This window comes from Sceloporus occidentalis, unplaced genomic scaffold (genome assembly GCF_023333645.1).
Source record: "Sceloporus occidentalis isolate IW3139 unplaced genomic scaffold, rSceOcc1.0.p SCAF_96, whole genome shotgun sequence".
In the NCBI taxonomy this organism is placed as follows: Eukaryota; Metazoa; Chordata; class Lepidosauria; order Squamata; family Phrynosomatidae; genus Sceloporus; species Sceloporus occidentalis.
This window is the reverse complement of record NW_028317076.1, coordinates 119,669-191,757: the sequence shown is the minus strand read 5'-3', so window position 1 is coordinate 191,757 and position 72,089 is coordinate 119,669. Positions and strand designations below refer to the sequence as shown.

The 72,089-nt window shown below is 37.4% G+C and overlaps 1 protein-coding gene across 1 annotated transcript; it reads right to left on the bottom strand.

Moving 5' to 3' along the window:
• Window positions 1-51,909: 51,909 nt before the first annotated feature.
• Window positions 51,910-69,021, bottom strand: LOC149284251 (thioredoxin-like). The gene is made up of 5 exons (XM_089496953.1): window positions 68,998-69,021; window positions 56,387-56,491; window positions 55,535-55,594; window positions 53,215-53,280; window positions 51,910-51,972 (listed from the first exon to the last, which is right to left on the bottom strand). Exons 1-5 carry the CDS (start codon window positions 69,019-69,021, stop codon window positions 51,910-51,912), a joined length of 318 nt encoding a protein of 105 aa, XP_089353079.1.
• Window positions 69,022-72,089: the final 3,068 nt, after the last annotated feature.

Here is a 72,089-nt window from a genome sequence, read left to right as displayed (position 1 = left end):
TCAAGTGTTAACAAATGTTCAAATTTTAAAACGTAATAAATCCCCAAACTTCTCATTTTCCTGTAAAATATATGAATTGTATCCCAAACGGTCTGTTATATTAGTGCATAAACATTCTGAACTAATATTAACTTATTATTTTTTTTAAAAGCCCTTCTGAAAAAAAATCATTAAATAAGAAAGAGAAAAATAATGGTTGAAGAAAGACACAAAAATTGCTCTGGTCCTATTGCATAAAAGAGTCCTGGCCCTTAAGTGAGTTGGTGGTTTCCCATGAGTTAATAACCTTTAAAAAAAATGACCGTGTAGATCTAGGACAAAAAAATGCTCTAGAGAGTGGATATTTGATTTTCATGAACAAAAAACAGATAATTTTCTTGAGCTCTTCATTTTTAAGGTTTTATTATTATTCAGTTGGCTGACTTAATGCTGCACAAAAGCATTCACACTATTTTTTCTTGTTTACCATGAGCTCTGACGGTTAGGGAAAAGGATGGCAAGTTTGACTTACTTCTCAGGCACTAGAAGAGTTAATTGCCTTTCTTTTTGTTTTGTTTTATATTAATTGACTGTTTCTGTGCCTGTTGTTTTCGAACTGTATAATATTTTATGTGTCATATAAATTCTGGTACTGGATTTATTATTTGTTTCTTTGTGACATTTTGACTTGATTTTAATACTTATTTTATAAGTTCACTGTGAATGATCTACCCAATGTTTATTCAGGCATGTCTTTTTAATGTTTGCTAATATATTACACCATGAACTTGTACTCATCATTTATGAATACTGTAAATGTGATTGAACAAGTCACATTTTTTTAAAAATATATCAATATAATTCTGTATTCCCATAAATGTTATGGTTATATATTTCTACGACTGTGTGAAGCTATGTGAGTATATTTATTTTCTTATGGTGTTCATAGGCACCTCTATAAATTAGAACAATGCTCACAGTCATTCAAAATGTTCATAGTCATTTGAAAATGTAATCATAAAAACAAAAAACTTAATTATAACTACTGTACAGCTATACATCTTCGAGAATTAAAACAGGCGCATTAGAAAGCCTTCAACACAGTGGCATGGCCCCAGTTGTTCTGAAATTCAGATATTTCTGGGTAACTATTTTTAAATCTAATTAGGAATCTCTATAATAGACTGAAGATGACCTTGGAAAAGGGCGTGCTTTTCCCCTATACTTTTTAATCTAGCCCTGGACCCGTTGTTGAAGGTGCTGGAGGTGGCAGAGAATTTCAGTGGCATAAAAAATAGTCTCTTGAATCTGAAATGACATACAAACTGCAGCAACCTTAGCACCAACTGGTGGTCAACTTGCCCAAAATACTGGACTACAATCTCACACCCTTGTGGTGTTACACAACAGACTGGATTGGTAAGAAATTTTGGAAAGGCGTTATAGGGAGATTAAAAGTATTTGCAAAAATGATCTGCATGGGTGGCTGGTATTATTTGAAACAAAGCTGTAATATCTACTGTATTTAGGAGGGATTGGATGGAGAGCTCCCAGGCTAAGGGGATACACCAGTAAATTCTTTAAAGTCTGGACCACATTGGATAGACTAGACAAGCGACACTACAGACGAACACTATGGATCACTGGATATGTGGGGATGGGTTGCCTTTAAGTTTTGTTTACTGGTTTTGGGGGTGTTGTATGCATTGTACCACGGGAACAACACATGCTGAGGCGAACACAAGTGGGCATTGGGACTGTTCAACCCGGAGCAAATGTGGTCACAGGAGTTTTGGAAGTGGTGCATGTCCAGAAGTTTCAATAATACATTTAATCTGTGTCAAAGTAATCATGTTGAGAATTGCATCGTAAAAACTATCGCAGGGAGGAGAATGAGAAACCATGCTGAAAAACGAAAGAAAAAAAAGTGTTAGTGATTAAAAAAATCACTAAAATAATACAATAAATAAAAAAAAAAGTAAGCTGTTATGTCATTGTGACATCACTGACATTAATAACATGTTCAAGAGGTCCCTAAGGGGATCTCAAACCCTACTACACTGATAATTATTTTTAAAAAATACAAAAAATAAAATTAATTATAAAAAAGATAATAATAATTAAAAAAGAAAAAACCCTTACATCCCATTGCCCTAGCACAATATCTAAGAGGTATAACCGTTCACAACCCCCAAGCCCATTAAGCGATAAGTATAAAAAATACTACCTTATAGGGTACTATATGTAAGGGATGCATATGGCCCTCTAGAAAAATAACTAAAGATGTGGGGTATTTCCGTAATCAGAAGATGCAGCTAAACCATTTTTTGCCGGGTTTCTCTGCAGTAACACATACCCCGTGCAAAAACTGTAAGCAACACAGAAGTGTTGGTGAAAAAAAGCGCAGGAAATAATGTCTGCGGCCACCTTTGACAGTGATTGGTGGACAAATAGCTGCACGAAGAGTACTCAAATACCCCTGATAGGATAGTCTGGGTTGTCTGCTTTGCAGAAATATATACTTTTGTGGGAAATTTTGGTTTATTTGTTTAAAATTAGAGTCGCAATCCCATTATACCTTATGTTAAAATTCTACGGCTTTGTAAACAATAATGTACACCTTATAGTGCAGGGGTGTCCAAGTTTTTTCATCAGAATTGTATCCGTGCGAGGGCCGCACTCATTTTTCACTGTGTGAAAATATGGCCTTTAATAAGATATGCAGATTAAAATAAAGTAAATGACACAAAACCTTCACTTTTCCTCTCACTGATTTCTGGGCCTAGAAAGTTTTGTGACTACAAATTCAGGATTCTGGATAAGAAAAATAAAATAGTTCTATTTATTTTAGGGATGCACTAAAATGAAAATTCTGGACCAAAACCGAAAATTCAGGGTTCACTTAGCCAAAACTGAAAATGACCCCCCCCACATACTTTTAATAAAAGTAAGTTACACACCAAAATTGAACAAAAAAATTATATATTATGATTGTTAACAGCAATCTCAGGCATACCCAGATTCCAGCATGTACTGGTTGGCTGGGCATTGTACCAGTAATTTGTGTCCAATTTTAGTGTGTAACCACACTTTTATTAAAAGTAACACACCACAATTGGACAAAAAAATCAACAATATGACTTGGCATGATAGGAGTGTGATTGCTAACAGCAAACACACTCTTTTCATACCCAGGCAACCAGTAAATGCTGGAACCTAGGCATGATGGGACTGTGATTGCTGTTAGCAGATTGCTGTTAGCTGTTAGCAATCACACTCCTATCATGCCAAGTCAGCCAGTACATGCTGGTACAGGGTGGCTGTAAGTGCAGACCCCATACTGCTGGCAGCATCAATACACAAGGGGGGCAGCTAGCCAGGTTTCAGCATGTACTGGCTGACTTAGCAAGATAGGAGTGTGATTGCTAACAGCAATCACAGTCCCATCATGCCTAGTTTCCAGCACTTACACATCCATGCTATCACACACACACTCATTCATTCATATACTCATTCATTCACACATTCATTCCCTCACAGGCATACTCATTCAAACAACCTCCCCCACCCCCTTACCTACTACAGCTCTCGATGCCGCTCACAGACTTCAGCAGGGGGCGCGGCCTCCCTCGTTCTCCACACAGAGGAGGCAGGACTGGAGCAGAGAATAGACCCTCCCACAAGTAAGCGGCAGGGCTTGTGATCCTGGCTGCCGATCTCACGCGGGCCCCTGTTATAGTGTGTTCCCTATAAGTGCTGGGAAAGTATGAAAATTCTATATAAATTAGGTATTTCTGATTTCAGGACACCTGAATTGATACATTTGGAAGGGATTTTAACTCACTTTACATAATTTTGTGAGGATTTAGAGGGGGAAAAATATACAAAATTAGGTTATTGGCTCCTAATAAGTAAAAGATAATAATAATATCCTCCGATTTATTAATTCCCATTTTAGCATTTCATTGAGATTAGTGTACATATTCCCAAGTCTGAATACATGCCAATAGTAGATTTCTTGGTGGGTCAATTGTTAGCATTTTTTTGAAACAATGACATATTTTCCATTTCATTTTCCACATAATTCCCTCCCAGGCTCCTAACCCCTCCAGGCCACTTACAACAAGAATTGAAGCTGGTAGAGATGCCTTCTCCTACAGAGCAATAACTAGAAAACTCAAATATATTTAATCTTTAAGATCCGCCTAAGATCCATATACCTGGGTATAGGCATACTTTAAATACACGCATAAGTAGTTCATTATCCTCCAACAGAGACAGATATAATAGATACATATTAGTATATCTATGTATATATTAACATCAATGCATTTACTTCTATGTATAAAGCCTTTATGTGTGTTTATGTGAAAAAGCCTCACACTATTCTCATCCATCTCTTGCTCTCCTCTAACAAAGAAAAAGTAGTTTTTTTCTGTTTAGTTTATGTACACATGACTGTAAGTTCTTCTAAACTGCCCATATCTTTAATCAAAGGTTCAATAAACATCTCATAAAAAACTTAAAATGTTAATCTGGTTAGGTTAGTTTAATTATCGTATCGGCTTTAAGATTTATATTTGGTATAAAGTAATTTCCTGTTTATTATGTACATTTACTCCTAAAACTGATTGGTGGACATTTAAAACTCCAACATATACTAGATTAATATACAGTGTATTTTTTTCTTTCTATTTCCTTTAGTATGTATGCTCAGCTGGAACAAATTGATTATGCTTATCAGTGATTTCCCAGAAATTGTTGCTAAGCAACAAAGCTGGTTTAACAGAGAAAAGTTTCCTGAAATGCTATTAGTCTGCCACCCATAATGAAACTTAGTTCTAGAATTTTGCCTTGCAGCTTCGTTATATCACAAATATGAATGATGTTAACATTGCGAGGCATGGAGGATATCGTTAGACATTATATATGAGAAATTTATTCATTCTACGTAATTTGAGGTCCTGAATCTTCATACTTATAGTTATATGTGTCTTAGTTATTATAATATTAACAATATCAATTAGAGGGGCTTTATAATCAATGTTTTTATTTGCAAGAATAAGCCCTGAAAGGGTTAGATTCAAGGAAGAGAGCCATGACTGGGGAAGGATAGGGCACACAAAGATGTCCTTAAGGGGTTAATTTGGGTTATAGTCTAATCTGGGTCAGTAGGTGGACATTGCAATTAGTGGGAATTCAATGCATTTATAAGGGGTGGGAATAGGTCAGCCTCCTTAGTTTGTGAGAATGTTTGTCCCGCTCACCCATCCTTTGTCATGCCCCTCTCACCCTTACCTGCTCTCCCCTGCTGTCCTCTGTTACTGCATGCCATCCAAAAGCTCCACGGTAGCGCCGTAGGCCAAAACCGCAGCCTAAAGTTTCAGCAAACCCCAGGAAGGACTTCCAGGTATTGCCCAAGCATCAACACAATGCAGTACACCTGTAGCAGGGTGGTAACACCTGTAATCTCCATTAAGCATCCACCAATGAAGGCAACATACAAAACTAATGAACCAGGTGCTGTGGATTTACACCTGCCTGGTAACCAATCCAGTAAGGAGCTTGTTCAGCACAGGGGAGGAGTAGATACCTGCAGCACTATAAAAACCCCTCCAACTGTGAACACTTTACTCCAGTGTTCCAGAACTTTGCCCTTGACCTATTGCTTGTTTACTGACACCGCTTTCAACTATCCTCTGCTCTTACGCTCCCAGCCCAATCCTGACATCCTTTTTCATGGATGGCTGGTTGACCTATTATTTATTTGATTTACTTTGCCCTGGTATAGTGCAGGAGCGGGCTGTCTGAGGGATGGCCTTGCTCATGGTGCTCAAGCCTTTTGTTGTATGGTGCCCAGGTGATAAGGCAGGTTTTGTAGCTGGCGTGCTTGTGGGGAATGCTAGTGACTTCAACAAATAATATGTTGAAGCAGTACACCTATACCAGTAAGCATGGATGAGACCCAATATTTATATATAGAGAAGATGTATGTGGGGTAATACTGTACATCAAGGGATGTCAATTAACATAAATTGGGTCATTGAGCTGTGCCACTGAATGAATAAGTTGGCACCGTTTATAAATACAAAATCAAACAAAATAATATTTCCCTCCTCTCTTATATATATATATATATATATATATATATATATATATTTACATATTATCACTAATAATTATTATGTTTTATGTATATCTATGATATAGAAAGAAGGCCGTACTTGTCCTGAACAAAACAATTTATAATTTGTGTGGGTAAATAAAGTATGGAAAAGAGAAATCATGGTTTAACAAACATCATTAAAAAAATCTCTGGTCTTGAAGGGATTAATTACACTCTCATATATTAACCCCTTATGACCAGGGATGTGTCCATCTCGTCATGCAAAAAGAATGACGAGCCTGGCATGGTTAATGCATGGCATTAAAGAAGCAGGGTGGTAGTAGAATTAGTGCATGGAAAAGGTTAAAATACCAGCATTTGAAATACATTAGGGTGTCTAGTTTTCAAAAATATATGGTTTGATGGAGGTAAGTTGCATTGGCTGGCTTCAAAGATGTCCCCAATGGCACATGGGGGAAGAATTACCAGATTTGGAATAAAAAGGTTTTGACATAGTCAAGTCAGGAGGGTACTTCTATCTGTAAGGTTTAGGGGAGCAATTAAATACATCACTAAATACACACAAAGAATCAGCTTTGGCTATAACCTGATTAACATTATGGGTTATTAGCGTAAACATTAATTAATGAAGGTTTTGCTATTACCTTCTATGTGTCCTGTTTTTTATTCTACCATAAATTCTTTAGACAGCCGTAATGTTTCTGAGAGCACGGATATATTCCAATGGTTGTAAAAAGAAGATATTAATCATTAAAATAAAACTAGATTTTGCCTGTATGATGCGTTTTGATTTATAGCTGACCCAATATCTTTACTTAGATATTTATCTAAAAGTGCTTAAAATATAACTTGCAATATGTTGCAGAAACTGAAAAAAAAGATCTTGCACAAGGTTAAGAACAAGTCATTTCTTTATGTCAAAAGATGCTTCTCACAGACTCCAAATAGAAAATGATCATATTATTTTGGTTGCCTGCTTTTATTTATGTTGGCTGCGTATAATTCTGCAGGATTTTAATCAAGACCATATTGCTTTCAATGAGCAGTAACTCTTGAAGACTGCAGGAACAATCCATTTTTTAGGATGTGCAGTGCAGCATATTTTTTTTTACAGTAACATATACTGTTTCCTTGTAATCTCCTTATCAAGTACACCATGTAAAGTTGTGTTGTGTTCTAAAGGAAGAGCATTCAAGATATGTTGTAAATATTAATTCGATGTATTATTTTAGAACAGAAACATTTATTTATATCTCATATCAAGACAGATCCTTGCAGATACATATTTTTGTTTTACTTTAAAATTAGCCTACAGCAAATCAGCACAGCAAGGTGACATGGGTTTCAATGTAATAAACTGTGAATTATTGGAAAATGCTTTGTTGGTCATTAAATATCTCTAAGAATTCTTTGGCAATTTACCATTGTAAACCTTATGAAATTGGCAGCAGTTTTTTTTTTTGTACAGCTGGCCTACTTATTAAACCTATCAAGGATTAATCATGCTGCATCTTGCCAAACTATATAACATTTAGGTTTCAAGTGCCTGTGTTTGCAATAACAATACTACATACACAGGGTTTCCAAAAGTCATCATCATTTGGCTTCCTTTGAAAGCTATGATTGAACTTGCAGATGGTGCTTATCTAATGTGGGAACGGTGGAATCAGGTTAAGATGTAGAATGATTTATTTTAGTGCAACTGCAGTTTCTTACAGAAAATGACATCTGTCCCAGTCATCTTGTATCAAATACCAGTAGAGCCAATATTTTAGGATGTAGACAATAATTTTTTTACCATAATGGTAAATATCAGATCCTAAGAGCAATCTTTTGATGTCCAGGTGGGAGAAGAGAGTTAAACTACCTACCTAGTTCAGACCATTTCTTACCACTTTCTCTGCCACTTAGGACTTGATATGCCCCATATACACTGCTTGGCATGCTTTGCCAGGCACCTCCATCTTCTTTTCCAAATGACCTCTGGGAAAGCATTTTGTTAAATTTCCAAGTCTTGGGGAATTAAAGTTGCTACCCCTGTGTTAAAGGCCAAATACAACATATATTTGTAAACGAGCTTGGTTTCACTAATCAGTCTGAAATATTTAATCCATAGGTACCCACATCATACAATGTTGGCATTTATACAGCATCAGAGACTATATTTCTTAATCTACACAGTATTGATTTCTCTTGTGTTTAACACTGTCATTTTCTCTACCTTTCTTGGGTTTTATTGTATTCTACTGAGGCAATTCACTTTATATTATCTCTATGCTTGAGCTTCTGTGCTCATAGTTCCTGAACTCTAACAACTTCTTAGCTTCAAGAATTAAAACCAGACTAGCAATTTCAACCTTTTTTTCCAGCCTTAGGTTAACCAAGTAAAATTTTCAAGTCATTTTTTACAGGTATTTTGCTGACAAATAGATTATAGAAGCAGTATTGGCTATGCAATGATTGGAGTACATTGTGTCTAGTAGCATGCCTTCCAGGTTTCTAATCATCTGTTGGCTAAGAGAAGAGAACATTGCTTGATGGAGAAAAAACAAAAATGTGACAAAAAACTACTAGCAAGGCTGAAATCTGTGAGGAAATGATCAGATTAGCTTCTGGTATATTGTCTTGGTTGCTATTTATCTCATTTTTATGAAACTGTGTTCCATATCAAATTAACAGAAAAAAACAGAAACATGCAGAAAAAAGCATTGATTTGATACAATTGCATAATAAGCACATAATATGATCAATAACAAATAGATAAGAAAAATAATATAAATGAAAGTTACCTATTAAAAAAGTGAAATTAAAATATTTTCTCCTATAAATAGAAATCAATATAAACCTCTGTACATTGCCCAATACATGCACCACGGTGATTAAGAAAAAGAAAAACAAATCATGGTTCTTTCCATTTCGTATAATAGATATTTGAGTGGTGATACTAAATCCAATCATATCACTTGTACAAAAATGGAATAGAAATTGCATTACTACTCAAATTTTAACAGCAATCACTATTTCGTATGATTAACAAAATAAGGGGCATAACCATTTTCTGACAGATCAGGTAGATGATTGGTAAAGCAGCCAACTGGCCTGGTGCCCCATCTATACCGATGATTGCAACGCTTTTTGTTAGAAACATCATTTTTACTATTATTAACTGTCCAAGCTCTTTCCTGAAATACTTATTTAATAAACTAGCATCCTTTAAAATGACAAAGTGATATTGAACGTGATAAAAACAACCTGACACATTCTTTCCTCTTTAACCCCTTCAGTGCCCTATGGAGTGCAGGAAATAATTTCTACGGCCTCCTTTGACAGTCATTGGTAGCCAAATAGCTGCGTGAAGAGTGCCTTAATACCACTGATACGATAGTCTGCATTGTCTGCTTTACAGAAATATATACTTTTGTGGGTATTTTTGGTTTATTTAAAATTATAGTTGCAATCCCATCATTCTACGGCTTTGTTAAGAATAATGTACACTTTATAGTATGTTACCTATAACCGCTGGGAAAGTATGGAAATTCTATATAAATGAGGGATTTCTGAAATCAGGACACCTGAATTGATAAGCTTGGAGGGGATTTTCCATCACTTTACCTAATTTTGTAAGGATTTCACTAGTTTTTTCTAAATCTCTCATCCTAAATTTTCAGCTAATTATCTAACTATGGTATAAAAAGAAAGCCCTCTCTCTCCTTGAAAAAACAATATATAGTTTACATGGGTACACTATTCGTAGAAAAGGGGGATAATCGCTGAACCATCATACCACAAAAATGGCAAAATTGCTCTGGGAATAGAGATATACTTCTTTTAGCTTCATCAGTAAATTGTGCATATAATTACTATTTTAATTAAGTTCAAAGACCCACAAGATTACAAGTGATAATATTTCTAACCAGAAGTAAAAAATGTAACTCTTGGATGTATTCATATTCAAACACAAAGTCAAATTTTTATTAAATTGTCAATGTGGTAGCATTCAAGGTAATGTTTTGAACTGTTCTATTTAAAAAAAGACAGAGAGAATGGTGTATTCATGAGAACCCATTCCACAACAGCTTAAAAACACACTCAATAGTGCATCACCATAATATTCAACGTTTGACTGTATGATTTATGTTGAATGCACTTTATTTTCATATTTACAGCTTGGAAAATACATGTTAATAAATAATGCATTTCTCAAGTAAAAGCATATATATAGCAAACATAAACGTATCTGTTGTTAGGATATTTACCAATGTTGGACGGTACTGGTGCTAGCAAGTTTTAAAATATGTGATGTTACAAGGACATTACTATGAACAAAGAAGTTTTATAACCCTAAAAGCCAAAAGTTAGTTTAAAGCAATGTTGATGATTGAGTGAAATGGTCATTGTTAATAGTGTTGCCTTGTATCACTTTGTAAATGTGGCATTTTGAGATAGAGCAAGGTCACACATGGGCAAGGCCAGATTAAGGAAACTGAGAACCTGGAGCAATTATACAAAAAGGGCCCCTTCTGTTTCACGCCCAATTTTTGCACATCAACATAAATAAAACACATGGAAATACATCCCGTTGACGACAATTGACGTGTCTGGCACATCATGAGGTTAAACAGGTTAAGAAACGATCAAGGATCACTTTCTTCTCCCAGACCGTGTTGCTGTAATGCCTCAATACAAACACCAAAAACTGCAGCAGGGGCCCCGTCTGATTGTTCACCAGAGTATCAACATGCGTTACATTAATTATGTGCCGGCTGCCTGCTTTAAATAAGTTAGGAGATGATTAACAATTGCCTCCTAAGCTCAAAAGGTGTTGCAGAAATGCCTTCGATATAGAGGCATTCAGCAATACCAAAATACCCCCTCGCAAGAAAAAATAGTTAAAAAAACATATAAAAATATAACATATAAAAATAATTCTCTAGTGAGGTCACCATCAGGGAAACCATCCAGTTCCAACAAAAAGTTTATTTTTATGAGCAAGTGCTAAAATGAACACTGTATCTATTTCTGGCATGGAAAGAGTGAAAATACTTACATTTGAAATACACATGGAGTGTCTAGTTTTCAAAAATGTATAATTTGGTGGGGTAAATCGAATTTGCCAGGTTCAAAGATGTCTCAAATAGGACATGGGCATAGACTGACCAGTTGTCAAAATTCCCAAAAAAGGCTTTTATCGCCCAAACAATCCAACAAATGCATGGATGGTATTACTGTACTCTGGAGATGTTGCTGAATATATATTGAGGTGTTGTTTGGCTGTGGCATACACCAGGCACTGTAAATTAATCCTTGAATTGCAATGTGTGTGGAAAAAAATACTAATTATTGGTATACTTTTTACTTTTTGGAGGAATAAAGAATGGTAATCTACTAATCTCAGTCTGTGAAAATGTAGTCCATAATGGGATTTCCACTATATCATCTGATATATTAAAAAAATAAAAGCACGTTTTACCTTTTTTTAATAGAATGCCTTTATGAAATGACAAAAAAGTATGTTTACAGGCCCAGATGTGGTAAAGGTTTAGCAGCTTTTAATCTGTTTTAATTATCAAAACAATGTCCAATGATAAGTAGTCCTCTTATTTATGTCCATTGTGAGCTTATCGCGCTTACCTTTTAGTGTATGTAATAAAAAACACTATATTCTTGTTAACTGGTGCATCATAAGGTGCCGTCCTGGATTCAATACACAAGCTGTGTTAGTATGTGTCTACATTCAGTATCAGACACAATATAATAAGAAACTACTGGAGCTGAAATGTAATCAAGAAAATTTGTCACTGGTGCCCCTGATGCAGATACAAGCACACCTGTTGATTTAAAGATGCCCCTGGGTTTAAGGAAGATATAATAGGCCAATTAAAGCAGTTTAGGAAGCCAGTGAGTTGTTTCTTGATAAATGAGTGTATTTAAATTTGTAAAAAAAATACACTCTAATCTATGTAACACTGAGCTGAAAATCCAGACTAATTTGAAATTAATGGCTCGTGTTCATTTTGGTTTTCTCCTTTGTCATTTGTCTTACTTGTAAAGACTACAAGCAGTTGTGGTGAAAACTTGACCTTTGTGCAGCCATGCGTAGTACATTTTACCAATTAATTTTCTTACATTGAATCTTGTGTCTAACACTTTCCCAAAGGCATAAATCAATGGACCGACTTATAAGAGCTACTGCAGTAAGTAAACATTGCTTAGGAGAATCAGTGTTGCTTTGAAGTATAAGTTCCTACTAAAGATCTGTTTATTTTCTCAGTTGTATTCATGGGTTTGGCTGTTTTCTTCTGCAATATCATCAGGCTTGGACCAGTGTCTAATAGTGCCAAGTCTATTAAGTCTCATCAGATGGCCAAATCTGTCCTTTAATGTGGCTATTTAGTGGATGCAAGCATCTACATGCTGTAAGGTATACTATGCAACCATGTATGTTCAGCTGCCAGCAGCATGCCAGTGATTTAAGGTGCTAGGGCTGATTTCCAACCCCAGTCTGGTCCGGATTGTTGTGTGTGCAACAGCAAAGCTGATGTGACCTACTTTATGTGGATATAATGAGCACTATGGACTAGACATAGGTAAAAGTCTAGATAAATAGGGCCAAACTATTATGCTGTTGTGTACGTTATTATTGGGTTGTTCTAATTAACCTAAATAGCAAACAAATGTTAACTTGTTGATTTGGTTTCAGGTTTCAAATAAATATATATGTATATATATATATATACATACAAAACAATAACCTCAGTTGGCATTTTTACAGGAAAATTACATGTAGAGTAAAACTGATCATGTTTTCTATTTGAGATTTTGAAGTGTGCCTACAGTTTGGGTAAGGCTTTAATTGGTATGATTTTGGCACATCAAGTGTATACTCAACTGGCAATGTACTTGTGTATTTGAAATATAGTTAAATTGCGGAGCGCAATGTACATTGCATGGTACATTCATTTTTTTACAAAGGTACTGGGTGGCAAGACTTGGTCCCCAAATTGGAGTACGTCTACTTTGTCTTCTTTCTCACACATAAGTAAATACATGCAGGGCCAAGCCGGGACAGAAAAGCAGCCCTGGCACTTTAAGGCCAGAGCCCCCTAACCAATGTGCATGCAGCTGAATTTGCACAGCCACATGCGATGCTGTTACACTCCTGCACTGTGAGACCTCAACTATCCATCCAGTATCTGCACACTGCAACACACTGAAAGATATGTGTGCAGCACCGTCAGCCACTGGACCGCCAGGCATTTGCTTGGTTTGATGGCCAGACCGCTTCTAAGGGCATACAAAGGGATCACAAAGGCAGGAGGCGCGGGTACATGTGATCCCGCTGCAGCAGGGCAGTAGCGCGCATGGAGAGTGGAAGCTGCAGTAAAGGAAGGGATCCGCACAAGGTAAGAACGAGAGAGCTGTGCAGGATGATGGAAGAGTGCATGTGTGTACATATGTATGTATGTGTACGTGTATAGTGTTAGAGAGTTAGTATATGGTATTGGTGAGTATGTGTGTGTGCAAGTGTATGGTGTTAGAGCGAGTGTATGTGTTACTGTATAGCTATAGAATGTGTGTTTGTGTATGGTGTTAGTATGTGCTTGCCATTAGACGGTGCATGTGTTAGTGTTATCAGGTGTCTAAAAGTGTCTGGTGCTAGAATGTGTGTGTCTGATGTCAGCATTTACTGTAAATGGGTTAGCATCAATGTGTGTGTCAGCATATGGTGTTAGTGTGTGTGTTAGTGTATGGTGTTACAGGTACAGTAAACTTTATGTTAAAATTTGGAAAAAGTCCACACTTTCACAAAATCATGGTAATGTTTCTCAAATAATTGTTTTGAAATCGACTATAAAACGATGAAATACTAGGCTCTAACTATTTGTTGCAAAAGTGCTACTACCAATCACTAGACTAAGCTGTCCCACAGTGTAATAAAGATACACTGCAATGGCATTACAAAGAAAATGTTCTGCAGTGTTAATTAGAACATATAATTAAAATATAAGCGCTACGGAATTTGATAGCACTTTATAAAACAATAAATAATAATAATATGCATTTGACTATATATATATATACACATATACTGTATATACAAATATATTTCTTATCAACATTACCTTGGCTTTACTGGAGTCAAGCTATCAGACACTTTCAAATCAGTGGTCATGCCATCAGACGCTTTTTCTTTAGATTAGCAAAAGGTGCATTAGACCTGGAAATGTGATAATAATCATATAATGTTACAATTTTTAGTGGATTTTTTTTTTGAGTTCTCACACAAATATATCTCCCTGCAAAATTAGATACGTTTATTAAACAAATTAAAGGTATTTAAATTAAAATTAAATTTAAATTAAATATCCGCTCATATCTAGCAAATTACCTTTTATAACATTTCTGCATATATTACAAAATTCCACCATTGGACCAACACATTTACACTGCACATATCTCACATACACACCCCTATATAATATCTTACAATATGGTGCATTTTTACTGTGGAAATTTAAAGATATAGCACCCCAATTACCAGCGCAGTACTTGATCAATGTCATATTTCAACATTTTACATGGGTTTAAAAAAAATTTCCCCATTGGACCAATACAGTTACACTGCAGATATCTCAAACACATGCCCCTCTATTATTTCTGAGAATATGGTGCATTTTTACTGTGGAAATTTAAAGCTATAGTGCCCCAAATATCAGCCCAGTACACAGCAACCGTCATTTTTCAACATTCTACATGGGGTTAAAAAAAATTCCCCCATTGGACAAATACAGTTACACTGTATATATCTCAAACACATAACCCTCTATTATTTCTGAGAATATGGTGCATTTTTACTGTGGAAATTTAAAGCTATAGGGCCCCAAATATCAGCCCAGTAGACAGCAACCATCATTTTTCAACATTCTACAGGGGGTTAAAAAAAATTTCCCCATTGGACCAATACAGTTACACTGCAGATATCTCAAACACATGCCCCTCTATTATTTCTGAGAATATGGTGCATTTTTACTGTGGAAATTTAAAGCTATAGGGCCCCAAATATCAGCTCAGTAGACAGCAACCGTCATTTTTCAACATTGTACATGGGGTTAAAAAAAATTTCCCCATTGGACCAATACAGTTACACTGCAGATATCTCAAACACATGCCCCGCTATTATTTCTGAGAATATGGTGCATTTTTACTGTGGAAATTTAAAGCTATAGCGCCCCAAATATTAGCCCAATTCATAGCAAATGGGATTTTTCAAAAATCTACAGAGGGTTAAAAAAATTCCTCCATTGGACCAATTCAGTTACAGTGCAAGTATCTCAAACACACCATTCTCTATTATTTCTGAGAATATGGTGCATTTTTACTGTGGAAATTTAAAGCTATGGCGCCCCAAATATCATCCCAGTAGACAGCAACTGGCATTTTTCAGCATTCTACAGAGGGTTAAAAAAAATTTCCCCATTGGACCAATACATTTACACTGCAGATATCTCAAACACATGCCCCTCTATTATTTCTGAGAATATGGTGCATTTTTACTGTGGAAATTTAAAGCTATAGTGCCCCAAATATCAGCCCAGTACACAGCAACCGTCATTTTTCAACATTCTACATGGGGTTAAAAAAAATTTCCCCATTGGACCAATACAGTTACACTGCAGATATCTCAAACACATAACCCTCTATTATTTCTGAGAATATGGTGCATTTTTACTGTGGAAATTTAAAGCTATAGGGCCCCAAATACCAGCCCAGTACACAGCAACCGTCATTTTTCAACATTCTACATGGGGTTAAAAAAAATTTCCCCATTGGACCAATACAGTTACACTGCAGATATCTCAAACACATGCCCCTCTATTATTTCTGAGAATATGGTGCATTTTTATTGTGGAAATTTAAAGCTATAGGGCCCCAAATATCAGCCCAGTAGACAGCAACCGTCATTTTTCAATATTCTACAGGGGGTTAAAAAAAAATTCCCCATTGGACCAATACAGTTACACAGCAGATATCTCAAACACATGCCCCTCTATTATTTCTGAGAATATGGTGCATTTTTACTGTGGAAATTTAAAGCTACAGTGCCCCAAATATCAGCCCAGTACACAGCAACCATCATTTTTCAACATTCTACAGGGGGTTAAAAAAAATTTCCCCATTGGACCAATACAGTTACACTGCAGATATCTCAAACACATGCCCCTCTATTATTTCTGAGAATATGGTGCATTTTTACTGTGGAAATTTAAAGCTATAGCGCCCCAAATATTAGCCCAATTCATAGCAAATGGGATTTTTCTAAAATCTACAGAGGGTTAAAAAAAATTCCTCCATTGGACCAATTCAGTTACAGTGCAAGTATCTCAAACACACCATTCTCTATTATTTCTGAGAATATGGTGCATTTTTACTGTGGAAATTTAAAGCTATAGCGCCCCAAATATCATCCCAGTAGACAGCAACTGGCATTTTTCAGCATTCTACAGAGGGTTAAAAAAAATTTCCCCATTAGACCAATACAGTTACACTGCAGATATCTCAAACACATGCCCCTCTATTATTTCTGAGAATACGGTGCATTTTTACTGTGGAAATTTAAAGCTATAGTGCCCCAAATATCAGCCCAGTAGACAGCAACCGTCATTTTTCAACATTCTACATGGGGTTAAAAAAAAATTCCCCATTGGACCAATACAGTTACACTGCAGATATCTCAAACACATAACCCTCTATTATTTCTGAGAATATGGTGCATTTTTACTGTGGAAATTTAAAGCTATAGTGCCCCAAATATCAGCCCAGTACACAGCAACCGTCATTTTTCAACATTCTACATGGGGTTAAAAAAAATTTCCCCATTGGACCAATACAGTTACACTGCAGATATCTCAAACACATGCCCCTCTATTATTTCTGAGAATATGGTGCATTTTTACTGTGGAAATTTAAAGCTATAGCGCCCCAAATATTAGCCCAATTCATAGCAAATGGGATTTTTCAAAAATCTACAGAGGGTTAAAAAAAATTCCCCCATTGGACCAATACAGTTACACTGCAGACATCTCAAACACATGCCCCTCTATTATTTCTGAGAATATGGTGCATTTTTACTGTGGAAATTTAAAGCTATAGCGCCCCAAATATCAGCCCAGTAGACAGTAACTGCCATTTTTCAACATTCTACAGGGGGGTGAAAAAAAAATTCCCCATTGGACGAGTACAGTTACACTGCAGATATCTCAAACACATGCCCCGCTATTATTTCTGAGAATATGGTGCATTTTTACTGTGGAAATTTAAAGCTATAGCGCCCTAAATATTAGCCCAATTCATAGCAAATGGGATTTTTCTAAAATCTACAGAGGGTTAAAAATAATTCCTCCATTGGACCAATTCAGTTACAGTGCAAATATCTCAAACACACCATTCTCTATGATTTCTGAGAATATGGTGCATTTTTACTGTGAAAATTTAAAGCTATGGCGCCCCAAATCTCATCCCAGTTGACAGCTAATGGGATTTTTCAACATTCTACAGAGGGTTAAAAAAAATTCCCCCATTGTACCAATACAGTTACACTGCAGATATCTCAAACACATGCCCCTCTATTATTTCTGAGAATATGGTGCATTTTTACTGTGGAAATATAAAGCTATAGTGTAATTTAGTTATAAATATAAAGGTCCTGGTATATGTCACTGTCAAACAACCCCCCAATATGTGTTCAGCAACATCTCCTGAGTATGGTGATACCCCACATGTATAGGTTTGTCAGATTGTTTGGCTGGTAAAAGGCTACTTTTGGGACATGCGTAATTCAGGTAGTTTAGGAAGGTAGTCATTTGGTCATTCTGCCTCTATATCCTCTTTGGATCATCTTTGAAGCAGACTACTTCAATTTACCCCATCAAACCATATATTTTTGAAAACTAGACACCACAAAGTATTTCAAATGACGGTTGCTGTGTACTGGGCTGATATTTGGGGCACTATAGCTTTAAATTTCCACAGTAAAAATGCACCATATTCTCAGAAATAATAGAGGGGCATGTGTCTGAGATATCTGCAGTGTAACTGTATTGGTCCAATGGGGAAATTTTTTTTAACCCCCTGTAGAATGTTGAAAAATGACGGTTGCTGTCTACTGGGCTGATATTTGGGGCCCTATAGATTTAAATTTCCACAGTAAAACTGCACCATATTCTCAGAAATAATAGAGGGGCATGTGTTTGAGATATCTGCAGTGTAACTGTATTGGTCCAATGGGGAAATTTTTTTTAACCCCCTGTAGAATGTTGAAAAATGATGGTTGCTGTCTACTGGGCTGATATTTGGGGCCCTATAGCTTTAAATTTCCACAGTAAAAATGCACCATATTCTCAGAAATAATAGAGGGTTATGTGTTTGAGATATATACAGTGTAACTGTATTGGTCCAATGGGGGAATTTTTTTTAACCCCATGTAGAATGTTGAAAAATGACGGTTGCTGTGTACTGGGCTGATATTTGGGGCACTATAGCTTTAAATTTCCACAGTAAAAATGCACCATATTCTCAGAAATAATAGAGGGGCATGTGTTTGAGATATGTGCAGTGTAACTGTATTGGTCCAATGGGGGAATTTTTTTTAAACCCATGTAGAATGTTGAAATATGACATTGATCAAGTACTGCGCTGGTAATTGGGGTGCTATATCTTTAAATTTCCACAGTAAAAATGCACCATATTGTAAGATATTATATAGGGGTGTGTGTGTGAGATATGTGCAGTGTAAATGTGTTGGTCCAACGGTGGAATTTTGTAATATATGCAGAAATGTTATAAAAGGTAATTTGCTAGATATGAGCGGATATTTACCTTTAATTTGTTTAATAAACGTATCTAATTTTGCAGGGAGATATATTTGTGTGAGAACTCTGCAAAATCCACAAATAATTGTAACATTATATGATTATTATCACATTTCCAGGTCTAATGCAGCTTCTGATGGCATGACCACTGATTTGAAAGTGTCTGATAGCTTGACTCCAGTCTTGGCTTTTGGTCACACTTACTTGAACTAGCATATAAAACTGATTGGTAGCTTAAAAAAGACATCTGGACTGCATTCTCTGTTAATAATAAATTATACGGAGTAAAACTTGAGCCTGAAAGCTAAATCTTATTTGACTTATTTGCCAAGTTTAGACTTTCTGGTATATCAGAAAAAGCAAAAGATCATATTTGTCATTATGTCTTTGAGTAGAAGTGGAGAACAAATGATCAACTTGTTAGAACTTTTATTTCTGGCTAAAATAGTCAATTTCTTCAGCACCACAAGGTACAAACACTTTCAGTAATGAAAGTGTTTGTGCCGTGTGGTGCAGGATGGATTGTAGTGTCTCCCGAGTTGATCAGACCATAATAACTGTCATTTCTCTGTGTCAAATTACACATTACTTTTGGCAGTTCCTGTCTGTGGCTATTTAGTTACATATAATGGAAAAGCTAGATAAAATGTTAAAAGTTCAATTTGATATCTGACATATGGCTGAAGGGTGAATATGAATTTATAAGATTCTTTCTATCTCCACAAAGTAAGGTTATTATTATGTGAGTAAAATTAAAAGTCTAACAAAAATGACAATGTATTTGTCCAGAAAAGGTGCAAGATTTTAGTTTACTTTTTAAAAGTCATGTGAATTAATATACAGTATATACATTTATTACCCTTAAGAAATAAGGAAGCATTCATTTACAGCCACCAGGCAAGCCTAAAGATTTGTTTTCCCCCAAAGAAGTCCTATAGTACAAAGGATTCTGGGTAGGTATATGCCATCAGTTTAATACTTAACACCTATTTTTGCCTCTAAATCCACTTTATACATGCATCCCTTATAGGTCGTGTCTGCTATGTCAGCTTTAAAGCAAAAGCTGGGGCAGAGGTGCAGAAGACCACTACTGTCACCAATGACAGCTATCCTTAATGGGGCTCATCAGCATGAGGTAGGTTACCGTTTGGGTTGGTACATGGGTCACACTCAAAATATGTTATGGTAGGAACAAGAAAGGTGATCACATTTACAAATATATGACTACTTATTATAGTTTTTAAGATTCTTGTAGTTAACGTTAACGTATCTTGGGAATGTTGTAAAAAGATGAGCCAACGCTGAGATCCTTCAATATACCGTATTTGCTTGATTATAAGATGACCTCCACGTTTTCAATATTAATTTTGGAAAAAGGAAAAAACCTGAATATAAGACTACCCTATAGGAAAAAACATTTTTACTAGTAAATATTAATTCACATGTAAACTATTTTTTCATATTTAATAAAAACTATGTTTGAGAAAAATGCATTTTTTGTTTTTATTTCCTTTTATTTGCCAACCTTCCCCTCAGTTATGCACATCTGCCCACAGTTATGCATCTTTGCAACACCTGTTTAGCAAAGGAAGCGACTCGCGATCGCTTCCTAAATGCTCAACTTACCTTCCCGGTGCCGGCGTCTTCGAAACACATGCGGTGTTTCAAGATGGCGGCGCCCATCAAGCCGGGGGCGGAGCCTGCTGTCATCATCGGGGGGGGGGTGTTGCTGGATGTCATGGACATCCAGTGAATAACACCCCTAGTGGTCAGATCACTCATAAGAGTGATCATGATTTGATAAATCAAAGGCAATGTTTTCTAAACATTGCCTTTGATCAGTATTGGATCTGCCTCCCTCCTTCACTTGCTTCTAGTGAGGGAGAGAGACAGATCAGTGTGTTTTTAGGTATTCTCAATAATATATATATATATTGATCCAAAGGCTCTTATAAGAGCCACCCATTTAATATTAACCCCTTCATTGCCATTGATCACTGCATAAACAGTGATCTTGCATAGTGGCAATTGTTTTTGGGGTTCTTTTTTTTTACATTTTTTTTTACTTTTTTTTTTTTGTACTTTTTTTTTAGGGTTTTTTTAATTTTTTTTATTAGAGCCATTAACCCTTTCCTTCCCCACTATTTTTGCTGCAATTGTTGCCATGCTGAGGAGGCATGTTCCAAATTTGGCCCTTTTGCCCCCAAACAATCTGACAAACCCATGCATGTGGGGTATCAATGTACTCAGGAGATGTTGCTGAACACATATCGGGGTGTTGTGTGACAGCAACAACATACCAGGAGCTGTAATTTTACACCTGAAGTACAAAGTATGTTTAAAAAACAGCAAAAACAATTACTATCACAAACTTTGACAAGGGTTGGTGGTAGGATTAGTGCATGGAAAGGGTTAAACTATCAGCATCTAAAATACCCTGGGGTGTCTAGTTTTCAAAAATATATGGTTTGGTGGGGTAAATTTAATTTGCTGGCTTCAAAGATGCCCCAAATACCACATGGAGACAGAATTACCAGATTCAGAGAAAAATGGTTTTGAAATAGCAAAACGCTACTTGTACTTATTGCCCCATAACGTGTAGAAGAAAGCAAAAAAACATAAAAACATTGGGTATTTCTAAACTCGGGACAAATAGTAGAATCTATTTAGCAGGTTTTTTCAGTAGTTTTTTATGATGAATAAAAGATTTTTCAAATAAAAGTGAGAAATTTTTTTTTTTTCAATTTTTCGTCATATTTTATTATTTTTATTATAGAAAATTACATCATATATAAAAAATTATGGTGTCTGAAGAAAGCCCTTCTTGTCCTGAAAAAAACAATATATAACTTGTGTGGGTTTAGTAAATGGGTTAAGAGAAAATTACAGCTAAACACAAACACCGCAGAAACGATAAAACAGCCATTGTCACGAAGGGTACAAAAAATAGAATCAGCCTTTGTCACGAAGGGGTTAAAGCAATATCAAATAGCATTTAGCTTAACCACTTTGCATCAATTGATGTGCCGGACATGTCATGGAAAAACATCCAGTTTGATGGGAGTTAGATTGAACTGGCCGGCTTCAAGGATGTCCCGAATAGAAAATGGGGGCAGAATGATCAAATGTGGAAAAAGATGGTTTTATAATATCAATATGCTAGTTGTACTAATTGCTCTATAACATGCAAAAAAAAAAAACTGGAAAACATTTGGGAATTTCTAAACTCAGGACAAATAGAATATATTTAGCAGGTTTTTTTAGCTTTTGTAGATGAGTAAAAGCTTTTTCAAATAAAAGTCAGAAAAATTCATTTTTCATCCATATTTTTTATGGTAAATTATATCATACAATTATAGTAATGGCATTACTTCTTGTCCTGAAAAAAACAATACATAACTTGAGCGGGTTCAGTAAATGAGAAAGAAGAAAATTACACCTAAACACGAGCACCGGAGAAATGTTAACCAAGGGTACACAAAAATAAAATCAGCCATTGTCACAAAACGAGTTAAAGCTTGTTATCCATAACCGAATATACTAATTACTTATTATATAAACATGAACATTTAGAAACAGCTAATGACAGATATACTCTAAAAAAGCCATTTCAGAATATACAGATTCAGACATGCAAAGCTGTCACAGAGAATTCATGTGCACCCTGACCTTACACAACAAACAAGAATTCAGCTGTTATTATTTATAAGTGTGGCTTACAAGATGTACTGAAATGGAAAATAAGGCAATGTGCACGCAAAGAGCAACTGTTTTCATCATGGTATGTATTTCATGCTGGTGCATATGAAAGTATAATATGAAAATAATGATTTTCTTTTTTAGCATGAAGGCCAAGTACAGAATTGAAAATGTGGACGATGGATGCCTTCACATAACATTCTGTATATCAGTAATCTTTGCTGTTGACATAAAAGTAGATACACACATTCTGTTTCTGATAACTAGCTTGAAACATTGTTCTTATTACCCAGGGAGATGTTATTAGAATGTATATCAAATTTAAATTCCTTTAAGGACAAAAAACTTTACGAGATACTGCATCATTATCGTGAGATTTTTTGGTGTTCTTTTAATATCAAGTAAATCATACAAGAAGTTGAAAAATAGAGAGCACTCCACAGTATCCCTAGTCCCATATATAAATCATGTTCTTTGTTGTTGTTCAGAAGATATTTCATGTTCTTTTATAGGCTAACAATAACATTACAAAACAAAATCTTCAGTCAGATTTAATGAAAATGGTTGAAAATTTTCATAAAATTCCCTGGTGGGGGCAGATGTGATATGGGAGCTGGGAAATGTAAATTTAAATAAATTTAATAATTTAATAAAATGAATAATTCATCGTTTTTAGTAATAGATTCAATTGCAGCTTTATGTAAGATGTGAATCTTGCTCTTTACCTAAAATACTTAAAAATGGAGGATAATGGGCTTCCCTATAAAATCAACTTTAATTATTTAGCTTTAACCACTTTGTACCAGAATAGCTTTCACATACCCCCCTTATATGTATTAATATTAATGCAATAGTCCTGATAGTAGACTTCCTCTACTCACTACTCGCACCAGAGGAGGTAGGGTCTGTATCATGACGGCATGTATCAGGACTATTTACTTTGAGTGATTTTTAGTGTTAATCTTCATCATCAATGCAACCATGGGACTCTTACAAGTGAAGAGACAGCTGGTTATAAATGGACATTCTTTGGTGGGATTCCCATCTGTAAATTCTTAATGGTGTGGCCCTGTTTTGGTGACATGTTTTCTCTTCTTATGTCCGTTTTATGTAATGTCTTAGTGTGACGGGGAGTGTGTGAAGGAGGGGTCCGTCACTGGGGCACCTGGAGAGGACTGTGCAACCCACAGATTATGGATCCTGTCTCCTTGCCCTGGTGAGTGAGACTGTTGTCCTCACCTGGGACCCAAACTCCCTATTCTTCAAGTGCACCCCAGTACTGTGGGACAGGTGCCTCTTGCCAGCTCCAATGCATTCACAACTCTAGGAGCAACGGAGCTGTGCTCCCCGACTGAACTGGATGCATACCCGGTTGGGGTCTGGCCTCAGTTCAGTCTTCTTTTTAAAGGGGAGATATGTGACAGAATGACCTGTCATACAGGGCCCCAAGGTGCTCAGAGATGGCTCCAGCCTGGCTGCAAACAAAGATAGCACAGGTAGGAACTCCATTGTTTAACTAATCATTAATAGGATTGCTGCCAGGGGAATTGAAGGTTGGGTTGTATACATGTATCTGTTAATTTATGTTAATGCACTTCTGTGGATATATGAGGCTGTTTTACAACAATAAAATGTTCATTTTTGCTGCACTGAATTGAAGGTATTTGTGTCTACTTATTGGGTACACATAGCAGGGTTCCAAGGTGCGCATGCTGGCTGGTGCTGGAAGTAATTTTGGGGACAACAGGAGGATACATCTGGGTGATCTCTAGGAGTTACTACAGCTCTCTTGGCGAACCATTTACACTTAGTATTTACTGCATCATTGGCTTTGTGTCTCTTTTGTTTTATACAGTGACATTTCATATGTATGAGAAGTAGATTCTGGAGCAGTATACTGGTCAGATGATAGCTATAAGTCATACTGATGGTAGCATGTTAGTGCAAAGCCTATAGATCAGCATATTTCCCCATAGCCCGTGTGCACAGCGGTTGCATAAGCATGCATCTGACACTTCTTTTGGTTTAATCGAGGAACAGTCATTTATGAATTTCTGTCATTTAAAGCAGTAGAGTTTATTCACTAAAGGGGTAGTTGACAGGGTAGCTTTCGGGAGATATTGTTTTAATTCCCTCACTTGATTATTCATTATGAATAGCCATCACAAGCAATATTCTCAGCATAAGGAGTTGAGCTGGTCCTACATAATGCATAATAAATGGACAAGGAGACTTTAGAAGAAATTGTGGTGATATAACTATACATCATACAGGGCAAATTAAGCTCTTCTTGCATCAAAAACTTATTGAGGTTGGCTCTTCAAAATGTATAGTGATGACAATAAGCCAAAATACAATTACAGACACATGCAGAAATCCAGTGTCATCCATATGTTTGCTTAATGCATGACATAAACTTGCAACCATGTATAAATAGATGTTATTTACAGACACAATAATGCTATTCTAGTAATGTATAGAAATGAATGATATCAGAATCACTGTATTGAAATAATGAGAATCAAGGGATGAATATGATTGTGTTTGTTTTATTGTGTTAATGCAACCTCAATAGAGGCTCAGAAAAGAAATGACAAATTGGCAATGAAGAGTTAACATTGAGTGGCCTTGAGAACAATTTCAATGACTACATCACAAAATTACCACGGAAACTAAAAAGGGTCTTTTATATTACAATGTTCTTTATAACGCCTCGGCTCAATTAGACAAAATAACGTGCACAACGTTAGAGCAACCAGAATGACAAGCTAGTGGATGGTGAAAGCTTAATTACTATCTTTACAACAACACGGACACACCTAGCTCACGTTACAGGTATTTTGTATTCATTCAGCCCGAGAACCACAGGCACTTCGCAATTCTGCCAGGGTAAAGCCTGAAATCCATGAAATATGATATACAGTATCTCATGTTCTTTTTATCTGTAACAAAATCCATAAAATGATAGAAAGATGGATAAGCAGACTGATGAATACATAGAGAAAGAAATAAAGATGCCGTCATGGATGGGTTGCAAGGTATATTTAAAGATTGGCCTTGATTTCTGCTTTTCAGAATGCATTTTTTTTAACTATTTGCTTCTCAGTGGAGTAGTAAAACACTAGACAATGACATCGTAAGGAGCCGTACCTACCTCTCACTTATCATTTGTGATTTTATAGGTTTTCTTTGTAACCTTATCAAGATATGAAGATTTCTGGACTGAGTTCAAAAAAGCATCTTAGGTTGGAAAGTGAAATATGCATAAGCATTTAGATCCACACCCAGAGATCACAAATGTGTGGTTAGGAGATACTTGGCTACTGGTCATCTTCTTGCACGTCCTATTTGAAGCAAACATAAGTGATATTTAAAAAAAAGACAAAACTTTCCAGGACATTATGTTTGTTCTGTTTTCTTTGTTTTTTCTTTGAAACTGGACTGTACATCTGTTATGTGGTTGATGTGAAAGAAGAATCATTTAATGGATGTGATAGGGCTCGATAAAAACCGTAAGGTGGAAACGTTGCCCGCGTTGCTGAATTAAATATACCTCACTGAACTACTGGAGTGCTGAACGACTTTATTTGTTATATTCTGGGGTGCTGGTGGAGCCCAGTTGAAGCACCAGAAATATTGGAGTGCTGTTCTGCTATTTATACATTGGTATATTTAAAAAAAATACAAAACTTTCCAGGACATCATGTTTGTTCTGTTTTCGTTGTTTTTTCTTTGAAACTGGACTGTACATCTGTAATGGGGTAGATGTGAGAGAAGAATTCTTTAATGGGATGTGAAAGGGCAAAAAAGAAAGAGGGACATATATGGGAAAAGGAGATGAGAAAATATTTGGTCCCTCATAAATGACCTTGATAAACTATTTCCAATTTCCTAGATATATTAAAACATTTTTCCATTGATGATGGAGGAAACAACTAATCTGAACTAAGGGCTAGAAAGGTGAAATTATATGACAATCCATATGTTCATGGTTGACTTTATCATGCATGCCTAAGGCTAGGTTTCCACTTGGGTTTTTGTCCTGCGTTTTTTTTCTTGATGCAAAACGCCAAGAAAACTGCCACTGCATTTTCCTGCGTTTTGGCGTTTTTTTCTGGAGTTTTTTCTGGCGTTTTAGCCTTTCTGTGGAAATTGCTTTTTTTGACCTTAGGCAGTTCTTCCAGCCTTTACAAGTTAGAAGTTTCACCCAGCTAAAAGGGATTAGGATAAATGGCAAGTATCTGCCCCCGATGTCATTTACTTGGTAGACCCCTTTGTCTCTTTTCTGTGGTTTGTAAGGCATGCTTTATTCCGAATGTCTGCTCCTCTAGGAAGATTGGCCCCAAATGATGGTGCAAATTGTTTGCTGTTGCTTTTGGCACGCAGGATCCAGTTGATGCGTCGGGTATGTTTGTTTGTAATGGCATGTTTGTTCCAAATGGTGTAAAATTCAATATGAATTGTGTGAAACTGTTTGTTTTCAGCCTATTTCTCGTAGGACACACAGATACTGGGTCCATCCTCTGCATTGTAACTGTGGAAAAAACGCCATAAAAAACGCCAAGGCAATTAACCCACATGGCTTTTTCATGGCGTTTTTTCTCTCCCATAGACTTCTATTGCAGAAAAACGCCAAGATTTCCTTGAAAAAACGCCAGAGTGTGAACATGCTGCGATTTTGAAAAACTGCCACAGAGCCCAAAAAAGCAGAAAAACGCCAAAGAGGACTGAAAAAACGCCAGACAGAAAAACGCCAAGTGGAAATGGCATTTTGCGATTTCCTATTGAAAAACAGCTAACATCTGGCTGCTGCGTTTTTCCACTAAAAAAACGCCAGGTGGCGCTATTGGCGTTTTTATGGGCGTTTTTAGCATAAAAAAACCAAGTGGAAACCTAGCCTAAATAAGTACACATGGAAAGAAAGGTCTGCTGTGTGTTTTAATCTGCAACCCATCAAGAGATCCACATGTGTTTAAACACACACACAAAAACTTAGTGTGCCTAATGATTCAAAAATGGATCATCTGGTACATAATTTCTTTTACATTCCACTAGGGAGCCTATACTCTCTGCTTCTTTGCCAGTAATTAAGCATTAAAAATATACTTTGAGTTCATTTTAAAAATCAGGTCATCTTACATTTGCACATTGGTGGAGAATGTGCATACACAAGAGAAGGCTTCCATGTCCACGCTACAGCCTCATCAATGTTGTTCTCATGAAATATACAACTCAAAAGTGAATGGATTATATTTTCAGTAAATGACAAACATGGCTGAGGCTTACGAAAAAAAAAAAAAAAAGTGTTGACCTTTCCAGATTGATGAGATTTGAGGCAACTGACCTTTCCCTTACAGAACTATTTTAGCTCAATCAGATTCACATCTTTCATGGTGACAAAACACATGGCCTTTTCATTTTCTGTAGTGGTTTAATCTGTATCATGTGTTGAGTGCTAATCCATACCTGTCTGTGACCATTCAATATATTGAATACACCTTTCAATATTTTTATTATGAATTAATAAACTATACCATTGCGCTGTAAACATTTATGCCGATGCCTGTAAATTTATGCTTATTATGTAATGGTCCTGGATAAATTATAAAGTTTCCCTAAATGGGATTGTTCATTTGAATATGCAAGGAAAGTAAACAAACATTTAACTTAATTAGTGCATAGTGGATATATGCAATGTGTCCCAGCCCTACCGTATAGTTGTAATAAGGTACTGACCTGGTAGAGGCATTGAGGTTCCTCCCTATGCATAAGCATGTAGAAGGGGGTACTGCTTAAATCACCTAGGTTGTTAGACTGGTTATGGACATTTGCCCAGTAGACCTGAGCCCTTTCGTGGTTCTCACCTATTGTGATGTCCCTCAGCCAGTAATGTAGTTCTTTCATGTGTGGCCACGTTCTGCAAAATTATAATCAGCTGATGTGTAGATGCAGCCCATGTATACAGCAGGTGGCCACACATATGTGATTTATTGGCTGTTTACCAGAAAGTCCTGTTGCTAAAAACCCAACGGCTAGGCCACCTTAGACAATGTTATGATCAACTGCTACATGATATATTTTATACAGTATTAGAGGTTAATCATAAACACCAAAGTAAACAACTATTTTGACTAAACTGGAATAATGAAACAATAATAGTTGTTATAAAAATTCCCAGGACATCAATCAATATGGAGGGAAGATTCACAAATTCATAAGGGTCTATCCGCTTCAGGGTCACTATTCACATAACCTCAACTACAACTCGCAGAGTGAGATAATAGGAAATATTAAATACACTATAAAAAAAAGCGGGGGGGCGGTACGGACAGAAAAAGTAGTTATATACTGTTACATTGGTTAAAATAGTCATGCCTCCAATCTACATACAGGCATTACTGCAAACATCTGTTGAAAGGGCTTTGTAGACGTGACATGTCTGGGAATTATTTTATCAAACAACCTTCACATAAACAAGAAAAAGGAAAAAAATGAGAATATTACACAGGTTTGGAAAGTATAATTCACGTCATTGTGCTTATCTCACAGTGTATCTGTCACTGGTGCAATAAACTGTTCAGGTCATATAAAGGACTGCTGATAATTGGAGCATGTGATTTAGCATGGTGACTTCAAACATGTGATCCAGCTTGCCATCAAGACTTCAAGCTTGTGATTGAGAACGCCATTGGGACTTCAGGCACGTGATTGAGCATATCATCAAGACCGCACTTCATTTAACTATCCCCTGGTACCATCTTATTGTCATGAACATACACTCCCCCATTTCTACTGGTGATCAATGACCCCTGCTAGGTAGACCCAGCTAAATTATTATTCCTTTTACACTAAAAAAAAGAACTGTGTGGCAGGTCAAGCCTCTCTCGGGGATCTCTTGATAAAGGTTTTATTCGAGACATGAGTTGTCACATGATCTTTCCCTAGGCATTAACCCCCTCTGCATCCTTCAATTATTTTTGTACTTGTTCTGTTTCCATGAGCATTTATTCTGTTTGACATTCTGTACCCTTGTATTTCCATTACAGTGCGATGTATTGTAACAAACAAGAATTCAATATTATCCATTATATATACATACCTTTTCTCCTGTCACTTGGCAGGAACTGAAAATTGGACAATATTATGCTATGGAATAAATTATGGGTAGGCTGCATAAATTGCACATTCTAGATGCAAACTGTTCACTTATTGCATCTAGTCGTATTGAGTGTTATATGGCTTTGATTACACTAAGTCTTGAATCTGGGTCCTGGGAAGCCACCTAAAAAATGCAAACTAAAAATTATTTTTATTAATTTTGCAACAAACAAAGAAAAAAGAACAGTATGTGGCAAACATATTATGACCCCAAACATACGTCCCCTCATGAGTGTGGGGGTGGTTTTTAAGGTGAGTTTTTTTTTCAATATTATGGGTGGTGGTGTTTTTTTTAATATGGAGGTGTGATATCCAAATTGGTTAATGTTTTTGCACTGGTGGGGAAGAAGGAAAGATAAGAGCTATTTAGAAAATTAAGGATGTTTTTTTCTCAGGGAAGGAGCCCACTTTTGTTCTAGGGAATTTTAATATTTTTAGGGATGAGGATAGGTAAGAAGTATGTGGATAGGGTGGTATAGATACCACAGGACAAGAACTAGTAACTGTTTTATAGAAAGTTAGTCTTTCAGGCACCATTGAATGTTACTTTTCACAATGAGAATGGGAATGTAAGAGTAATCCAGAGCTTGCTTTCATTTTTGTCTCAACAGCTATATGTGTGCAGGAGTTGGGAAGTAAAAGAATTACATTTTCAGATCATAGGTGTTTGAAATGTAAGCTAAAATGCGTTTGAAAGAATTTGGAAGAGTAGTGTGAAGCTTGAATGTGAGTCTTTGAGAATGAGGACATTAGGAAACAGTATGTTAGAAGGTATGTGAGATACTGAGAGAAGAAAGTCTATTTAACAATGTGTTTGAATGGTGAGAATGGGTGAAGAGCGAGTCAAAAGAGTTTTTTTTTTATTAGGAAAGGATGTGACAGAGAATATGAAAGATGGAGGTTAAGGTTGGATTATTTGCACAAATTGAGAAATTTAGGATGGGAGGTATCTGGAGAGACTGAAGAAGCAAGAAAGTGTGAGACGATATATTTGGATGAGAAAGGGAGGAAAATATTTTTTTCACATGAGGGTGGATGCGGTAGAGAAAGATGAGAAATGCACCAGATTTTTCTTTAAAAAAGCACATCTACAGAAAGGGGGGATGGAGTGTGTGAAAGATATGGATGCACATAGAGTGAAAGGGACAGAGAATGTTTTGAAGTAGGTGTGGAAGTTTTATGATAGATTGTATGAAGAAAAATAGAGTGCATTGGAAGATAGACTCAAATGCGTGGAGAAAGTTTGTTTAGACAAGGATATTTGTAACAAAGCACTGGAAGAGTGATGGTTGAGTTTTATTATCCGTTTAGTTTGTTGTCCATTTCTGTGATGGTTTAGTGGATGTATGTAAAGTTAGAGTTGAAAATAAATAGTTAGAAGGATCAGTCAGGGAAGGTGTGATTGTGTTATTGTTTAGGAATGGTAAGAAAATGGAATTGAAGAATTTGAGGCTGTTTTCGCTATTGAATGTGGATTATAAAATAATTGCAAACGTATTAGCTAGTAGGATTAGGGGAGTGATTGAATGTTTAGTCGGTGAGGAACATGTGTATCCAGTGCCTGTGAGATTAGAGGGAATATGAGATTGTTGCAAGATGTTATGTGGTATTGTAAATACAGGAAGCAGGTGGTTGCAGTATCTACGATTGATTTTGAAAAAATGGATGACGGTGTTGCATGAATGTACGTTTCGGTGTTGGAAAGAATGGGTATTCCAGGAAGATTGATTAGATGTATGTATAGTTATGTAGAAAGAATAGTAGAAGTGAATGGATGACTCACTGAGAGATAAAGATTAGATCTGGGGTGAGATTGGGGTGTCCTTTGTCACCTGTTTTATTTATTTGCTTTGTTCCAAGTAAAGATATAAGGAGGGATACGAGTTGAATGAGTTTAAAAGTAATTGGATATATGAATGAAGTGATCAGTCTAGGCTGTGGTGTGTTAAAATCTTGGTTGACTATTTTTGCATTCCAAGTGAATTTAAGGTTAATTGGCGTAAGTGTTAATGTAAACCTTTTTAATATCGGTATGACCTGGAAAGGTGTGGATGGCCAGTAGAAAAGGGAGAGATTGAGGTTCTAGTGGAAAAGTTTGATAAGTTAAAAGGTAATTGTAATTGGGATAGAGTGGTTAGTAGGGTGAATCAAAAAATATGGTTGTGGCAGTCAAGGTCTTTCTCGTATAAAAAGAAGACTGTTAGTTAAGCAGTTTTGATTCCAATTTTATTGTATGCAGTTTGAATGTTTCTGGCACATGATAGACATATGAGAAAGAGTGTGAGAATACTGTTCATATTTTTCTGGCATTTGAGGATGGAGAAGTTAAAGAAAATAAAAAGTAATACAAGATAGGGACAATGGAGGGATGAATGTACCCAACGTTGAATGCTTTCTGTTGACAAAATATGTAGAAGCGTGTATTAGATATAGGCTGAATGTACGATGAGATATGCTGCTTGAAATAATTTGAGAAGATATGGGTAGCTGGTATTTTACAGTTGAGTGGTTTCATGGGAGGATCGAGAAGTACATTAAAACTTTTTGAAAGGGGTGAGCATGGTGGAATGGTGTGTAAAAAGTGGATAGGATAGTAAAGGAAACTATGCATGGGTTAAATGAGAGTAAAAGTGTGAGGAAGAAAATAGCGGGCAGAAAGATGTGGTGTGGCTGAGTGTTCATAACTGCCGGCTACTTCAGAGAAGTAGTAATTTAGTTTTGACTGATAGATGTTCGAGGGATGATTGTGAGGGTGTGTGTGGGGTGAGAGTGTAGTGCAAATACTTTAGAATTGTGTGTATGTGAGGAAAATTTGCGCAAAAATTGCAAGTATGTTAAAGGGTGGGAATGGTTTGAGTTGGAAATTGGAGATGATGCTTGATTTGTGTAAGTTATTGTTTGAGTAAATAAAAAAAAATTTTGGTTGGGTTTTGAGTGTAGTGGATGGTGTATTTGAGATGTTAATTTGTGAGGAGGTAAGGGTGGATGGTTTTGGCTGGGAAAAAAATGTTTTTGGTTGTATTTTGGGTGCTTGTGGTAGTGTGTAAATGTGTTCTGTGAGTGTTGTGTTTCCTGTTCAAAACTAGACATTACTTTTTGGGGGGTTCTCAGAGAAGGGAAAGTAAGAAGGGAAAGCTGTTTTGAGGGAGAGATGTGAGGAACTGTGTGAGGTAAGGGTGAGGTATTAGAGTGAAGTAATCAATAAGGAAAGTATAATAGGATGAGAAGAGGGAAAGGTTGATCTTTTGTGACTTTATTAATGATTATTTTTTATTATTATTATTTTCTGTTAATAAATGTGAATTTACCGTACTGATGTTACTTAAGAGAACTTGAATACCTGAGAGATGGAAAACTTCAGATCCCCAGGTTTCGGCCCACAGGGCACTAGCATACTGGTGTTAGAGTGTGGGGACACTGTTTTTGCACAACACGATATGCTGTTAAGAGCACTTATAGCACTTTGGACCCTTCACTGCACCTTTTTTTTCCCATTCCACTTAAAATGTTCTGGCCTTTGGCTGATGGGTGGAGGAGAATTTTTACCACACCAGCCATGGGCTGGGGTCAGAAATGGCACTCTACAAGTTTCAATTAGCAAGTTTTTGTTGTTTTCGTGCATCAATTTTGAATTGATTTTGACACTTGATTTTCGGTCACTGTAAAATCTGGGTTTTTTTTGGAGGGGCTGAACCTTTTGTATGCCATACCACCTTAAAGACTTCAGTAAGTCCCTCTTCAGGGGAGACCCTAGAAGATCTAGCTCACCCAGTCTAACTTCTCTAACTTCAGTCTAGGAGGGAAGGAAGGGACTGCATGCCCACCCCTCTGGGGACTGCAGTCCCCACAAGGTAAAGAATGAGGACTTGTTATAGACTGTGGCTCAACACTTTTGTAGCATCTTGTTGCTCCTCAGGCTTACAGGGACAAAAGAAATGGCAGATCTAACCATGTTTAGGGATAGAGCTAGTCCTAGACAGCCTTTACTGAGAGGGAAGCAGGCAGGTAATTGGCATGGCCAACCACAGTTTGAAGAAACTGATACTGAGAAAAAAGATATTGACCCAGAGACTTTACAGGTATGACTTTAAAAAATGGTTGACCAGTGGTTTATAAGAATCAAGGATGATGGCATGTTTTTATCCCCACAGCTGTAACCTATTATATTATTTCCTAATCGACAAAACTCTTGCTATATACCTTGTAATATAAGAAAGGCCCCTCTGCTTGCAGTCTGCACAACCACTTCCCTTAATAAAATAATATTTCATTATATATTTGTTTAGGTAGATAGATAAATTAGTTAATTGAATGATATGACTATTCTTCATATTATTATTATGTATGGTTAAACTCTGCTCTAAAAAGGATAATCTCAGTAGTATTAACTTGTATTAACTTTAAGAACCTAAGAAAATTGGTTTAATATAGGAATAACAACTTTAATATTATCCTATTTAAAAAGGCAGAAAGCTGAGGGAGGGCATACAGAAGATTAGCAAAAGAATAATTAAGAGCATTTACTGAAGTGCAGAGATCATAAATAACATTTGGGTTCAGCATGACAACTTCATTAGCTATTGACAAAGTCATGGGATGCAATCTTGTTTCTACTCCCAGCACATCAATAAATGTTCTTAATTATTTTTCACTAATTACATAGGTGTGCTACAACTACAATTTGCATAATTATTTTGGTACATTAAAGATAAGACAAGATTAAAGGAGATTTTAGTCTGTTGTCTGGGAGTTCAACAGCTATCTCTCCGATACCTTACAGTGCACTTTTTTCCCTTTCATTTGTAAATGTAAATTAATAGAACTAGCATTATGAAAACCAGTTTTGTGGGTTTTCATTAATATACAGGCATTATAAAATAGAGCTACCAAGCACAGAGGGGAGGACTGGCCTGGGGGGGAAGCAAAGCCAATCGAAGCTACAAAAAAAGTTGTAGTTCACAGAAGTTCATTTTTTTTGAAATGTGTTTTTAAGAATAGATTGTCTGTGTCGCTATATTTTTATTCTTACTTTTTTATGTTAACATTGTTGGGGGTTAGAGGTGCGGCAAGGTAGGGAGACATCTGTGACTATGCAATCCCTCATTGCTTATAACAAGCATCAGGCTTTTTTACGGGCATGGCAGTCAACTGATTTCATAATAGAACAGCTGGCAGTTTCTGCCAGTTTTAGTTTTTCCCTAACATTGGTTACCATGGTACCAAAGGCACCATATTAGGCTGCCTGCTCTATGGACCAATCATCACCTAAAAGCAGTGATCAGGACATACTTTTACTTTTTTAATATTTGAGAAGCTGTTGATTGGTCGGTGACTGATCGGCACCAGTATCTTCTCTCGATATTTGACAGTAAACTTGTGCCTTTAATGGAAGTCTCACGCTTACTGTTAAATGTGCAACACTGAGAAAAGATAATATTGTTGCCAGTTGGCTCAGAATCGGCAGCCTTCACTACATCACAGAAACATTTTTTTTCTACAAGTAATTTGGAGGAGGGGTGATAATATGCTTGATGTACTGCCCCATATAAGATAAATGCACTTTGCACTCAAAGTGTTAGACATCTTCAGAAACACCCAACTGATTTAAATTGATTATAAGCCTGAAAATGCATTGCTGTCTTCTCCTTCTCTACAAGTATTTCTTGTTAATGTTGTTTTTACTTTTCAATTTCCCCTTTTGTAATATCATTATGGGATCTATTGGTTCTCCATGTAAGTAAAATGTAAAGAACAGATTTCTGTATAGATTTTTTTAGATTTAGTAGTTAATTTCAGAGCTGGTCATTTGGAGTTCAGATGCGGGTCACTTTTGAGAAAGTAATTTCCTCTTTATTTAACTAACATTCTATATACTATTAATATGTACCATAAATAATAACTAGAGCACTGTTCTTTTCTTGCCAACATCCTGTCTTGCTATGTTGGGAAAAAATCAACAGTGATGGGCGTTGTGGACAGAGCTGTAAGGCCACATAACTCACTGTCCACATCTGTGTCATTACTTTTTAAGTCAAGAACGTCCTGGTTGTTCATTAGCTTTGGCAACTGAGCTGTTCTGCGACATACTGTGACTAAAGTATGTTGGTCTCAAGAGGCACAGATAATAACCGCGGGCTCCTTCCTGTGTGACTCCCCTTTATGTGTTAATCCAATAAAGAGCAATGAGATTGGGACCTCCATATTCACATATTTCTTATTAACTGCTTGTTTGATGTATTCAGGTACCAGGTTATGACACCATAACATTGCATTTTTAAGCTTAATGTTTGGACAAGCCTTGGAGTAGAACATTAAAGACCTGAGAACAGTGTAGGAATCATTTTCCATGTAGATCCCACATGTCTCCCCAATCCATGCACAAATGAAATCAAGTCAGAGACCAAAATAGGAAAATAGCAGCCAGGATACATATATATATATATATATATATATATATATATATATATATATATATTTAAAGGGTGGCTTTGTTCTGGGTCTCAGTCATAACAAAATTGTCAGCCCTGTAATGCTCAGTTCTATACCACCACAACCCTCAGATCTTACAAAAATAAATCATAAAACTTTTGATTCAAACACCTTTTTAAACACTCTGCTTGTTTAATCTACCTAAAGATCACGATTTGGTAGAACATAAGTAACATTATTTTTTTTCTAATTTACTTGGACATTGTTTACCAAACTTAAATTGCATTTCTGTACATGACACTTAACATCTGTAAGACTTGAAACATTTATAAAATGATAATGTAGATGGTAAATCATCATATATTAATAAACGAAATACTGATTTTTACTGACACCTAGTGGTAAACTGTCAGACAGCTAGCTAAGGTAAAATCTGATTTTTTTTTTCTTTAACGCAGTTTAATCTTATCCTTAGATAACCCTCCGGCCAAGATCTAACAGGCTACAAACTCAAAATGCCAGATTTCTAGAAAAAGCTACATACTTTTCACTGTATAAAAATGTCAAATTGACACTGAATGAAAGAAATATTTAAAGGTTTAAAAGGAAATGTGGAAGTGCAAAAAGAAATCTCTTTTATATCCACTCACATTTAACATGTGTTATTCTGAACTAAAACTTGCTTGCAGAAGTTTCATATAAAGTGACTTTCGAAAACGTAATTTCGTTTTATATTTAGTTAGGAGAAGAATATAATAGAAATGAACATTTCAAAATCAAAAGTAGTCTACAACCTTTCTGGAACATAATATAAATTTCCTTTTTGCAGCATCTTTAATAAGTTAGTATTCTCCACTTAACAGAAGTTATGTATAAAGTGAATTTATAGTGCCAAGTTGCAAACACTAGTTGCCATGGTGAATGCTTTGCTTTTTACCACCATGTATTAAAACATATACTCCCTACTATATTTTTAGGAAAGGCTGCCCACAATAAAAGTTAAATTAATCAAAATAATCATGTAAACATATGTAGCATTCGCATGTTTTAAAACTCGTCATCCGATTAAGGATCATCTTCATTGATCTGCCTGTCTTGAAGCATGATATGGTAAAGGAATACATATCTATCCTTAGCTAAAAAATCCACCCTATAATCAGTGATCTGTAAATCTGTAAATCTGTGGGAAAATAAATATGGTTATCCGAAATGTTGGTGACAGATTGCCTGGAAACATTGGATTACTTGTACATCATACATTACAGCGAGATGCTGAACAACATGTTTGAATGACAGCTAGATAAGTAGTTTGTTGTAAGCATATGTGATGTTTCAGATATTGTAATGAGACGTGGGCCATAAAGCTGACAAACCAATGTTTTCTATTGTGCGTTATAGTACACCAAATTGAGAGTAAAGTAAAAACAAGGGAAAAACTCATACACTATTCATTAAGAATGCAATTATATCGATCCCAGGGCACAGAAACGATATATTTTCATTTTATTAAGCAAAAGCTACTTGCGTTTGGATTACGATCACCTACTCTGGGGAGTCTATCATCATTATATTTGCCAAAGTTTTACTATTGTAATTCATGTGCTGCAACGGTCATAACCCGGGGCAGATATAATTAGTTTTCAAAATAAAAGTATTAATGAGCAATGCTATTTAAATGAAAGCACTGGGAGTCAGATCAGTACCTTGAAAATGAGCAGAAAAGTGTAAAATTAAAGAAAAATGTTGACAGTTTATTCCAGATAATTAGGCAGAAAGTGGTAAGACAAGGAGGGGATAGAACTCCTTTGGTAGCTGATGTGGACAGACAAGGTTGGAAACTTGGAATCTTTCCTCGCTGCCAAGAAACCACAAGGGAAGAGAACATCTGCGAATCTCTACATAAAACTGATTATGCAGTGATTGTACGAAACACAAAAATAATTGTCCTTGAATCAGTTCCACATTAACAATAAGTTTGATATAATTTAATTATAAGGACATAGAATATCCCATAAAAATGTGAACATTTGAAGCAAAAGTTTACTTGAGCCCCAACATCTTTTTAAAAATCATAAGTAAGTAGAGCAATAGAACTTTTCCTTAGCATTAAAGGATACAGCATATTGACTTGTATTTACATTTGTTGTCCCCAGCTCCCAGCATGTGACTAGATATAATCATAAAAGCAGTTGATCAAAGCTGAAGTGCCTGCACTATGTATTTTATATGGATTAAGCAGTAGTCTGGAAAACTAATCGGACAATGTTATTGAAAACAGTTTTTATATCTTAATATCTGCACCCATTGTAGCAACAATTTTAATCTTTTGTTGAGGGTCTAGTTAAATCTTAAATCCACAAAAAAAAGGTACTTAAATTGGTATATTTTCTCCATCGGAAACATAGATGGATCTCACCTTGTGCCCCCATGGTCAGAAGGCTCTACAATATGTCTCTCCAGAGCATTCTACAATGCACTTACTGATCTAGATAAGCATTCCATTGTAGAAGACATATATTGTTGTTTGTTTAGTTTGGTTCTGTGCAATGTGTATGTGCTGCATAGAGTTAGGCAAGCTCACACAGCTATGTCTATAGTGGAAGTAAGGAGTCCAGATCAACTCAAAATAACTATCCATTGGGAAAACCCTAAAGAGTATGAATAGAATGCGACCAAAGTACCCCCTTCTCTTTACTGTGGAGACGGTCAAGACTTTCCCTTGTCCAAAACATAATACATTATGCCTAGATGTACAACAACTCAACACAAAACAATTCAAATGAAATAGGTATTACATGTATGTAAGTGTACAAGGGACAGTCACATAAATCCATGAAAAAAATGAAAAAGAAAAAGGGAAAACAAAGTACGAGAATGGTCAATAGATCAATGCTAGGTAAAAGATAACTAGGGTCTGATCCACACTAAAAAAAGGGTCTGATCCACACTAAATTGCAGGGTGTCAGTAACTTCGATATCACAGGTCCCCTCTTTTTAAAAACTTTTGAAAGGAATATTGAAATAAAAAAAAAAAGGAATTTACTCAAATTAATTTTTGTTTAACTTTTTGTGTTAAACATTTTCAGTTAACAAAATGGATACAGGAGCAATCATAACATTAATTGCATCATTCAATGAAACAAAAGGACACAGAGAAGGTCTTACAAATAATGAGTAGCACAGGGACACTAAATAATAATCTGGCAGGTTCTCCATCTCCCAAAACAGGAGAAGGATTTTCAGAGCAGACTCAAAGAATAAATCTCAACACAAAAACAAATAATCCCTACCTCAGAATAATTCCATATGGGCATAGATAACATAAACACTCTGGGAGACTCACATGAGTTTCTCCTGCACATAAACATAAAAGAATGCAGATAATAATAATATAGATAAACAATTCCAGAAGCATTCAATACAAGATCTGAAAGCCAAGGGAACCGCTCTTTGCCATGACCCTTAAATCTTGAGGTAGAACCATCATTCATGGATACCCTTTCCAAGAATAGTTGAAAGTTGCGCCATTCAATATAATTGTGAGGGGGTAGCTTACTGTCAGAAACCACTTTTTCGCTGCCTGAACCATGGCTTTTTTATACTTGTGGCATTTAAATCTGCTACCACTAGTGGCTGCCCTCTGCCCTCTGGAGCACTCAGAACTCATTACTAGGATCAGGTGTGCCTTGTTACCTGGGTTGAGCCCTAGTCAATACATCCAGCTGGGCCTTGTTACCTGGATTACCCTGCCTTTATGAACCTGCCCTTCAGTCAGGGCCTTTGTATTGAAGTCTGTGGACCTTTCTACTGTGGCTCTGCACCTGTACTGTTCCTGGTTCCCTGCTTTGTGTCCTGATCAAGTGGATTCCCTGCTTTGTGTCCTGATCAAGTGGATTCCCTGCTTTGTGTCCTTCCAAGCGGGTTGTGTGCCTTTCGTACCCTTCCAAGCGGGCTGTGTGCCTTTCGTGCCCTTCCAATCGGGCTCTCTGCCTTTAGTGCCCTTCCAAGCAGGCTCTCTGCCTTTCGTGCCCTTCCAAGCGGGCTCTCTGCCTTTCGTGCCCTTCCAAGCGGGCTCTCTACCAAAATACTTATTACCGGTATTTATTTTGCCATACGTCCGGTTTCTTGCTTACAGACTGTATTACACTTATTTGCTTGTCCTATCATATACATTGCATTACCTGGATTTCTGCTTGTGGTGTCTTTGTTTTTATAATCATGCACCGTGGGTTACAAACCGAACCCCAAGTATCCCCTGCACATGGGCTCCTACCTGACCTGATCACCCAAGTCCTGACACTTACCATCACAAAAGTATCATAAATGAATGTCCTGTGTGTATGGTATTTATGAAGGGCTTCTCTGTAACATCCTAAATATCCTCCCATCTCCCACTGCCCTCAAGAAGAATGATGTTGAGGATGGATTCAACTTAAAAACTACACCAGAGGTGTAAAATTATCTTCCTTTTAGAAAAAAAAATGGGTCAAAAATTACCCTACCTTCCTCAGTTTCCCTTTTGGATTTTGAAGTCTTAAGGAAGTCTTTTGCCTTGACCCTGGGTTCCAATGTTTTGCAGATAACTTAGGTCCTTCCACATAGGTAACTCGCTGGAGGCATGTAGTGGGATTCCTTAACTATGGATATCAAGGCCTAATCTCATGTGATCCAATGTTGAGGTCTCTTCAAGTCTTTCTATCACAGCACACATTTTCTTGTTGTGGTGAGGACCTTTCTCAAGAATGAAGGCCATAAACATCCTTGATTTCGTGGTAAAAGTCTGCTCCTCACATCAACCTCTTGGAATGTTATAATTTCTGGATACTATAGTTTCAATCTTCTCAGAATGGAAAATCCTTTAGGATGGACAATATACAATAATAGCTGTTACTCAAAAGGGAGTGTATTGTGTCTCAGTGGAATATGTTCTGGGAGAACAAAACTAGATTTCAGATGGTCAGATGGACATAGATTACAAACTTGATTTTACTAAAACATCTATAACTTCACATATAGTTTCTTGGCCAACCATACTGTGTTAGTCCTAGTATAACATATTCATTATAAGAAAGGTTAAACAAAATGTACTTTATAATACATAATATTTTATAATGAATGTAGCATTTTTTTATTAGAAACAAATATAAAGGAGCAAAACAAAAAGAGACACCCAAAATGGCATACCAATAAATATGAAATAGTTTAAAACTTGATTTTATAAAGATCTTTGAAACATATTCTGCAGATTTAACTTTTCTTTTCAGATTTGACTCCTGTATATATTTGTCATGACATTCTATGTTTGTCTTACAGTTTCAATTGCGAAAGGTTTTATTCTGAAACAGATGACATTTCCACCTTGACTTGCTGTACTAAGAAAGACTGCACAGAACGAGTACTTCTTTTTCTGACAGCACCTGAAAGGTTAACATGTATTTCCTCTGGGATGAATTAAATTCCAAGACATATTTCAAGTATTTTGGCATTTCATATAAATGGCTTTGCTAAACATATGGGGATATATTGCAGACAAGCTGACTGAACTGCGGAAAAAAATGTCTTAAAACAAAACATATATATATATACAGTATATAAAATAACCTGGAGGAGAAGGCGGTGGTTAGAGGCTGTTTGAATATGAGAGAAGAGCTGTTAAAGCAGCAGGTGCCTGCTTGGGATTCATCTGGAAATCACGGTGGATATAAATCTCAGTAAAAGAAGTCCCCTTAATCATTTTTAACAAGCGACAGATCTGTCTCTGCATGAAAAAATACCATCTACAGAGCACTGGTAACTGACAGAATCGTAAAAACCCTGCAGTGAGGGAGTAACTTTCTGTATAAATGGTAAGTTTTCATGAGCGTTTGGAGAACCATTTTTTCTCGTTCAAATGCATATTGTGAAAATGTTCTTTCGGGTTCCAAAAAATATATGCATATACATGCAAGACTTTCAACCAAGGGAGCATTGCCTGTCCGTATTCAATAATTACTTACCCTGTAACATACGCTTCTTATAAAAGTAAATAGACTGTGTAGTCTAGATTTTTTTTTTATCTTCTTTCTATGCATGAAGGAGTAAGAAGAATAAACTTATGCATAATTGGACTCTATATATTTTCACTCATTCTATGTGACTAGCTGAAACCAGAATTGCCTTACTGCTTTATTGCTATTATTCTGTGTATAACATCATTCATAATTCATTGACCATTAGGATGTCTTCTTCGCTAAAGTGGGTGTTTGCAGGTGAGCTCAACTTCACTCACCCGTCCTCTTCTTTACTTAATCACTTGAAAGTTGTCCCAACAAAGTCAATAATTCATTTTCTGGGATGTCATCTAACAGTCAATTAACTCTTGTTACATTTTATTGGAGCCCTTCTTCTCACTGCCAGATGTTCTCATTTTACAGAACAGAGGCAGAGACACAGCTGCCTCGGAACTTCTTAAACAATAGATGCAGATAATAAGTAATGCATCATTTTTTATTGTCTTTTTCTTTTCCCTTATGTTGCTTCTTCTATTTGTTTCTTCTTTGTTTTTATCCTTCTTTTTTCTCTCGTAACCATCTTTTCTCCCTCCCTTTCTTTCTTCTTTCTCCCTCTTTTCTCTCTCTCCAATCTTTCTTTCCTCAACCTTGTTTCTGTATTTGCTTCCTCTTTCTTCTTTCTCCCCTTTTTCTTTGACTAACTCTGCCCCTCTTTATTACTCTTTTTTCTTTCTCCATTATTCCCTCTTTTCTTCTTTCTTTCTCTCCATCTCTTTCTTTTTCTTCCCCCTTTTGCACTCTCACATTCTGTTATTTTTTTCTATTTCTTCCTCTCTCTTTTTTCTTCTCACTTCTCTGACTAATTTATTGTGTCCATCATACCACCTCCTGCACACATTATGTGACAGCACTTTTTCCTTGACTTTTATTACATCAGGGATCTCAATTGGCACAGGTGAACCCATGTGATGTCACTAATGCTATCACCAGTAGGTACAGTTCAGGACGGAAATCAGAGATGTTGCTGCTTCAAGCAAATCTTGTTGAAATGTGGCGGGAACCCCCTGTATTGGAAATATTTCACCAGATTTCTTTAAAACTAAAAATCTTTGAATTTCATTGAAAACCGCAAGGTCAGGAAACAAAATTAGTTGTCTCAAAATTAATACACCAAGAAACCAGCAACCCCACAAATATGTTCCAAACGTCATAGGCCTCATCAGCAGTCAGCAAAGCGGTCCACATCTGGACTCACTGTTACATTTGAGGTGGATCCCAAGAGATCCCCGAAGGGTAAAATAACATAAAGGTTTGAGAACAGCTCAATGTGACAATCAGTACTATCTATTATAATGTACATAGTGAATATATTATGACTAGCAAAATGAGGTTGACTGTCAGCCCCCAAAAACTCAACCATTAGAGAATGAGGCCCTGTTAGATCCAAAAAAATAAGAATGTACTAGAGTCCAACAATCTTCACACAATTTATTTTACATTTTACAGCACATGTTCTTAAGTAATACACTGCATACACAGAATTTTGATTGGCGCCATGAGATGATCATCAAAGTCTCACTTTTTCTGGGTGACAAAAATATTACTCACATGCCATGTTCGATGGTGTGTCATATTTTTTAAAATAACACATCATACCAGTTTGCAATGCTGCTAAACCACTATACCAATTAGATTTATGGACCTGTCTTAGTATGTACAGAAATGATGCTCTTAAATCCTCTGCTCCTCTTACAGAAAGTAACTAGTGCATATACAGCAGGACAGCATTTAAATCTCTCTTTATCTTATAGAACTCGCTTAGGCAGTTTCTATAATTTGCAGCAATTCTGCCAGCGCTTGCAAAAAAAAAATGTGAGAAGCAGGCAAAAGGCGGAAATTACTAAATTAGCACCATAGCCCATCATGGTCAGGGGTGTTTTATATGCTCATGCAGCAGTTGCTTCCAGCTATGTGTGTTGTGAAACAAAGAGAATTATAGATGAGGACTTTTCATTAAAAAGTATTTTCCATGGAGGGATGCTGGTGGCATCATTCTGGTTTAACTTTTAACAAAACACACAAATATCAATTTTAGCTTAGCTGCCAAGGGAATTCAATCTTAGTGAACATCCTATCCAATAAATATGATGTCCCGTACAGTCTTCACAGTCACTGACAAAGGCTCAAAAGTAAATTGGAGACCTCATATTTAATTGCTCTGAAGTTGTAAAATAAGAAAGAAATGTCACCCTTGACACCAATGATGCTGATTTTCAGTGAACGCATCAACATTGTTCCGTGACAGTTTTATAATGGATAATTCTGTGTATGTGTGTACCTACTGAAATATTGATCCATCATGGAATTCATTTTGTATTCTGTTCTGAAAATATTAAAATTCTCCAAATTCCTTATCTTATAAAACCCTCTGAGACCATCATTCTTCAACTATTTATTGATACTAGTGTCCTTCTCATAGCCAAACATGCTCTTAATTTTTTTTCATATTTATCTATGTGTTTTTAACTTCTTTTCTTTGATATGTCCTGTGTCTTGGTTATCAACTTTCATTGTACCAAAACTATTTGGTAAATGTACCAAATGTACTTTTGCAGAAAAAAAGAGACACTATTGTCTTTATAAGGTTTTGATTATGTTTCCATGCCCCAATAGTGCCTTCATTAATCTAGTTCCAAGACATAGAAATCCTGCTAGTATTACCTGCTGCTCTATTGCATTATCTGCCTACCTTTAAATCCTCAGAAATAATTACCCCTAAATACCTTTCCTCACACGTTGAGGTTAGGACAGTATCAAATATTCTATACTCTGCCCTTAGGTTTTTATGTTCTAGGTGCATTATTTTGCATTTATCCACATTAAATGCCAGTTGCCACCACTCTGACCATTTTTCTAGTTTACCAAAATCATTTGCCATTTGGCTTCTCCCCCCAGCAACATCAATCCTGTTGCAAATCACTGTGTCATCAGCAAAAAGACATACTATTCCATCAAGACCTTCTGCAATATTAAAGAGAATGGGTAATTGATATTCTTCAAATTCAACTCTCACCAGGTGGCCCCTAAAAGGAACCAAGTCATCCATAAAAAAACAGGTTGACAACCTCCCAGGATCATGATAAGTCAATCCTGTAAACCCAACAAAATATTACATCCTTATAATGCATTCTATTATTATTTTAATATTAAAAACATGTTTTGTTTAAGTGAATCCAGTTCATGTGACAAGGGTAAGTCTATACAAAAACATCAATTTGCCTTTCTTATGGTACATTGACATATACATTTAATTTAATTCTACATTTACCTTGTTTAATGATAAAATGAGTGAACCATAGAAGAACACACAACATTCTAATAAAACTCATGGCAGCTTAAACAGAACTCTGGGGTTTTGGCTATATATGAGTTGTAAGTTGTACATTTCATGAATTTTCTTCCTCCCTTTTCTTTTAACTGTGCAAACAGGATGATTTCACAAGCATGAATTATTACATGATCTCAAAACAGAGCACTCCATGTAAACTGCTTCCATGTTTTGGGACTTCTTTGGGACCCAAGTCGTTCTCTCCAATCCTTGGGTAAAATTGGGTCATATTGTTTGTTATCAAAATTTTACTGGTGGAGAGCAGTTTATACACTTTACTAGTGCTAGCGTAACAAATTATATTTCCTATATGACAAATGTGTACTTTATTGACAGTTTCCCTGTAACTCGTTAACTTTTATTTTTATTCCTTTCTCATACGAGTCTCTTTTATTGGTATAGCTGATATGGTTGTGGTTTATATTACACAGTCTGTTCTGATCTACATTTATATCATCCGCTAAATTTGTGCGCATATTTTTAAAACAACATCTTTTCCTCAGATAATGAGAACCACTTTCTCGACTAATTGACAATATGTGCTGCACTTATAACTCCTCCAATTACTCAGCTGATTAGGCAGTAAACTGTAATCCCTACATCTTTGGGACTGTTTAGTATGTAACCATCACCTTCCCTGGATTTTATTTGCAAATGATCATTCTATACTTAATATAAATGCTCTTCTTCACATTTTCAGTTTTATTGCTGGGCAGCAAAATACGATATTTGTTTGTGAATTTTTTATGATCTTAATTTTTTTTATAACCCCCATCGCGCACATTTGTTGAGTTTTGAAAATCATTTTCAATAACACCATTTTCTCTTTAGGATAATAAAAATGCATAATATTGCAGAAATTATAAAACAAATCATAGCAGAGAACCAAAACTCTATGTATAAAGAACTACAATACATTAATACTTTTTTGGATGAAGAAAGTTAAGTGGACATTAAATGTTTAAAATGGATCTATTTAAAGTAGCGCCAAAATGATATTCAAATTCATCAATAAGGCATTAAAATATAATTTTTATACGTACAAAAGAAAAATCTAAATCAAGTCAACATTTGCCTTGCACAAAGCTTTTTAAGGAACTCGGCAAGTAGGTTGTTCCAAACATCTTGGAGAACTAAACACAGTTCTTCTATTGATTTAGGCAGCCTCAGTTGCTTCTCTCTCTTCATATTATCCCAGACAGACTCAATGATGTTGAGATCAGGGATCGGGGGGGGGGGGCATGCCATCACTTTTCCAGAACTCCTTAATCTTATCTATCTGAAGATAGTTCTTAAGGACTTTGGCTGTGTGTTTGGGGTTGTTGTCATGCTGCAGAATACATTTGTGGCCAATCAGATGCCTCCCTGTTGGTATCTGCCTGTGCTTCTGAGCATTGAGGAGACCATCAATTCTGACCACATCCTCAACACCATTTGCAGAGATGCAGCACCAAACTTGCAAGGAACCACCACCATGCTTCACTGTTGCCTACAAACACTATTTTTTCCACTGCTCTCCAGCTCTTCGGTGAACAAACTTCCTTCTGCTACAGCCAAATATTTATACATTGTATGTGTATAAAGACAAAATGCATACAGAAAGACGGAGACGTTTTCCCCTAAAACAGATTTGCAGGATGTAGTTGTGTACTTGTGGAAGTATATGCATGGCAGGTGAGGGCTGACACGTTCTGGCCCAGGGGACAGGTAAAGCCAAGTCGCTCCATTGACCTTTTGCTCCCCCATCATACATGCTGGCACACACATTCACACACTCTAAGCCGTACATAAGCTAACACAGTCTCACTCACAGACACTAACTCACACATACATAAACGAACACACACAATAGCACATACTCATTCTCACACACATTCTAACTTACATGCTCATGCTAATACACACACTTACAAACGCATGCTAAAACACACATATTTACACATACACATGCTTTTAATTTGGGGTTATGTAGCCTTGCAGTAAAGTGAATCGGTTCATTTTGAGTCGTTCATTGAAATGATTACTACTTCCCAGTCCCTCCCTGCAGTCACACTGATGATCGGCCCGCCCCTTTCTGCTTCCCAGTCCCTCCCTGCAGTCACACTGATGATTGCCCCCCCTTTCTGCTTCCCAGTCCCTCCCTGCAGTCACACTGATTGACCCTGCCCCTTTCTGCTTCCCAGTCCCTCCCTGCAGTCACACTGATGGTTGGCCCCGCCCCTTTCTGCTTCCCAGTCCCTCCCTGCAGTCACACTGATGATTGGCCCGACCCTTTTCATATAGTGTCCACACTGTTCAGCAACTCATCTAACAGTAAGTATAACATTAATATTGGGCTGCTGAAAGTTAGGGAAGGTGGGGGTTAATTTAGGGGCAGTTATGGTTAATGGGGTGCTTAGGGTTAATTTAGGGACAGTTATGGTTAATGGGGTGTTAAGGGTTAATTTAGGGGCAGTTATGGTTGATGGGATCTTTAGGGTTAATTTAGGGACAGTTATGGTTAATGGGGTGTTAAGGGTTAATTTAGGGACAGTTATGGTTGATGGGATCTTTAGGGTTAATTTAGGGGCAATTATGGTTGATGGGGTCTTTATGGTTAATTTTGGGGCAGTTATGGTTGATGCGGTCTTTAGAGTTAATTTAGGGGCAGTTATGGTTAATAAGATCTTTAGGGTTAATTTAGGGGCAGTTATGGTTAATGGGGTTTTTAGGGTTAATTTAATAAAGTTAACTTAAGGTACAGTTAGAGGTAAAGGGGGGGAAACTAAGGGGATCTAAATCCTGGGGGCAGTGAAGATTAATATTGTATTTATTTATAAAAGTATTGTGTCAGTGTGCTGTGAACGATTCTCTGAACGATTCGAATCTCTGAATGATTCTTTGAATGATTCTCTGAACGACTCTCTGAACGATTCGATTCTCTCAACAATTCGATTCTCTGAAAGATTCTCTGAACGATTTCTCTGCCCGACCCATTATAGTGACAATGGCTGCCTATGGAGATGGCTGCCTATGTGCTTTATTTTATACCCCTCTTAGGATATAACATATTTAGGAGGGATGACCGCATACGTTTGTTCATATACTGTACCTTTTTTGTGAAATGTTACTAAAACTGCCAACATCATACCTTCTGGAACTACTCCTGTCTATAGTGCTCAAATAAGTCTGTTTACAGTTTTACCAGAACATTCTGAAGCTCCTTTAATAACTTTGAATGTATCCCATCAGGACTCATGGCTTTGCGTTTTTACTTTGGAAAGCTCAAGTAGAACTTCTTCCTACTCAAACACACATGCTTTGCTTGTCTCACTGTTTCTTGTTTCTAACTGGTCTCTTTCCTTCACCATCCACTGTGAAAACTGAAAATAAGTATTTAGTCAGGCAGTCGGCTAGATCTTCACACTCATTTATATAACTTTCACTTGTCTTTAGTCAAATTATTCCTTGTGTGCACTTTCTATTTTTGCTTATACTGTATATGTAAAAAAAAATTTTATCACTTTTTTTTTTTTTTACAGTTCTTTTCCTGAAGCTTTTTGACTGAACAATATGACTGTGGAAAAAAAGCTTTTAAAATGTACAATTATTCCATTACACTGTGTAATGTAAAAACTGATTTTGATTGTGGAGTTGTGATCATTAATCCCCTGATTCTTTCCATTTTGTCATTAATACTGCAGTGGAGGAAGGCTGAAGATTTAGATACTGTACAATCTATGGACAGACACATGTAATCAACAAAATAAGGATGAAATTAATCAGAATAAAATATCTCAGTAGGATGACCTTAATATGGCCTCAAATTAAACAGCTTTTCTATGGATGAAAGTGTCAAAATATAGCCAAAACATAGATAATCTTTCCGTACAGAATGTGGAATAAAAAAATGTAAATTAAAAAGTGTTACATTATATATATATATATATATATATATATATATATATATATATATATATACGCACACGTGAATATCGTGTATATTATTAGATTTTTAACCAAGACCTACTATTAGATAAAAGGGAACCAGAGTGAAGAAATAACATATAATGTGTGTCATTTAGTTGAGAAATGTGTGCAATACCCAATGCTCCGTTGTGAAAAAGTAATCGCCATCTTAGCAGCAATTCCTGAAATCAAATGCTTCCTGTTATTGATCAGTCTCTCACATTCTTTGGAAGAATTTCATTTCACTCTGCTACAAAGAACTCATTTAATTCAGTGATGTGTGGGTTTTTAAACTCATTAACTACTCGATACAGGTCCTGCCACATCTCATGATCCAGTTACTCTTCGGGTTCAGCTGATGGATAGATTGCCAGATATTCTCCTGCACTATATACTATATATTCTCCGATACGAAGAATATACCAGCACTCAGATCCAAACCTGCAAATTCATACTTTCAATAAACCTGAAAACTATTACTGAATGCAGCAATCAAATTGTCTGAAATTTTGGATTCCCAGTCATAATGCAATCCCTTTATAACTCTTCATTTTCATGCAAATCTGTTGGGATAACCACACTACAGAAAAAAACATGTTTCCCCCCTCATCTCACCTAGTTGCCCCTCACCTGCTTTCCCCTCTCTGATGCTTTTATCGACGGTACGTGCTGCCAATTGACCGAGCACCAGTGCAAAGGTATTTGGGGGGCAGAAACTGCTGAAGAGGGAGGCTGAGGGGCCAGGGACAGATGATGGCTAAGGTGACTAAAGATTCCAGGTGGGGAAACAAGAAAGGGGTATAAAGAGGCAGAAATCGGGCTGAGGTGGCGAGGGGAAAGATGGGGGCTAAAATAGGCAGCTGGAGGCCAAGGTGGCTGGAGAGAGCAGTTATGGGTTGATGCGTTAGGTGGGGCTAAGGTGGCTGAATAGGGCAGTTAGGGGGAGTTATATATGGAGGCATCAAAGGGCAAATGGCAATGAAGGCAGCAGTTGGTGTGCCTAAAGTGATGGGAAACTTCCCATCTTCTCAGTGGTGGGAAACTTCTGACATGCAAAGAGGAATGTGTTTTTGATAAAAAGAAAAAAAGAAATTAAATGGCAAGAAATTCACCAGGAGCTTATTTCCGATGAAGAAAAAAAAGAGAGGTAAAAAGGGAACAAGAGTACACGGAAGCGGAGCTGCGAGACACGGAAGTGGAAATGGTCAGCAGAGAGGGTAGTGATATATTTAGAGAAAGTGTGAACCAAAATGATAGTGTAAGAGAATGAGAGTAAATGTGGGCACCGGACGTCAAATTTTGTTTTCCAAATTTAAAAAGGTCCTCCTAACCTTTGTCCAAAACGAATGGGCAGGAAACAGGATCATTGTCTGAAAACGAATTAACCAAAAATGAACCGGAAAATGTGTCCAAAACGTTTTCGGCCCATTTGCACGTGTGTATTTTGGGCAAAGCACATCAGCTTACATGATAAATGAAGGAACTAACTCAAACTCGTGATAAAGCCTTAAACATGAATGCATAGGTACTTTGAAAGTACTCTAAAATCAATGGGAGCTCCACGTGTACGCAGATGATCTACTTACCCACAACATTTTGCACAATCGCTAGAGCCTTGTGCATGCAGCTGAATCCATCTTAAGGGACTGAAGCTGAGGGGTAAGGACATGCTAAATGTAAAGACAGTATGCTGAGGAACCCCAGTATGCATTGTTATGAGAAATATTATAATTATAAGGTAACATACAGTTATTGTACTCATTATAGTGCATCTTTAAAGAATCAAGTATCTTTAAAACTAAAGCTCTCACAGAATTAGCAACAGTAATTGTGGCCTTTTTTTTTACTAATATTTTGAATTCCAAATGGATGAACAATATTACGTTCTTTTTTTATATACCTGGTAACATATTAGTGGAACTAATTTATTATTATTATTATTATTATCTTTTATTTATATTGCACCAACAGTTTATGCAGGGCTTCTTACAATACATATATTCAAAGGGTATGACAAGACTAGAATTGACAGACTAAAATAAACCGATACATTAGAGTGCTGCTCGCAAGCTCAGTTAATCTGCCCACAACCCAAAAAACAGCATAGTATTAGTATATAATATTCCTCTTATTGAATCTTTAATATGCAGTTGTCATACAGTTCATTCTAAACTGTTGAAAGAGGTTACAAATTTCCTATAACGTCTGAGCAACGTGCATGGGGCAGGCTATTTGTGTATATATTTATAATGAATTTATCATTTCAAAAAGGCTGTGGCATACAGAAATATATATAAGCAAACATTCCATTTCTGATTCTTTTTAACGCAGTTCCTGAACCTTCTGTTCTAGGCTGCTCTGATTAGCACCACTGAACTCATGTACCTGTAAAAAAAAAATAAAAAAAAAATAAAAATAAAAAAGGTATAGTAAACATTGATGGACGAACCACAAACCGATAAAACAATAAAAGTCTATACTATATACTATCATTTTTGAAGGCTCTGAATTCTCATTCAACATTAGTATAAAAAATGAGATTAAGGGTTTTGTGCATTGTTTTTGTGCTTTACACATGGACGATAGAGTGGTGTGTGGTTACTGACAGGGCGTAAGCAAACAACTGATCTGATCCGTCCTCCCTAGTTCCCCTCTGACACCTCCTCCCCCACTGTTATGATCTGTAGTTACTATTTGATCCTCCTAGGCCCTCATCTGCCCCTTCTGCTCCTCCCAGCCCCTTCTGTTCTGACCTGTACCTAACAGTTCCACTCTGATCCTGCCAACCTCTTCCAGCTCCTCTCTGCTCTGACCAACCCTCTTTAGCACCCCTCTGCAGTGACCCACGCTCCTTAGCTAACCTGCACATTCTGCTCTGACCCACCCCTTCACATACCGCTCTGCTCTGACCTGCTCTCTCAAGCTCCCCTCTGATTGTTTCAGCCTCTTCCTGCACCCCCTGCTCTGACTTAAACCTGCTTTGACCCCCCCCCTTCCATCCCCTCTGCTCTTAATTGCCCCCTTCAGCTCCTATCTGTTCTGACCTAACCCCATTCAGCTCCCTCTGCTCTGACCAGGCGACCAGTGGAGTCGCATAACATGCACAGGGTTCAGTTACAGGGGGTGCCAAAGAAATACTGCACCCAAGGGAGTAAGAGAAGAGCGAAAAGGAGGAAGAAGGAAGATTTTTGGACATGTCATTGCAATGACAGGCACATACAATGGAGAGTGTGTGTATATATACACATAGATAAACACACACTAAAATATAAACATTTTATCCTAGTCAGAGCATTTATATACACAAAAAATATTTTCGTAATGCAGTCACTTTAAGGTGAGCCTTCAGGAAATTCTCAAAAAAAAAGATCCCACATTAACTCCAAGTGGGTTTTCTTCACTTTTTATGAACGAATACTAGGTACATTTTTACCAAATATTTCTTAAATGCACAATTTGTTTTGTCTGTAGATTTTCTGTATACTATAAAAGGAGGTCAAACAATACAAACTCAAAAAAGTACATTCTATTAAAGGGAACTGTATTGCCACGCATAATGAGTACAACATAACAACATAACTAGGTGTCTAAACCATGCAAGGATACAATTGAAACAAGGAAACCTACCCGTGCTCCATCTTTATAGAATTGAAATGTTGGCATACATTTGATATTACAATGGGCAGCCACATCCTGCAGAGAGAGCATATTAACCATTTAACACAGTTTTCACAGCCACGAGAAACAATAACAGTTGGAAGGGGATAAATGGAGCAAGTTGGAAAGAATATTCTTTGTTCTTATATTCTATAAATTGTCAACTACAGTATGAAAATGAATGTATACACACACGCAATAAACTTTCAAGCATTTGGAATATGTTTACTGAGGCAAGGTGAAATAAGACTGGAACCGTGAGATATCTTTTAAACTACATATTATAGCAAAACAGCTTAACATTAGATATAGGTTGAAAATGGTTCTTTATTGTGATGTAGTTTAAGTCTCTGATGTTTTAGTTTAGAAGGCATATAATACTGTGGACTAAAATATTCTCAAAATCTTGCAGTTTCTTATATTTAAGTTATGAAATAAAAGGTATCGTCTTTATCAAATTTGCTTGATACCTTCATTAGTTTAGAAGAAAATTGAGAAGTATGTGTAATATAACTGTCAAATCTTGTTTCAGAGGAAAGAAATACCGCCAGTTAGGTAACAGGAAAATAACAAAGATCGGAACATGCAACATAGGGGTTTCACATATGACTTGACAATACCTCAAACGTAAGCACAGAGCAATATTGTGTAATCAAGGAGTATGGTAAATTTGCACTTTTCCACCATTATGCAATATCCTCAGAAGTTTTGTTTTGGATTTAAACTTTATATATTTGCCTGTGATATATTGAACTCTTGACTGAACTTGATTGTTATCTGCCTGAACCTCTGCTTGAAATTACTTTGTTTGGCAAGAGTCTTGAGGCTCAACCCTGGACGTGAGGCAACACATGTCCAGCCCAGTACTCAAGTATTCCAATCAACAGCTCTTCAGGTTTCTCAATCTACCAGGGAAGTTAGCTATTTTAATTTCTACGATACTTAAAGGGACACATCATATGCGTGGTTTTCGTGTGGTCCATTTTGCAAATGATTGGGGGTTTCTGCAGAATCCCCCAAAGGCATTTGCCCCTTTTCCCACCCCACCCCATTCTGCCAAATGCATCTCCCTGTAGTCAGCCCTCTCTCTTGCTCTGATGAACACTGAACGCATGTTAGACCTCAGTGTGCATGTGTAAAATCTTCTGATTGATTTCAATGGGAGCACTTTCCTGCCACCGATTGGCTGCGTAAGATGTCAATCAGTGACAGGGCATACTCCCTGTCAAAGAACAAGCCAAGCTACAGGTACTGTAGTTTTATTGATTAAGCTATGTTAAAAGCTGTAGCCGCCTTCAACTAGTCAACAGATTTTCAGTGAGCTCTGTTGAATTTAACTTTTGCTTTCAAAGTGGTTCAGGGTTGAAAAGATAAGCAAGCAGGGAAGTCAATGGGCCGCCATTCTTTGATGCTCCTGCAGTGAAACATAGACATTTACTCAAGTCCCACACCAATGCTTAGTGAAAACCACTTTAGCCATGCCACATCAGTGAAAGAAGATACCTTGCAGATTAAGTTACCTCAGCTGGTCCATAAGAGGATGTACTCTTAAATTCTCATCTCGCCTAACAGCTCAGGGTTGTTAAGTGACAGAAAACAGCATGTATGCTCTATTTTTAAAGGTTTAACTAAAACTAAACTATTATTCAACAAAAGAATTAACGTTTACTGGTTCTGCAACGGTATGACAAGTTATTTCTGCATGGTAGCTATAATTTTTTAAAGCATAAAATTCATTGGTTGATAAGTTAATGAGCATCTTACAAACTTAGGGTTCCTTAGAACTATTTTTGTGGCCGGTAAAGAGCAGAATCATTTGCTCAGTGTGCTAGATGGCCAGTCTGGGCCTGGATGCGACATAAAAAACATTCATGTGATAGGCATAAAGCTATCCAGATTCTAAGACAAGACCAAGGAGTGACTCTTTACATTTGGGAAAATGGATAAACTAGATGGCTGTATGGTTCTTATCTTCCATCAAATTATATGTTAAAGTTAAGAAATATACATGTTTGTGCATATGGCTTTTGCTGAAAGACAAGGAAAAATTTTATATATATATATATGTAAAACATGGCCAAATTAGTTTTAAGTCCAAGGTATCCATTATCTTTTTTGTACAAACTGTAGGACATGCCATGAGAACCAGTGAATGCTTTTGACACGTTTCTGAGTAATGGGGATTGTTGTGCTCGCTGCCCTTATATAAATACGGCGTCATGTGAAAATGCAGCCTGAAAGCTCAGAGGAAATCATGCCATGATACAATGACAAAACATGTGCATTTTACCTGTGCATCATCTACATCCACTTTAAGGAACACAACATCTGGATATTTTTCACTCAAAGACTGGAAAGAAAGAAAAAAAAAAGAAAAAATTACATTAAAAATTGACATAAGAATAAGACATTAAGGAATTTTTATTTGGCAAGTTCACTACACTACAGAACGCATTCCTGAATAGGTTGAAGATTGAACTTCATACAATATGAAGGGCCAGGTGGCTGTTTAAAAGCGAGAAGGGTAAAACGTTAATATATCTCAAATAGAAAAGGATTACAAATTGTGAAATGTTTGCTAAGAAAAACGAATTGCTGTGGTAGACATGAAAGCCAAGCAAGTCTAACAAAGGCACATGATCTCAGTCTTTTTTTTATTTTATTTTTTTTATATTTTTTCTTTTTGAAGTCACTGATGTCCTGGCTTGCCCCAGCTCTTTATTTAATAGAAACAATGTGCACCTGCAATGGCGCTACCCCTTTAAGCGATGATGGGAATATCACAGTACAACAGCCTGTTAGGCAGCTACAGACACACTGGGGGTGATGGATAAAGCGATTCAAGAGCATGAAGACATAAGTAGAAAACATGCACATGGCTGTAACAATATGTAAAAACAGGAATTACCGAGATGTACACGCTCTTTCTTATTTGGTGTACGGATTTATTTTGTGGTGTGACTGTCGAATTCGGAAAAATTGGCATAATACTTTTAACACCCTGGCACAACCGAATGTTTCCTCATTTTTATTTTGCTTTGTGCGCTTGCAAGATCAGATGTATAGGATATGCAAATCACTAGGTCAAACGTCCAAAATGGGAAAAAGACTCATTTATAAGCAAATTGTTTTGCTCACTGACCTGAAAGAAAGGGGCAATCATTTTGCAGGGTCCACACCATGTAGCTGTGAAATCGACAACTACAAGTTTGCTTCCGGCATCGGCCAGGGCTTTATTGAATTCGTCCTGAAATGTAAAAAAACCCAAAAAACTAATTTAGACTTGTTTAAATAATATCTAATAATAAAAACTTTGCCTTACAATGTAAATTGTAAAAGTGTGACTGACAGACTGGTTAAGACAAACAAATAACCCCTTCAGGACAATGGGTGGCCCTAAACCTATTCATGACAATGCATTTTGAGCCCGTACATGTACAGGCTTTGTCGTGAAGGGGTTAAAACATTCATCTGTTTTAAAGGCACAATTCAGCCATCATATATATTTTTATGCATATGACAGCCAAGTGTCCCTTTTATATTTTCAAAACTTATTAAAATAGGTACTAAAAGACCCCTTAGATATACCAAAATTGACTTTCCCCCTATTAAAATGTAAATGTGCTCAATAAAAAGGTATCAGTACAGCCTGTCACTGACAGAACGGACACCAGCAGTATCCACATGCGCTTTCAGATCCTCTCCGTTGGATATGAGACTCTGACAGCGAGCATGTGGATGCCTGCACTATTGGCAACTGGCAGGTCCACTTGGCTAACTATGCATCTCAAGCAGTTGGCACGGGGTTATAGCAAATGTACTGCATATTTTCATCTGTAAAAAAAAAAAAAAGTGTAAAATCCATGCCTGTTTAAATAAAGTCATTCAAAGTTTGGAGATCCTGAGATTCAAGGCTAGAAGACCATCTGGATACATGGGTACTTATTTCTCTGTAAAGAAATCTCTCACTTAACTACCATAATCCCTTGGCATCATATACTCTGTGGTCCCAAAAAATGTATTTTGCATTCTGCATTTTGATGAAAAAATATAAAGATTATGTATATATATATATATATATATATATAAATATATATATTGTGCCTGTAGATAACAAAGTCCAATGTGGCCGTGTGTGTGGTTTAGTACTAAGATAACATCACAATCAGTGCAGTTGGTTTTTAGTACTATGAGAGGATTGTGCTCTACAGACTCTTAAAAAAAACAAAGGAAGCCAACATAAAGGTTGTGACAGAGGCACAAGGGCTTGGTGTCTCAGATCTATTGGTGGCTTGGAACACTGCCAGGTCATCATTCCTTCCCTAAACCAGTGAAATAAATAAAAGTGGTTAATATAGTTGTGCCAAAAATTGTGCCTTTTACAACCAAATGGTTTTAGACACATATCATAAGAAAATTATTCAATGCTGAATGCCCTCTTTATTATTTTATGCACCCACATTAATTATGGACGGGTTTCTTTAGACACCAATTATATAGTATAAATATAGTGTATGCAATGTAATGCAATGATATTAAATATATACGCCCACTAACTTAACAATGAAAAACAGCATTGTTAAATATATATATATATATATATATATATAATATCTTCATTATAAGAAGTCCCTTATGCGCAATCCCATATTCTTCCAAATTTTTCCCCATGACCCAGTGCAGTGTGATATCTCATACACTCATGACTCTATTTTTGCACTTACATCGGGGGGAGTTTAATTTTAAGTCCATAGGGCAAGCCCAGCCAGAAGGTTCTATAATATAGTGCCCCCCCCCCAAAAAAAAATATCTAGAAAACAGAGGAATCCGATCTTTTCTTGTTTATCTAGAATTTCTTTGTAAGAGCAACTAGTGTTAAATGTTATTGTTAAAAGTGCCCTGCTCTAAATTATAAATGTACCTTCTAACACTCCTTGGGTGGTACATATACCTCCTCAAAACAAGGTTACGTTGAATCTCAAATGTACATATACAATATACATTTAGGAAGCTATGTATGCAAGGTATTGCTCTAATCATTGGATTATTGTTCAGCAACAGCACCTACCGTATAGAAGAAATGCTATGCGAAAAATGGAAAAAAACTAAACAAAAACATAACTTACATTCCAGAGGGGATAGGAAATAGAAAGATACTAGGAATGGACAAAGAGGGACAGATGAAGTATATCATAAGGTATGATGATGGGTTTAGCTGCTGACATTGTAATAATTGTAATGGGGGGGTTGCAGCCTAATTTGTGTGGGTACATAAAATATGAAAAAGGGGAAATCAAAGTTAACAAATGGTAACAAAAAAAACAAAACCTCTGTTTCATTCTTTCCTTCCTCTTTTCCTCCTGGTCACAGTGAAGCAGAGATGGATGATACTGAATAACAAGTCACCTGGGACAATTAGCAACCATAGCAGTCATCTGGACACACTATAGCGTGTACATAGGACTGATAGCCGATTGGCACATCCATCTCAGATGTATAGCATGGGAACTAACAGGTAGCTAAGCAACAGCAATCTAAGCATCATGGGAATTGTAGACTTATAACATCTGGAGCTAGCAGTTAGCTACTCATGCTATACATCTAGAGTTGTTGTAGGTGGCTACCTACCCTACACAAACATTACACATATTTGAGACACCCTAATTCAGCTCTTTCCCTTATAGACTTGGGGTCTTAGCCCAACCTTTTAACAACTAGCTCTTAAGAAATATAATCAGTTCACTTTTGTTCATTTTAATAACTTCATTATCTCCAGTTATTCTTCTATGGTTTCTGCCACTTAGAAGTTTAGTGTTTTAGAGCAGTGCATCTTATGCTACAAACATACAGCAAGCTAAAAAAAGAGCAATCATTTTCCTGCCAGAGGCATTTATTAATGAGTAAAGCAGACACACTACTGCTGCCATGCTGACAGCACCCTATTAGCTGTGCTGATGTCACCGTACAAACGACAGGTGATATTTCACCCATACGCAACTGAAACTAAGCTAATTAAAAGGACAAGAACGATGAAGAAAACAGTAAAGCGGCAGAGATGGAAGGAGAGTAGACGATGCCATGCCTGCACTCTGAAACATCCGGTGCCCTGTTACCCTGATGGCATAAAGCTATGATGAGACTGGGTCTGGGGCCATTGCTGCCCCTTTTTGGTCCTGATGATCAACCTGTTGGGTCACAAGTGCTGGCACAATACACCACAAACACAGTAAAACGCTACAGAAATGTCTCACGTGTTGCCCCAGTCTGGAAAAAGAAAAAAAAATGGACCAACGCCTGCTAGTAAGGAACAATTAGTAGAAAGTCGGGAAAGGTTCTCCAGAAAGTTCTGATTAACACATTATGTGTTTCATAGGTTTCATAGAGACCAGGTCACAAATTGTTGTTCATGAAGTCAGTGTGGATGCAACGTGGAACAACTCTCAGAAGCTGATATATGGTCGAAGAGACCCCTCGGTTTTACACAAGATAAAAATGAATGTACATCTTTTCTCCAGTGTTTTGATGTGTGCACGCCTAAAACAAAAAATAAGCCTTCCTAAGAAAAGTTTACTCACAGAGTAACATGGCTCAAAGTGCAGCCTTTGTTAATATTTTATAGAAAACAATCCTCGGCTGTTATGTAATTCCATCGATGCAAAGTTCAGAGCGCAATAAGACTTTCAGAATGAAAATCAACAAGCTAAAGCTTAGGCCAAACGGATTTGTGGGTGCTTTTCATTAGGTACCTGTAAAATAATGAATCCCTCTGCTAATTTCAGCAGCTTTACGCACCTGTATAAAAGGAAATTGAAGTGTCAGATCCTTTTATAGGAATGTGACCCCGAGTAGGGCTGCAACTAACGATTATTTTAATAATCGATTAGTTGGCCGATTATTTTTTCTATTAATCGATTCATTGGATAAAAAATGCAATTTTTTTAAATTTAAAATAATGTAATAAAAAACGTACAATTTACACTTTCATCTCTTTATTGCAATGGCCTCTATCTATTCACCTTCTTATTTTACTGACATAATAATAAAAGCTACAAGAACCCAAACACAGTGTTTCTCAAACTAGGTTTTAATAAAGTTATTAGTAAATATTAATTCATATGTTAACTATTTTTCATATTTAACCCCTTCGCGACCTTTGCCGGTTCAGGACCGTCATGACATGAAGGTCACTAAATGACCTTTGACGGTCCTGAACCGTCAAAAAGTAAAATAAGCTTAGAAAGTGATCAACGATCACTTTCTTCGCTTAAACGGCGTTACTGTAATGCCTCGATGTCGAGGCACTCAGCAAGGCCGAGATCGGCATCGGGGGCCATGTCTGGCCCCTCCCGGAGGCGTCAACAGCCGCCATACATTGTATGGCGGCGGACGCCCGTTTTAAAAGCGTTTAGGAGGCGATCAACGATCGCCTCCTAAACTTAAAAGGTGTCGCTGGAATGCCTCGATCAGGAGGCATCCAGCGACACCAAACACTTACCTCTGGGTGGGCTGTGACCGCTCCGGAGAGCGGTCACAGCCGCCGCTGCCGGTGATCTTCGCCATCAAGCAAGATGGCGGCGGCCCGGGAAATAAAACAATAAAGACGAAAAAGTTCGCTAGAGGGTCTCCAGACCCTCTAGAGAACTGGCTCCACTTGCTGGTTGAATACAGGTACTGCATTCAACCATGCAAGTCAATGGAGCCCAGCTTTCTAATCACTATGTGATTAGTAAAATATTCAAAAAAAAAAAAAAAAAAAAATGGAAAAAAAAATAAAAAAAATGTGCTAACATTTAAAAATTATTATGCAGTGATGTCACTAGATGAACCATCCAGTACCAGAAAAATGTGTAAAAAAAATATATAAAAAAAGTATTAAAAAAATAAAATAAAATTAAAAAATAAAGTTTATTATTTTGAGCAAGTGCTAAAATTTCTCAAAAATCTCAACAAAGAGTTAAAAAAAAAGCACTTCAAATACCCAAGGGGTGTCTAATATATAAAAAAAATGGCTGATGGGGTAAATTGGAGTGGCCTAGCTCAAAGATAGGGCATAGGTACAGACTGACCAAAATGGAGAAAAAAAGCGCACTTCCCAAATGTGCCATTTTAAATCTGAAACAACCCGACAAACCCATGCATGTCGGGTATCACTGCACTCAGGAGATGTTCCTGAACACACATTGGGGTGTTGTTTGACAGTGGCATATACCAGGACCTGTATATCTATAACTAAAGTACAATTTGTGTGAAAAAAAAATAAAAAAAATTACTATTACAAAGTTTGGCAAAGTGTAGTTCTATAATTGGTGCATGGAAAGGGTTAAAATAACAGCATTTGGAATACCCTGGGGTGTCTAGTTTTCAAAAATATATGGTTTGAATGGGTTAAATTGAGTTAACCGGCTTCAAAGATATTCCAAAGAGGAGAGGGAGGCACAATGACCAAATGACCACCTGAATTACGCATGCCCCAAAAGTAGCCTTTTACCAGCCAAACAATCTGACAAACCCATGCATGTGGGGTATCGCTGTACTCAGGAGATGTTGCTGAACACATATTGGGGTGTTGTTTGACAGTGACATATACCAGCACCTGTATATCTATAACTAAAGTACAATTTGTGTGGAAAAAAAAATAAAAAAAATTACTATTACAAAGTTTGACAAAGTGTAGTTGTATAATTGGTGCATGGAAAGGGTTAAAATAACAGCATTTGGAATACCCTGGGGTGTCTAGTTTTCAAAAATATATGGTTTGAATGGGTTAAATTGAGTTAACCGGCTTCAAAGATGTTCCAAAGAGGAGATGGAGGCAGACTGACCAGATTTGTTAAAAAAGATTTGGAAATCATAAAACGCTGCTTGTACTTATTGCCCTATAACTTACAAAAAACAGCAAAAAAACATAAAAACATTGGGTATTTCTAAACTCAGGACAAGTAGTAGAATCTATTTAGCTAGTTTTTTTACTTGCTTTTTTAGGTGAGTAAAAGATTTTTCAAATAAAAGTCATAAAATGTGTTTTTTTTTCAATTTTTCACCATGTTTTTTTAATTTTTTTATAGTAAATAAGATGATACGATCAAAATAATGGTATCTGAAGAAAGCCCATCTTGTCCTGAAAAAAACAATATATAACTTACGTGGGTACACTAAATGGGTGAGGAGAAAATTACAGCTGAACACAAGCACCACAAAAGTGTCAAAACAGCCTCGGTCCCACAGGGTACAAAACGAAAAATGAGCCCGGTCCTTAAGGGGTTAATAAAAACTGAGAAAAAAGCCTTGTTTATATTTTCTTTTATTTACCAAACTGCCCCAGTTATGCACATCTGCCCCATATATGCCTTATACCTCATTTGCCAGAGATTCCACTGTGCCCCTGATATGCCACTGTGCCCCCGATATGCCTTATACTCCTTATATGCCAGTGATATCCAACTGAGCCCCCTGATATACCTTTTACCCCCAGATATGTCTTATGCCCCCCTGATATACCTTATAACTTCCAATATGCCACTCGGCCCCATTTATGCCTTATACGTCCCTATATGCCACTGTGCACCCTGATATGCCACTCCGCTCCTCATAAATGCCCTGCACCACCCTGAAATTCTCCCTGATTCACCACTCTGCCTCCCCCAGATATGCCACTCTGAAAATCATTATACCCCCCATGCACCACTCTACCTCCCCTATACACCACTCTAACTCCCCCAGATATGCCATTCTGCCTCCCTGAAATTCTTTATACCCCCATACACCACTCTACCTCCCCTATACACCACTCTAACTGCCCCAGATATGCCATTCTGCCTCCCTGAAATTAATTATACCCCCCATACACCACTCTGCCTCCTCCCCCCCTCCCATACTCCACTTTGCCTCCTCCCCCTCCCATACACCACTCTGGCTCCTCCCCCTCCCATACACCACTCTGGCTCCTCCCCCTCCCATACTCCACTCTGGCTCCTCCCATACTCCACTCTGCCTCCTGTCAGCAACGGAGGTTCACAAGACACAAGGGAGCCGGGTAGAGAGGCAGAGTGGCGTATGGGAGGGGGAGGAGCCAGAGTGGTGTATGGGAGGGTGGCTCCCATACACACCTCTGACTCCTCCCCCCTCCCATACACCACTCTGCCTCTCTCCCGACTCCCTGGTATTTTGTGAACCAGCGGAGGTCGTTCACGCTCATCGCCGCTGCCGGTGAATGTCTGCCCGATGCGCTTAGACAATCTCCCGTGCCGGCACTCCCCCCGTGGGAAGTGCTGGCAGGGGAGGCTGTCTGAGCGTATCGGAGAGTAGGATGCAGGTCCCCTGCACCGCTGCGGGGGATCTGTATCCTAACCCTGCTGCCTGCCCGGTGCCCAGAACTGCATGTCCCGGGCGTCGGGCGCTAGATCCCGAATATAGGCCGCACCCCCACTTTAAAGACTTAAAGTGGGGGGAAAAAGTGCGGCCTATATTCGGGCCAATATGGTATATACTCTTCCTGTAGCATAAACACAATGTTAGGGTTTAGTAGATGGAGCCCTGAATGCAAAGCTGGATATGTTGGTAAGAGCCAGAAGCGAGGTACCGATAGGGATTGAGCGTAATCGTGGTCAAGAATAGCAGAGGGTCAGTTCAGGCAGCGTAGGTTCACAAGCGATATTCAGGCAAAGGGGTCAGAATCCAAGGAGACAAATAGCCAGGATAGACTGTCACAGTAGTGAGTATACTGAGAGCACAGTACTCTGGGTAGGAAGAGACTGTTTTATAGGGAGGGGGGCACACCCCTCTGACATCATAATTGTGCCTAATTACCCCATCTGGAGTTGTCCTGCCTACTGCCCCTGTGAGAGATGGAGGACATTCCTCCATTTCTGTTTGGAAGGCCCCCCTCGTGTTCTGGGCGATTTGCAGCCCGCGGCGTGGGGCCATCATTTGGAGAGACAGTGAGTGCCAGCCGAACCCTGTGAGTGCCAGCAAGCGAGCCGACCACGCCGAACCCTGCTCCGTGCGCCAGCATGTCGGTGGCCAATGTGGAGAGGAGAACGCAGAGTGGGAAGGAGGTAAGTGCGGCGGTAGGCACCTGACACTCACTGGAGTTTGATCTTCATAACGAATAGTGAAATCTAGGAGCTGAAACTACAACTCTCCTGCAAACTGTACCTTTGGCAAACGTGTATCACTTGGGTGGGGTAAAAAGGGTTGAAAATCCATCCCAATTGTTCTGCGATTTGCTAATGGTGCCATTATGTCGCCTGTATTCAGGTAGGGGTTTCAGCTGTACACCAAGGAGAAAAGCACCATTATTTAATTCTTGTGGAACAGTTTTCTGAGCATGTCTGAAATGTATTACTTCATACATAAAAAGGAAAAAAATATATCATGCTTTGAAAAACACAAACACTGTAATAAGCTTTAGAACTAGCTCATTGTTAATCATCTGTTGATTATGACTTTATTGTCATAAAAGGATAATGAGTCGTAACCCTGGACCGAGGTTTGCAGGAATTACTACAGAATACTGTAATCTGGTGCAAAATAAAGATCTTTTGAGCAAGGCTTCAATAAAAAAAAAAAATTACATATCTGATAGCAATCTGGCAACAAATATGCATCTGAGCCCTTTGATTATGTTTTGCTGCCAATTATAATAATGCTTAAGAAAATCGAGACTTGTGGAGATACTGTGAATTCCGATCTTTATTCAAGCAAGGGGCTTTCCATTGTTATATCCCAATGGGAAAAACTTCCGTTGGGATGCGCAGATATTATTAAACCAGCAACGACGATGTGGAAACCAGCTCATGAGCACCAAGGATGGTTTAAAAAATTCATGGTCGTTCCCAGATATGATCGATGTATAAATGTATTCACTAAACTGAAGGTTTGCAGGCATGTTAAGCATTTTAAATGACCAATCTGACCACGTATTACAGACCTCTTCTGCAGTTGAGCTGACCATGTCTTGCCAGGGGATTTCTGTCTTGAGATATTACCTACACATTTTACAGGCCCAGCTTAGCCCTTCTTGCCTGAGGAGCTGACTTGGATTGGCCCTTGGTAATGTGGCATTTTTATATTTTTCAGGAAAGTACATTGTTCTTGAAGCAGGAGAGCATGAAAAATCATAACGTTTAGTACTGGTGTTCCAAAGCCCCTGATTTCCCAGCATAATTTACACGCATTCACTTATCATGAGTGGACTTCGGAAGCTAAAGGTGCGGTACTATCCTGAGGCCTGGGCAGACGTCAGATGGACCATATGTGAATCCAGAGAATTGTGGCAAATAAAGACACATTTTGCTACTTTTGTGACAAGAGGTAACTTGTGTAAGGACGTTTGATGCACTTTGCAGAACAAATATTTACACAGTCAGATTACACAATGCTTTACATGCAATGCAATCAGGGCTGTGTTCCTATGTGTAAGAGGCTTTCAAGATGCAAGAATGACCTTTACATATAGCAGAGGATAATGGGTAGGCGAGTGAAACCGAAATACGGCATTCCTTTAAAGGGACGCTCCATTGCCCTTATGGAGCTCCACCAACGAAGAATGCACATTAAAGTGATTTCCAAGTACAAAATCCAACATAAATAAGGCCACCTAAACATAGTAGAAGCTGTAGCTCCAGTGTCATTAAACCCACAGTATTGAGCCACAAACTGCTATTAAAGTATCCCACAGGACTCTGGACTTCATAAAACAAAACATGTCTATATAATTGCAAATACATTCTGATAAGATAAAAACCCAGACTGTCCTCAAACTCTGTCATAGTAAAATATTAAACTCGAGTGTTACAAGTCAATGGTAGGTCAGATCTAACCAAGCAAACTACAGGGATTTAAAGGGACACCCAACCAAAAGAATGACAACAAGAGTTTTGTTCTATACAACGGAGAAGGTATATGCACAATAGTTTACAACGTACTTTTGTTGCAGAGCTATTAGAACGCGCACAACGAAACCATAGAGGTTTATACGCCTTTTTTAGGATTTGGTTTCTTGGACTACAAAGAAGTATACGAATCTAGTTCTAATACAAATACACACGATGACGGGAGTAGTCCGAAATAAAACTAACATAAAAATATAATTTCATATTTACTTTATGACACACTCGCGATTATGGAAGGAGCTTGCACACATAGTTTGGGCATAAAAGAAATATGTAGCCAGATTCCATTACGTGTACAATAGACAAAGACACTGCTGCAGTGTCAAATCTTTCCAAAGACTTATTTCCTGCTGCCAGATGGAGGGTACAAATTGCTGATCAGAAGTAAGAAGAATGTTTAAGTTTACAGCCATTCCCAGTTTCAGTTTAATGAGTATCACCTTATATGTAACCTGTTCATAGAGGGGTATATCACAGACTGATATTGGGGGATCTAAACAAGACTCTTGCATATACGTATAGAAAGTAATCCGGCTGATTTAGTCGGTAAAGCCAGTAAGCAGACCAAACGCTTGAGACTTGGATCACTTGGAAGAGGAAATAAGCAGCAGTTGTGTAATTTTTTTTTTTTTTTTGTAATAAATACTTACTATGCATTTAATTTGCATTCATCATTGGCGACACTGTTTGGGACAATGGACAGTTCCCCTAACTGCAACATCACTTTTTCAGGAGAACAAGTTATTTTTTATTTTTTTGTTTAAATCTGCTTATTGGCAGTGGCATAAATGCAAAACAAAAGGAGAATAGAGCACCGAGCAATATACAGTGCCAAGAGAGTCAATGTAAACATACCAGTATGAAGATACATCATGATATTGACAGTGTCATCACATATAGACAAAGTACAAATGTACGTGGAAAACACAGTGCTCTGTCAAGGAGACAAAGCAATAAAGCCCGAAAGTATACCACATGGTTTTCGTGAGAACAAGTTATTTTATTAATAGGTTAGTGAACCAAATCGCTCCTGTTTGAGATTTAAACAGACTTTTACTGTTGCACGTTTACCAGTGAAGAAAAAAACATTATATATAATATACACATACAGTGGGCCGCAGGCAGGCGGTTTCTTTAACAAGCAACTGAAACTGAAATCCTGGTGACGGCTGCCAGGTGCAGTGAATGCAGAAGCGCATTGGCGGTTTTTCCAGACCTTCAATCTCCTGAGTGCTGTTCTAATGCACTTATAACATAAATCAATCTGCGTAATGCATCTGTCCAGATTCTGTTGATGCATATATATATACTGGATGGGTGACAGCAAAGACAACGCCCTGCAGTGCTAGAATTATACAGACCTGCGGGGCGTGAGGAAATAATGGACGGTCATGTCCAAATGAAAACTGTTAAAAGATGCAACGTGGAAAACGAGTTCTAGTATCAAAGTCCCATATATAACGAAACCCTGTATGATCTAATAATTATATATTCCATAGAAAGAGGAGGATGTACCAAAGAAGCGAGGCTGGTATTTCTTATATCTAGTCATTTCCAGGTATTTGTCATGGGCTTGACGAGCCGCTTTACCAGACGACCGAGGTTAACAGTGTAGTGTGCTTCACATGACTCAGCACATGCATGTGCTTTGAAGCTTTATTTCGAGTATGCACCTGTCACGAGCATCTTATTCAAACACATAATCAGCACTGGCTTGAAATCTTTTATTACAAGACTGAAAAAACTTTGATCATGCAATCCAACGACACCTGTCACAGAATTGGGCAAAAAGGGCAAGTAGTGGGCATGTGACCACATTGCCAGCTACCAGTTCGGCTCTGTCTGTCAAAACCATCACTCCCAGAAGTCCCAAAGCATATGATGTGCAGTCGTGCACCACCTAACATTTAATATTTCCACCCATTCCTGCCATCACAGCACTGGGCTATGTCTTGTATGAAGCAGTGCCCATCCTGCCCGACTGGCTCGATGCATTCCATCTCAAACACATTTAAACCAGCTTCAACAATTGTGTAACAATTGTCTTAAACTTTATGCTCACTTTTGCAACATTATCCCCAGATTCCAACATAAATATGCGGAATCGGATTGTCTTAGTCTTGTCGTTCCCTTTAATAGTACATATTGTAAGAAGCGCTGTATAAATAAAAGGTACTACTGCTAAAAAGGACTAGCGAGCAAACCAATACAATGGGAGTTATTTATAAAAGTAACAAGTGCAGGGTCATTCTTCCACTTTGCACCAGAAGCACTTCTGTATCAACAGCATCTTCTGTTTACACGGCATTCTGCAATTAATAGCTGTTTCTAAGTAGTTAATATTAATTCAATAAAAAACACCAACTTCTATTTAGTACTAAAAGCGTCCCCACAATAACCCCAGTTATACCTCTTTAATACCCTTTATTATGCGAGTCACTGGCCCTCTTGTGACCTGAAGGCCATTTGTCACAGAAGCAGACGATTTTGACGTTTTACTTGTCAACTTTGGAGTTTCAGCACAAAGATACTATGATGACGTAATGAAAGGAGTGGACTCCATATTGTGCTGCAAACTTTAAAATTCACTTTTTTTCACACAAAAAAAACCCAAAAGTCACCAGAGTTTCAGCTTTAAGCAAAAATAGTTTTATATAATGTCTAATGCCGTCATTAGTGTCAAACCGTAACCACCACAGTGAACATAATACTGTGCATTATATCACACATTTATACACATATATATATATATATATATATACACATATCCCCTTAAACTATGCCGTATAAGCAAGGCTGGGTTCTATTTAAGACTGAGGAGTATTGGCGCTATTACTTGACAGAACACCTCAGCACTTACCAGGTTCTCGATCTGTCTGACCATGGTGGCGGGAAGAGAGAGGGCGCAGAGGCTGGGGATCCGTGTGACAGGGCAACCAGGTGCACAGTAACAAAAGCCCAAGACACAGGACCAGTGCGGTGACAGGCGGGCGTTGCCTAACGGAGGGAGGGGCCTACGGGAGAGTTAACATCAGATGGGAGAAAACTAAAAAGTGGGAGGAGCCACGCGAGGAATGTGGGGATGGCGTTACGCGAGAATGGTCGTAGCGCAGCAACGGAGAACGGCCAAGTCAGTTGAGACTGTGGGGCGGAGTCGAACAGCACTTTGGGCGGGGCCTTTGGGGAAGAGGCTGGGATCACTGAGTCACTTGGGTACATGGGCTGTGGAGGCTACAGCAGGGAGCTCTACGCCAAATGCGTGGCTAGCAATGAATGGCAGGAAAATTGGTAGGCGGGGGTAGTGTAACGGTACGAGAAGCGGTTGCTAGGTGAGGAATATGTGTGAGTGACATGGTGCTCCGCCAATGGGGTGTTCCGGAGCCTGGGAGTATGCTCGTTACCGAATGAATGAAACTGCAGTGTGTGACTTTAGCATGTAAAGGGGTGTTATGGGAACGGCTAACAGTTCAAAGACGGCCACCAGAAGATTTAATGGAGATATCACATAGTTATCCTTAGTATTGGTGGAACTTTCTTTCACTTCATTATTCGTTACGAAGGTCCAATTCTGGCCGGATTCTGCAGCAAGAAGGGCCAAGCTGGCCCTGTATAATGCATGCTTCAATGCTGTTCCCGCAGCAGAAGCTCACTGAGGTTGGATGGCTTAGTCAATGGGGTTTATTCACTAAATGGAGAGATGGCAGGATAGTTGGGTTTCAACTCCCTTGATTCATTGTTTGTTATACATGGTCAACAAGGGCAGGTTCCTCCAGCAAAAAAAAGGCTGAAATTGTAATTCAATGTGTGAAGAAATCTGGTTTAACTCTTCCTGTCAGCTCTCCTTTTAGTGAATAGACCTCGAGGAGTAAATTCCACAATTTCCTGCCAACTCTCCCTTTAGTAAATAGACCAATATGTGGAATATATTTCTCTCCCGTCTCTTAGGTTTAAATTTAATAGAAGCATTTAACCTTTTTGAGCGCTGGAACACTTTGAGGCATTTCCACATAATGTTCTAAAGTTACCGCATTCCCTGAGTACTTTTTTATTGAATGCGTGTAGACTGAAGTAAAATATATTTTTTGTAAACACATACTGAAAATTGGTAATAACACAAAACCCTCATTTGTCCTAAAACAACATGTCAGTGTCCCCAAACCACTTGTGTATGCCATCTTTGTACCCAAGAAGCTTATCAGTGCCCCCAAACAGCATGTCTGGGCCATCTTTGTCCCCAAACAGCTTGTCTGGGCCATATTTTTCCCCAAACCACTTGTGTGTGCCATCTTTGTACCCAAACAGCTTGGCTACCGCAAGCGGGTCTCCTGAATATGACAAATTCTTTGTTAAAACAAATTAAACATATCTTGTGGTACATCGGCCACAGGGAATAATTGACCATCCAACAATTCCCAACAAAAATATAAGTTGAGTTTTTTCATCGATCTAGGATTTTTACGCCAGAGGGGGAAAGAGAGTTTACCTTGTTGCATACGCTTGAAGGGTATCATCTGAAGACATATAGGAGTTTTGAGGGATTGCCTGGCCCGGGGTTCTTGGTAAAGCATAAGCCCATGCAAATATATCATTATGTACAACTAAATGTCCCAGATCCACCTTCCTGTCGGAACTTGCAGGCTTTGAGAAGATCACCCCTCCCCATATTTTCTCCTCTCCCCTTTCATTTCTGTATTTTATTTTTTCTCTCCATTTTTTTTTTTCCCTCTCATCTTTTTACTATATTCTCTTTCATGTCTCTCTCTTTCTCTTCCATTTTCTCTCCTGTCCTTTTTCTTATGACTTTTTTGTACCTTCTCTCATCCCTCTGTATATTGTCCCCTATCAATCTTTTTTTCCTCTTTATTCTCTCGACTCTCGTTTCTGTCTACTATTTTTTTGTCTCTCCCTTCCCTCTACTTTCTCTCTGCTAAACCAAACATTTTAACTGTCAACAGTCAAACCATGCCCATGGCTACACACTTGCTCACCCCCAGCCACAACCTCTCAAAAGTGTGTCTAGGAAGTAGCATAGAAAAATGTGTCAACGCTAGTTCTACTCCAGTAAGGGGATATGAAAGCCAACTTTTAGCATTTGCTGTGACTTTAAATCCACCACAATGCATCAAAGAGGCATCATGTATGCACAGGACACCTGCTTGAAATGTGACAAAAACAAACAAGCCAAACAGGACTCTGGTGAAGCTCATTATTATAAATAATATATTTATATTATGTATAATATGTATGTATTTATAATATGTCAAAATTTGTACACAAAAGAAATGTTTTCTTCAAACTATATTCATGATAATATAGTTAACATAAGTTTTCCAATAACTGATTTGTGAATATTATTGCTACGTGTAGTGCTCACATAACACTTCTGGTTTAAAAAAGCTACATGTCGTTTGACTTATTCCATTTGAATTAATAAAAAGTTTATAGTACAAATTATTTTGTACTGTTTTGTATTTATTTCATCGGGCACCAACACTGTGCATGAGGCCCATACATAGATGTCAAATTAAAATTAGTTAATGAAGTATTTTTTAATAACAACAGTTTACCAGATGTTACTTTAATGGGATATTATAAATGAGTTCTGCATTATTATATATCACCATTTACATTTAACAGATTTCACATTGGTATTGTGTCCACAACATTAATTATCATCTCCCAAAATAAAACATTTAGAAAACATCTGCCACTTAGCTAGGTCTGCATGTCAAAGGGGCAGCAGCACTACCAGAGGCAAATCATTTTGCTAAATGGTAGGCGCTGGAGTAGGGGTGGGCTGGGGTAGGTGCTCTGGGCCAGGTCTAGGGCAGGGACCTCAATAAATAGCACACTGTTATCTGGTAGAGTCCACATTGATTTTGTGGTGCTCGTTTTTTGTTTAAAATGTGTTTTCCCTTTTTTATTTATTTTTTTACATTTAATTATTTTTTT

What these genes read in the sequence shown, in the direction of transcription:
- LOC149284251 (XM_089496953.1), bottom strand. Translation starts at nt 69,021, where the DNA reads ATGGTCAGACAGATCGAGAACCTG. An exon ending in TCAGACAGATCGAGAACCTG is followed by an intron (nt 56,492 to 68,997) that starts GTAAGTGCTGAG and finishes TTTACATTTCAG; the next exon opens with GACGAATTCAATAAAGCCCT. An exon ending in TCTATAAAGATGGAGCACGG is followed by an intron (nt 51,973 to 53,214) that starts GTAGGTTTCCTT and finishes TTTTTTTTACAG; the next exon opens with GTACATGAGTTCAGTGGTGC.